Source organism: Hordeum vulgare, chromosome 1H (genome assembly GCF_904849725.1).
Source record: "Hordeum vulgare subsp. vulgare chromosome 1H, MorexV3_pseudomolecules_assembly, whole genome shotgun sequence".
NCBI lineage: Eukaryota > Viridiplantae > Streptophyta > Magnoliopsida > Poales > Poaceae > Hordeum > Hordeum vulgare.
In genome coordinates, this window is record NC_058518.1 from 489,104,381 (window position 1) to 489,165,328 (window position 60,948).

The window sequence follows — 60,948 nt, forward strand, 5'->3', positions numbered from 1 at the left end:
GAGAGTTAATACTTAGGCGATGCTGGATCGCAGCTAAGCCCCCCGAGTGTGACGTTAAGTGCACACTCGGAGAGAGTTGATACTTAGGCGATGCTGGATCGCAGCTAAGCCCCCGAGTGTGACGTTAAGTGCGCACTCGGAGAGAGTTGATACTTAGGCGATGCTGGATCGCAGCTAAGCCCCCGAGTGTGACGTTAAGTGCGCACTCGGAGAGAGTTAATACTTAGGCGATGCTGGATCGCAGCTAAGCCCCCGAGTGTGACATTAAGTGCACACTCGAAGAGAGTTAATACTTAGGCGATGCTGGATCGCAGCTAAGCCCCCCGAGTGTGACGCTAAGTGCGCACTCGGAGAGAGTGAATACTTAGGCGATGCTGGATCGCAGCTAAGCCCCCGAGTGTGACGTTAAGTGCACACTCGGAGAGAGTTAATACTTAGGCGATGCTGGATCGCAGCTAAGCCCCCGAGTGTGACGTTAAGTGCACACTCGGAGAGAGTTAATACTTAGGCGATGCTGGATCGCAGCTAAGCCCCCGAGTGTGACGTTAAGTACACACTCAGAGAAACTTAATACTTAGGCGATTCTGAATCGCAGCTAAGTTTTTTTTTTTGAGACCAGAGTCTGCGACCGTGGAAGAACCTTGAACGTGCAAAAAACTCAATCTGCTTTATATTATTTCGCCAATACTTGTTCTTTACATCGCTTCAGTCGACGGTCACGTGTAGAAACGCTTCAGGAGGTCTCCGTTCCATGCGCGCGGCTCGTCTGTCTCCCTCTGAATGTTGTAGAGTCTGTATGCTCCGTTGTTCAGCACCTTGGACATGATGAAGGGTCCTTCCCAGGCCGGAGCCAACTTGTGGGGTCTTTGTTGATCCACTCGGAGCACCAGGTCGCCTGCTTGGAACGTCTGACTTCTGATGTGGTGTGCATGAAAACGCCGCAGATTTTGTTGATAAATGGTCGAGCGAGTTAACGCCATCTCGTGCTCCTCTTCCAGAAGATCCACTCCGTCTTGCCTTGCTTGTTCTGCTTCGGCTTCGGAGAAGAGTTCGACTCGTGGCGCATTGTGTAGCAATTCACTCGGAAGGACCGCTTCTGCTCCATAAACGAGGAAGAACGGTGATCGCCCTGTAGATCTGTTCAGGGTTGTTCGAAGTCCCCAAAGCACTGAAGGTAGCTCGGTAACCCAAGCACCAGCGGCATGTCCTATCTCTCGCAGGAGTCGGGGCTTCAATCCTTGCAAAATAAGCCCGTTCGCCCGCTCTGCTTGTCCATTGGACTGAGGATGTGCTACGGAAGCAAAATCCACTCGGATGCCCTGGCTTGTGCAGAACCCTTTGAATCTGTCCGAGTCAAAGTTTGTCCCGTTGTCCGTAATTATGCTGTGAGGTACACCGAATCTGAAGATGATGTCCCTAACAAACTTGACGGCTGTCGAAGCGTCGAGCTTCTTGATAGGCTTCGCTTCGGTCCACTTCGTGAACTTGTCGACTGCCACCAACAGATGTGTGTATCCACCTTGGCCTGTCTTGAACGGGCCGACTGTATCTAATCCCCACACTGCAAACGGCCACACCAGAGGGATCGTCTTCAACGCGGACGTTGGCTTGTGGGACTTGTTGGAGTAGAACTGGCAGCCCTCACATTGATCAACCATATCCTTAGCCATCTCGTTAGCCTGCAGCCAAAAGAAGCCAGCCCTGAATGCCTTGGCTACGATTGCTCTCGAAGAGGCGTGATGACCGCAGGTCCCCGAGTGAATATCCTCCAGAATCAGCTACCCCTCCTCTGGGGAGATGCATCGTTGAAGAACGCCTGAGATACTCTCCTTGTACAATTGGCCTTCAATGACAGTGAATGACTTCGATCTGCGGACTATCTGCCTGGCTTGGAATTCGTCTTCTGGAAGTTCTTGCCTCAAGATATATGCCATGATCGGCATAGTCCAATCGGGAATGACAGCCAGAATCTCCATGACCAGATCAACCACAGCAGGTACATCGACTTCAGTCAGATCTGTTGTGCTCTTGGGTTGTATCGGTTCCTCTGTGAAAGGATCTTCTTTGACTGAGGGGAGGTGGAGGTGCTCGAGGCAGATGTCACTCGGGACTGGTCTCCGAGTGGATCCGAGTTTTGCTAACTCGTCAGCTGCTTGGTTCTTCAGTCTTGGAACATGGTGGAGCTCTGGACCTTCAAACTTCTTCTCCAGCTTCCTCACTGCATTGTAGTACGTGGTCATGGTGGGGTTCCTGACGTCCCACTCTTTCATCACTTGATTGACCACCAAATCCGAATCGCCGTAGACCATCAAGCGACGAACGCCGAGTGAGATGGCCATGCGCAATCCGTAGAGGAGAGCTTCATATTCTGCCTCGTTGTTGGAGGAATCAAAGTGTATCTGCAGCACGTACTTGAGCTTGTCGCCCTTTGGTGATATGATCACAACACCAGCGCCGGAGCCATTCAGCATCTTAGACCCATCGAAGAACATTGTCCAATGAGCCGTGTAGATGTGGGTCGGTTGCTGTTGTTCTACCCATTTTGCTATAAAGTCAGCCAGGGCTTGAGACTTAATAGCTTTCTTGGCCTCGAACTTGATGTCACAGTACAACATCTCCATTGCCCACTTCGCCACTCGGCCTGATGCATCTCGATTGTGGAGAATTTCCGACAACGGAGCATCAGAAATGACAGATACCGAGTGGTCTTGGAAATAATGAGCCACCTTCTTCGCAGTCATGTAGATCCCATAGATAAGTTTTTGATAATGGGGATACCTCTGCTTGGAAGGGGTCAGGACTTCGGAGACGTAGTACACTGGCCGCTGAACTTTGTATGCTTTGCCTTCTTCTTCTCGCTCGACTGTAAGAACAGTACTGACAACTTGATTTGTAGCCGCGATATATAGAAGAAGGGGCTCTTTACTGAGCGGAGTAGTAAGAACCGGCTGGGTGGAAAGTAGGACTTTGAGGTCGTCGAATGCAACTTGGGCTTCGTCTGTCCACTCGAAGGTATCTGATTTCTTCATGAGTCGGTACAGAGGAAGTGCTTTTTCGCCGAGTCGACTGATGAACCTGCTTAAAGCCGCTAGGCAACCTGTGAGCTGTTGAACATCGTGTATTCTGACCGGCCTCTCCATTCGGACGATGGTCCCGATCTTTTCGGGGTTGACGTCGATCCCTCGTTCGGAAACGAAGAAACCGAGTAACTTTCCGCTGGGAACACCGAATGAACATTTGGCTGGGTTGAGTTTGATATCGTACCTACGAAGGTTGGCGAATGTTTCTGCCAAGTCAGTCAGCAGGTCGGAACCTTTGCGTGACTTGACTACGATATCATCCATATATGCCTCCACATTGCGACCGATCTGGTCGAGGAGACATTTTTGGATCATGCGCATAAAGGTAGCTCCTGCATTCTTCAGACCGAAAGGCATAGTGATGTAGCAGAAGCACCCGAATGGGGTGATGAAGGTTGTCTTTAACTCATCGGGACCATACAGACGGATCTGATGATAGCCCGAGTAGGCATCGAGAAATGACAGACGCTCGCAACCCGCAGTCGAATCGACAATTTGATCTATGCGGGGGAGCGGAAAATGGTCTTTCGGGCAGACCTTATTGAGATGCTTGAAGTCGATGCACATTCGGAGCGACTTGTCCTTCTTGGGCACCATGACGACATTGGCGAGCCACTCGGAGTGGTGAACCTCGCGAATGAAGTTGGCTGCCAACAGCTTGGCCACCTCTTCCCCGATTGCCTTCCTCTCGTGCGCGGCGGACCGGCGCAGACGTTCTCGGACAGGCCGAGCCGTGGAATCCACGTGCAGTTGGTGCTCAGCCAACTCCCTGGGTACACCTGACATGTCGGAGGGTTTCCATGCGAAGATGTCCCAGTTCTCATGGAGGAATTGGGTGAGCTCGGCTTCCTATTTAGGATCGAGGGTGGTGGAGATGTTCGTCGGGGCAGCAGTGGCGTCCGTCGGGGGGATGCTGACCTTCTTTGTCTCTCCCGCCGACTGAAATGCAGACTCTGAAGCCGGCTTTTTCGAGCGCATCAGGTCGGCGGGGTCGACTGTTTTCTTGTACTCGTCCAGCTCGAGGACGGTCATCTGCTGGTCGGCGATTCTTGATCCCTGCTGCAGACACTCTTTAGCCCGCTGCCGATTGCCTGTGATGGTGATCACGCCTTTCGGGCCTGGCATCTTCAGCTTCAGGTACACGTAACATGGACGGGCCATGAAGTGCGCATACGCGGGGCGACCCAGAATTGCGTGATAAGCGCTCTAGAAGTCAACCACTTCGAACGTCAGCCTCTCCTTGCGGAAGTTCTTGTCGGATCTGAAAACGACGTCCAACGCAATCTGGCCGAGTGATTTGGCCTTCTGTCCAGGGACGACTCCGTGGAACTGCATGCTGCTCTCACTGAGTCTGGACATCGGGATGCCCATCCCCTTGAGGGTGTCGGCGTACATGATGTTCAAGCCGCTGCCACCATCCATGAGGACTTTGCGTAGTCGGACTCCTTCTACCACCTGGTGGACGACCAGGGCCTGTCTCCCCGGGGTGGGTACATGTGCCGGATGATCCGATTGGTCAAAGGTGATCGCAGTCTGGGACCATTTGAGGAACTTGGGGTTGGAAGGGGTGGCCATGTTCACCTCTCTGTTCACCAGCTTCAGTCGGCTCTTGCTCTCGACGTCAGCAAAGATCATCAAGGTTGCATGGACTTGGGGGAACAGATCCTCCTTGTCCTCCTCATCTTGTTCAGGATCCTTCTCACTCGGTTGTCCCTCGCTGAACCCCTGGATCAGGAGACGACACAGTCGAGTGGTATGCTTTGCGTATATGGGGTTGCCTTCTTCGTCCATCTTCGTGTGAACCGGACAAGGCTGGTCCAGGATGGGATTGTTGAACGGCTTCTTCTTGGGGGTAAACTGCGCCTTCCCTTTGCCCTTGAACTTGGCATTGGTCATGGCTGCAGCTTCTGCTTGCGGTGTGGGCGGAGTTTTCTGTTTCTGTTTCCGAGTGTTACCTCTGTCAACATCACCGACTGTCTTGTGCTTGCCGCTCCGAATGCGGTCTTCTTCTTTGCCGTTTGCATAGCGAGCTGCTATCTCCATCATCTTGTTGGAAATATGCCCTAGAGGCAATAATAAATTAGTTATTATTATATTTCTTAGTTCATGATAATCGTTTATTATCCATGCTATAATTGTATTGATTGGAAACACAATACTTGTGTGGATACATAGACAAAACACTGTCCCTAGTAAGCCTCTAGTTGACTAGCTCGTTGATCAAAGATGGTCAAGGTTTCCTGGCCATGGGCAAGTGTTGTCACTTGATAACGGGATCACATCATTAGGAGAATCATGCGATGGACTAGACCCAAACTAATAGACGTAGCATGTTGATCGTGTCATTTTGTTGCTACTGTTTTCTGCGTGTCAAGTATTTGTTCCTATGACCATGAGATCATATAACTCACGGACACCGGAGGAATGCTTTGTGTGTATCAAACGTTGCAACGTAACTGGGTGACTATAAAGATGCTCTACAGGTATCTCCGAAGGTGTTCGTTGAGTTAGTATGGATCGAGACTGGGATTTGTCACTCCGTGTGAACGGAGAGGTATCTCGGGGCCCACTCGGTAATACAACATCACACACAAGCCTTGCAAGCAATGTGACTTAGTGTAAGTTGCGGGATCTTGTATTACGGAACGAGTAAAGAGACTTGCCGGTAAACGAGATTGAAATAGGTATGCGGATACCAACGATCAAATCTCGGGCAAGTAATATACCGAAGGACAAAGGGAATGACATACGGGATTATATGAATCCTTGGCACTGAGGTTCAAACGGTAAGATCTTCGTAGAATATGTAGGATCCAATATGGGCATCCAGGTCCCGCTATTGGATATTGACCGAGGAGTCTCTCGGGTCATGTCTACATAGTTCTCGAACCCGCAGGGTCTGCACACTTAAGGTTCGACGTTGTTTTATGCGTATTTGAGTTATATGGTTGGTTACCGAATGTTGTTCGGAGTCCCGGATGAGATCGCGGACGTCACGAGGGTTTCCGGAATAGTCCGGAAATGAAGATTGATATATAGGATGACCTCATTTGATTACCGGAAGGTTTTCGGAGTTACCGAGAATGTACCGGGAATGACGAATGGGTTCCGGGAGTTCACCGGGGGGGGGGAGGGGGGCAACCCACCCCGGGGAAGCCCATAGGCCTTGAGGGTGGCACACCAGCCCTTAGTGGGCTGGTGGGACAGCCCAAAAGGGCTCTATGCGCCAAGAAGAAAAAATCAAGAGAAAAGAAAAAAAAGGAGGAGGTGGGGAGGAAGGGGGACTCCCTCCCACCAAACCTAGTCCAACTCGGTTTGGGGGGGGAGTCCTCCCCCCTTGGACTCGGCCGACCCCCTTGGGGCTCCTTGAGCCCCAAGGCAAGGTCCCCTCCCTCCCACCTATATATACGGAGGTTTTAGGGCTGATTTGAGACGACTTTTCCACGGCAGCCCGACCACATACCTCCACGGTTTTTCCTCTAGATCGCGTTTCTGCGGAGCTCGGGCGGAGCCCTGCTGAGACAAGGTCATCACCAACCTCCGGAGCGCCATCACGCTGCCGGAGAACTCTTCTACCTCTCCGTCTCTCTTGCTGGATCAAGAAGGCCGAGATCATCGTCGAGCTGTACGTGTGCTGAACGCGGAGGTGCCGTCCGTTCGGTACTAGATCGTGGGACTGATCGCGGGATTGTTCGCAGGGAGGATCGAGGGACGTGAGGACGTTCCACTACATCAACCGCGTTCACTAACGCTTCTGCTGTACGATCTACAAGGGTACGTAGATCACTCATCCCCTCTCGTAGATGGACATCACCATGATAGGTCTTCGTGCGCGTAGGAAAATTTTTGTTTCCTATGCGACGTTCCCCAACAGTGGCATAATGAGCTAGGTTCATGCGTAGATGTCTTCTCGAGTAGAACACAAAACTTTTTGTGGGCGGTGATGTGAGTTTTGCTGCCCTCCTTAGTCTTTTCTTGATTCCGCGGTATTGTTGGATTGAAGCGGCTTGGACCGACATTACTCATACGCTTACGAGAGACTGGTTTCATCGTTACGAGTAACCCCGTTGCTCAAAGATGACTGGCAAGTGTCGGTTTCTCCAACTTTAGTTGAATCGTATTTGACCGAGGAGGTCCTTGGATGAGGTTAAATAGCAACTCATATATCTCCGTTGTGGTGTTTGCGTAAGTAAGATGCGATCCTACTAGATACCCTTGGTCACCACGTAAAACATGCAACAACAAAATTAGAGGACGTCTAACTTGTTTTTGCAGGGTATGCTTGTGATGTGATATGGCCAACGATGTGATATGATATATTGGATGTATGAGATGATCATGTTGTAATAGATAATATCGACTTGCACGTCGATGGTACGGCAACCGGCAGGAGCCATAGGGTTGTCTTTATAACTAACGTTTGTGCTTGCAGATGCGTTTACTATTTTGCTAGGACGTAGCTTTAGTAGTAATAGCATGAGTAGCACGACAACCCCGATGGCGACACGTTGATGGAGATCATGGTGTGACGCCGGTGACAAGAAGATCGTGCCGGTGCTTTGGTGATGGAGATCAAGAAGCACGTGATGATGGCCATATCATGTCACTTATGAATTGCATGTGATGTTAATCCTTTTATGCACCTTATTTTGCTTAGAACGACGGTAGCATTATGAGGTGATCTCTCACTAAAATTTCAAGACGAAATTGTGTTCTCCCCGACTGTGCACCGTTGCTACAGTTCGTCGTTTCGAGACACCACGTGATGATGGGGTGTGATGGACTCAACGTTCACATACAACGGGTGCAAAACAGTTGCGCACGCGGAACACTCGGGTTAATCTTGATGAGCCTAGCATGTGCAGACATGGCCTCGGAACACATGAGACCGAAAGGTTGATCATGAATCATATAGATGATATGATTAGCATAGGGATGCTTACCACTGAAACTATACTCAACTCACGTGATGATCAGACTTGAGCTAGTGTAAGTGGATCATGAACCACTCAAATGACTAGAGAGATGTACTTTTTGAGTGGGAGTTCTTAAGTAATATGATTAATTGAACTAATTGTCATGAACATAGTCTAATGGTCTTTGCGAATTACGATGTAGCTTGCGCTATAGCTCTATTGTTTTTATATGTTCCTAGAGAAAATTTAGTTGAAAGTTGATAGTAGCAAACTTTGCAGACTGAGTCTGTAAAACCGAGGATTGTCCTCGTTGCTGCACAGAAGGCTCATGTCCTTAAATGAACCACTCGGTGTGCTGCACCTCGAGCGTCGTCTGTGGATGCTATGAACATCAGACATACACTTTTCTGATGACTACACGATAGTTCAGTGCAAAATACTTAATGGCTTAGAAGCAAGGCGCCGAAAACGTTTTGAAACGTCACGGAACATAAGTGATGTTCCAAAGAGATGAAATTGTGATTTCATGCTTGTGCCCTTGTTAAGAGGCACGAGACCTCCAACAAGATTCTTTGTCCACAAAGTAAAGGAGAAAAGCTCAATCGTTGAGCGTGTGCTTAGATTGTCTGAGTACGACAATCACTTGAATCAAGTGGGAGTTAATCTTCCAGATGAGATGGCGATGGTTCTCCAAAGTCACTACCACCAAGCTGTGAGAGCTTCGTGATGAACTATAACATATCAAGGATAGATACAATGATCCTTGAGCGATTCGCGATGTTTGACACTGCGAAAGTAGAAATCAAGAAGGAGCATCAATAGTTGATGGTTTGTAAAACCACTAAGTTTCAAGGAAGGCAAGGGCTAGAAGGGATACTTCGTGAAACGGCAAAACAGTTGCTGCACTAATGAAGAGACCCAAGATTAAACCCAAACCCGAGACTAAGTGCTTCTGTAATGAGGGGAACAGTCACTGAGGCGGAGCAACTCTAGATACTTGGTAGATAAGAAAGCTCGCAAAAGTCGAAAGAAGTATATTTTATATACATGATGTTGATGTGTACTTTACTAGTACTCCTAGTAGCATGAGGGTATTGGATACCGGTTCGGTTGCTAAGTGATTAGTAACACGAAATGAAAGCTATGGCATAAACGGAGACTAGCTAAAGGCGAGGTGACGATACGTGTTGGAAGTGTTTCCAAGGTTGATATGATCAAACGTCGCACGCTCCCTCTACCATCGGGATTGGTGTTAAACCTAACTAATTGTTATTTGGTGCTTGCGTTAAGCATGAACATGATTGGATCGTGTTTATTGCAATACGATTATTCATTTAAAGAGAATAATGGTTACTCTATTTTCTTGAATATTCACCTTCAATGGTTTATTGAATCTCGATCGTAGTGTTACACATGTTCATAATATTGGTGCCAAAAGATACGAGTTAATGATGATAGTACCACTTACTTGTGGCACTGCCGCTTGAGTCATGTTAGTATATATTGCATGAAGAGGCTCCATGCTGATGGATCTTTGTACTCACCTGATTTCGAATCACTAGTGACACGCAAATCATACCACATGAGCAAGGCCTTGTTTTCATTGAGATGAAACAAGATAGTAACTTGTTGGAAGTGATACATTTTGATGTATGCAGTCCAATGGGTGCTGAGGCACGCAGTGGATATCATTGTGTTCTTACTTCAATGATGATTTGAGTAGATACTAGAGTATTTACTTAATGAATCACAAGTCTGAAATATTGAAAAGTTCAATTCTGTTTCGGAGTGAAGTTCGTCGTAACAAGAGGATAAACTGTCTACGATATGATCATAGAAATGAATATCTGAGTTACGAGTTTTGGTACGCAGTTAAGACAATGTGGAAATTGTTTCGCAATTCATGCCACCTGGAACATCATAGTGTGATGATGTGTCTGAACATCATAGCCATGCACTATTTGGTATGGTGCATGCTATGATGTCTCTTATCGAATTACCACTATCGTTTATGGGTTATGCATTAGAGACAACCGCACTCACTTTAAATAGGGCACCGCGTATTTCCGTTGAGATGACACAGTATAGACTGAGGTTTAGAGAAATCTAAACTGTCGTTTCTTGAAAGTTTGGGGCTTCGATACTTATGTGAAAAAGTTTCAGTCTGATAAGCTCGAACCCAAAGCAGATAAATGCATCTTCATAGGATATCCAAAACAGTTGGGTACATCTCCTATCTCAGATCCGAAAGCAAAGTGTTTGTTTCTAGAAACGGATCCTTTCTCGAGGAAAGTTTTCTCTCGAAAGAATTGAGTGGGAGGGTGGTAAAACTTGATGAGGTTATTGAACCATCACTTTGACCAGTGTGTAGCAGGGCGCAGGAAGTTGTTCCTGTGGCGCCTACACCAATTGAAGTGGAAGCTGATGATGGTGATCATCAAGCATCGGATCAAGTTACTACAAGCCTCGTAGGTCGACAAGGTCGCGTACTACTGCAGAGTGGTACGGTAACCCTGTCTTGGAGGTCATGTTGTTGAGCAACAGTGAACCTACGAGTTATGGAGAAAGCAATGGTGGGCCCGGATTCCGACAAATGGCTGGAAGCCATGAAACCCGAGAGAGGATCCATATGTGAAAACAAAGTGTAGACTTTGGTAGAACTACTTGATGGTCATAGGACTATTGAGTAAAATGGATCATTAAAAGAAGACAGACGATGATGGTGATAAGTCACTATTAAGAAAAGCTCGACTTGTCGCAAAGATGTTTTCGACAAGATCAAACAGTTGACTATGATGAGACTTTCTCACTCGTAGCGATGCTAAAGGTCTGTTAGAATTATGTTAGTTGTTGATGCATTATTTATGAAATATTGCATGTAGGATGTCAAAACATTGTTTCCTCGACGGTTTCCTTGAGCAAACATTGTATGTGATACAACCAGAAGGTTTTGTCGATCCTAAAGATACTAGCAAGTATGCAAGCTCCAGTGATCCTTCAATGGACTGGTGCAAGCATCTCGGAGTTGGAATATACACTTTGATGAGATGATCAAAGATTTTGGGTTTGTACAAGGTTTATGAGAAACTTGTATTTCCAAAGAAGTGAGTGGGAGCACTATAAAATTTCTGATAGGTATATGTGGTTGACATATTGTGGATCAGAAGTAATGTAGAATTTCTGTAAAGCATACAAGGTTGTTTGAAAGAAGTTTTCAAAGGAGTACCTGGATTACGCTACTTGAACGTTGAGCATCAAAGATCTATGGAGATAGATCAAAAGCGCTTAATAGAAGTTTCAACAAGATGCATGCCTTGACAAGTTTTTGAAAGAGTTCAAAATAGATCAGCAAAGAAGGAGTTCTTGGTTGCGTTGTGAGGTGTGAATTTGAGTAAGACTCAAAACCCGACCACGGCAGAATAAAGAGAATAGACGAAGGTCGTCTTCTATGCCTTAGCCGTAGAATCTAAAGTATGCCATGCTGTGTACCGCACCTGATGTGTGCCTTGACTCAAAATCTGTTGAGAGGTATAGAGAGTGATCCATGATTGAATCACTAGCAGCGGTCAAAATTTATCCTTAGTAACTAATGGACTAAGGAATCTTTCTCGATTATGGAGGTGGTTAAAGAGTTCGTCGTAAAGGGTTACGTCGATGCGAGCTTTGACACTAATCCGAATAACTATGAGTAGTGAAACGGATTCGTATAGTAGAGTAGATATTTGGAGCATTTCCGAATAGCACGTAGTAGCAGCATCTATAAGATGACATAAAGATTTGTAAAGAACGCACGGATCTGAAAGTTTCAGAACCGTTGACTAAAACCTCTCTCACGAGCAAGACATGATCAGACCCCATAACTATATGGGTGTTGGATTCGTTGGAATCACATGGTGATGTGAACTAGATTATTGACTCTAGTGCAAGTGGGAGACTGTTGGAAATATGCCCTAGAGGCAATAATAAATTAGTTATTATTATATTTCTTAGTTCATGATAATCGTTTATTACCCATGCTATAATTGTATTGATTGGAAACACAATACTTGTGTGGATGCATAGACAAAACACTGTCCCTAGTAAGCCTCTAGTTGACTAGCTCGTTGATCAAAGATGGTCAAGGTTTCCTGGCCATGGGCAAGTGTTGTCACTTGATAACGGGATCACATCATTAGGAGAATCATGTGATGGACTAGACCCAAACTAATAGACGTAGCATGTTGATCGTGTCATTTTGTTGCTACTGTTTTCTGCGTGTCAAGTATTTGTTCCTATGACCATGAGATCATATAACTCACGGACACCGGAGGAATGCTTTGTGTGTATCAAACGCTCCGAAGGTGTTCGTTGAGTTAGTATGGATCGAGACTGGGATTTGTCACTCCGTGTGAACGGAGAGGTATCTCGGGGCCCACTCGGTAATACAACATCACACATAAGCCTTGCAAGCAATGTGACTTAGTGTAAGTTGCGGGATCTTGTATTACGGAACGAGTAAAGAGACTTGCCGGTAAACGAGATTGAAATAGGTATGCAGATACCAACGATCAAATCTCGGGCAAGTAACATACCGAAGGACAAAGGGAATGACATACGGGATTATATGAATCCTTGGCACTGAGGTTCAAACGATAAGATCTTCGTAGAATATGTAGGATCCAATATGGGCATCCAGGTCCCGCTATTGGATATTGACCGAGGAGTCTCTCGGGTCATGTCTACATAGTTCTCGAACCCGCAGGGTCTGCACACTTAAGGTTCGACGTTGTTTTATGCGTATTTGAGTTATATGGTTGGTTACCGAATGTTGTTCGGAGTCCCGGATGAGATCGCGGACGTCACGAGGGTTTCCGGAATAGTCCGGAAATGAAGATTGATATATAGGATGACCTCATTTGATTACCGGAAGGTTTTTGGAGTTACCGGGAATGTACCGGGAATGACGAATGGGTTCCGGGAGTTCACCGGGGGGGGGGGGGGGGGCAACCCACCCCGGGGAAGCCCATAGGCCTTGAGGGTGGCACACCAGCCCTTAGTGGGCTGGTGGGACAGCCCAAAAGGGCTCTATGCGCCAAGAAGAAAAAATCAAGAGAAAAGAAAAAAAAAGGAGGAGGTGGGGAGGAAGGGGGACTCCCTCCCACCAAACCAAGTACAACTCGGTTTGGGGGGGAGTCCTCCCCCCTTGGACTCGGCTGACCCCCTTGGGGCTCCTTGAGCCCCAAGGCAAGGTCCCCTCCCTCCCACCTATATATACGGAGGTTTTAGGGCTGATTTGAGACGACTTTTCCACGGCAGCCCGACCACATACCTCCACGATTTTTCCTCTAGATCGCGTTTCTGCGGAGCTCGGGCGGAGCCCTGCTGAGACAAGGTCATCACCAACCTCCGGAGCGCCGTCACGCTGCCGGAGAACTCTTCTACCTCTCTGTCTCTCTTGCTGGATCAAGAAGGCCGAGATCATCGTCGAGCTGTACGTGTGCTGAACGCGGAGGTGCCGTCCGTTCGGTACTAGATCGTGGGACTGATCATGGGATTGTTCGCGGGGCGGATCGAGGGACGTGAGGACGTTCCACTACATCAACCGCGTTCACTAACGCTTCTGCTGTACGATCTACAAGGGTACGTAGATCACTCATCCCCTCTCGTAGATGGACATCACCATGATAGGTCTTCGTGCGTGTAGGAAATTTTTTGTTTCCCATGCGACGTTCCCCAACACATCTTGCTCATAGAGATGTCGCCCGTTCGACCGAACTTTAGGTACAGCTCTTTGTACCGTACGCCTGCCTTGAAGGCGCAGACTGCTTGATGCTTGGTGACGTTCTCCACTATGTGGTAGAGAGTTGTCCAGCGCTGGATGAAGTCACGCAAGGGCTCATTCTGCTTCTGGACGCAGTGCTGGAGCTCCACAAGGCCAGCAGGGCGCTTGCACGTTCCTTCGCAGGTCTTGATGAACACTCGGGCCAGATCTGCCCAACTGTAGATGCTTGAGGGGGCCAACTGGTTCAGCCACGCTCGCGCCGAGCCGTCGAGCATCAGAGGGAGGTGCTTCATGGCGACATGGTCGTCCCCTCCTCCGATCTGGACTGCCACTCTGTAGTCATCCAGCCATGTTTCCGGCTTGGACTCTCCTGTAAACTTACTGATTCCCGCTGCCAATCGGAAGTTGGGCGGGATGTCAGCCGAGCGGATGGCTCGACTAATACACTCGGGACCAGACACGATGGCCCTGCTGTTGGGGAACGTCGCAAGGGAAACAAAAATTTTCCTACGCGCACGAAGACCTATCATGGTGATGTCCATCTACAAGAGGGGATGAGTGATCTACATACCCTTGTAGATCGTACAGCAGAAGCGATTTGAGATCGCGGTTGATGTAGTGGAACGTCCTCACGTCCCTCGATCCGCCCCGCGAACAATCCCGCGATCAGTCCCACGATCTAGTACCGAACGGACGGCACCTCCGCGTTCAGCACACGTACAGCTCGACGATGATCTCGGCCTTCTTGATCCAGCAAGAGAGACGGAGAGGTAGAAGAGTTCTCCGGCAACGTGACGGCGCCCCGGAGGTTGGTGATGATCTCGTCTCAGCAGGGCTCCGCCCGAGCTCCGCAGAAACGCGATCTAGAGGAAAAACTATGGAGGTATGTGGTCGGGCATCCGTGAGAAAGTCGTCTCAAATCTGCCCTAAAAGCCCCATATATATAGGAGGAGGGAGGGGGACCTTGCCTTGGGGTCCAAGGGAACCCCAAGGGGTCGGCCGAGCCAGGGGGGAGGACTCTCCCCCCCCAAACCGAGTCCTACTTGGTTTGGTGGGAGGGAGTCCTTCCCCCTTCCCACTTCCCCTCCTTTTTTTTTCTTTCTTTGATTTTTCTTCCTTGGCGCATAGGATTTGGTGGGCTGTCCCACCAGCCCACTAAGGGCTGGTGTGACCCCCCCAAATACCTATGGGCTTCCCCGGAGTGGGTTGCCCCCCTCCGGTGAACCCCCGGAACCCATTCGTCATTCCCGGTACATTCCCGGTAACTCCGAAAACCTTCCGGTAATCAAATGAGGTCATCCTATATATCAATCTTCGTTTCCGGACCATTCCGGAAACCCTCGTGACGTCCGTGATCTCATCCGGGACTCTGAACAACATTCGGTAACCAACCATATAACTCAAATACGCATAAAACAACGTCGAACCTTAAGTGTGCAGACCCTGCGGGTTCGAGAACTATGTAGACATGACCCGAGAGACTCCTCGGTCAATATCCAATAGCGGGACCTGGATGCCCATATTGGATCCTACATATTCTACGAAGATCTTATCGTTTGAACCTCAGTGCCAAGGATTCGTATAATCCCGTATGTCATTCCCTTTGTCCTTCGGTATGTTACTTGCCCGAGATTCGATCATCAGTATCCGCATACCTATTTCAATCTCGTTTACCGGCAAGTCTCTTTACTCGTTCCGTAATACAAGATCCCGCAACTTACACTAAGTTACATTGCTTGCAAGGCTTGTGTGTGATGTTGTATTACCGAGTGGGCCCCGAGATACCTCTCCGTCACACGGAGTGACAAATCCCAGTCTTGATCCATACTAACTCAACTAACACCTTCGGAGATACTTGTAGAGCATCTTTATAGTCACCCAGTTACGTTGCGACGTTTGATACACACAAAGCATTCCTCCGGTGTCAGTGAGTTATATGATCTCATGGTCATAGGAATAAATACTTGACACACAGAAAACAGTAGCAACAAAATGACACGATCAACATGCTACGTCTATTAGTTTGGGTCTAGTCCATCACGTGATTCTCCCAATGACGTGATCCAGTTATCAAGCAACAACACCTTGTTCATGATCAGAAGACACTGACTATCATCGATCAACTGGCTAGCCAACTAGAGGCATGCTAGGGACGGTGTTTTGTCTATGTATCCACACATGTATAAGAGTCTTCATTCAATACAATTATAGCATGGATAATAAACTATTATCTTGATACAGGAATTATAATAATAACTATACATTTATTATTGCCTCTAGGGCATAATTCCAACAGTCTCCCACTTGCACTAGAGTCAATAATCTAGCCCTCACATCACCATGTGAATTACATTGTAATAAATCTAACACCCATACAGTTCTGGTTTCGATCATGTTTTGGCCGTGGAAGAGGTTTAGTCAGCGGGTCTGCTACATTCAGATCCGTGTGCACTTTGCATATATTTACGTCCTCCTCCTCGACGTAGTCGCGGATGAGATTGAAGCGTCGTTTGATGTGTCTGGTCTTCTTGTGAAACCTTGGTTCCTTTGCCAGGGCAATGGCACCAGTGTTGTCACAGAACAAGGTTATTGGATCCAGTGCACTTGGCACCACTCCAAGATCCGTCATGAACTGCTTCATCCAGACACCCTCCTTAGCCGCCTCCGAGGCAGCCATGTACTCCGCTTCACATGTAGAATCTGCTACGACGCTTTGCTTGGAACTGCACCAGCTTACTGCACCCCCATTAAGAATAAATACGTATCCGGTTTGCGACTTAGAGTCGTCCAGATCTGTGTCAAAGCTTGCATCGACGTAACCTTTTACGGCGAGCTCTTCGTCACCTCCATACACGAGAAACATCTCCTTAGTCCTTTTCAGGTACTTCAGGATATTCTTGACCGCTGTCCAGTGATCCACTCCTGGATTACTCTGGAACCTACCTGTCATACTTATGGCCAGGCTAACATCCGGTCTAGTGCACAGCATCGCATACATGATAGAACCTATGGCTGAAGCATAGGGGACGGAGCGCATATGCTCTCTATCTTCATCAGTTGCTGGGCACTGAGTCTTACTCAATCTCGTACCTTGTAACACTGGCAAGAACCCTTTCTTGGACTGTTCCATTTTGAACCTCTTCAAAACTTTATCAAGGTATGTGCTTTGTGAAAGTCCTATCAGGCGTTTTGATCTATCCCTATAGATCTTAATGCCTAGAATGTAAGCAGCTTCTCCTAGGTCCTTCATAGAGAAACTTTTATTCAAGTAACCTTTTATGCTCTCCAAAAGCTCTATGTTGTTTCCAATCAGTAATATGTCATCCACATATAATATTAGAAACGCCACAGAGCTCCCACTCACTTTCTTGTAAATACAAGATTCTCCAACCACTTGTATAAACCCAAATGCTTTGATCACCTCATCAAAGCGTTTGTTCCAACTCCGAGATGCTTGCACCAGTCCATAAATGGATCGCTGGAGCTTACACACTTTGTCAGCATTTTCAGGATCGACAAAACCTTCGGGTTGCATCATATACAACTCTTCCTTAAGGAAACCGTTAAGGAACGCCGTTTTGACATCCATCTGCCAGATTTCATAATCGAAAAATGCAGCTATTGCTAACATGATTCTGACGGACTTAAGCATCGCTACGGGAGAGAAAGTCTCATCGTAGTCAATTCCTGGAACTTGTGAAAAACCCTTTGCCACAAGTCGAGCTTTATAAACGGTCACATTACCGTCAGCGTCCGTCTTCTTCTTAAAGATCCATTTGTTCTGAATAGCCTTGCGGCCCTCAGGCAGTATCTCCAAAGTCCACACTTTGTTCTCATACATGGATCCTATCTCGGATTTCATGGCTTCTAGCCATTTGTTGGAATCTGGCCCCACCATTGCTTCTTCATAATTTGCAGGTTCATTGTTGTCTAACAACATGATTGACAAGACGGGATTACCGTACCACTCTGGAGCAGCGCGTGATCTCGTCGACCTACGTGGTTCAACAGAAACTTGAACTGGAGTTTCATGATCATAATCATTAACTTCCTCCTCAACCGGCGTCGCAATGACAGAGGTTTCCCCTTGCCCTGCGCCACCATCCAGAGGGATGAGAGGTTCGACAACCTCGTCAAGTTCTATCTTCCTCCCACTCAATTCTCTCGAGAGAAACTCCTTCTCGAGAAAAGTTCCGTTCTTAGCAACAAACACTTTGCCTTCGGATTTGAGATAGAAGGTGTACCCAACTGTCTCTTTTGGGTAACCTATGAAGACGCATTTTTCCGCTTTGGGTTCCAGCTTTTCAGGCTGAAGCTTTTTGACATAAGCATCACATCCCCAAACTTTAAGAAACGACAACTTTGGTCTTTTGCCATACCACAGTTCGCATGGTGTCGTCTCAACGGATTTTGATGGTGCCCTATTTAAAGTGAATGCAGCTGTTTCTAATGCATAACCCCAAAAAGATAATGGCAAATCAGTAAGAGACATCATAGATCGCACCATCTCTAACAAAGTACGATTACGACGTTCGGACACACCATTACGCTGTGGTGTTCCAGGCGGTGTTAACTGCGAAACAATTCCACATTGTCTTAAGTGAGTACCAAACTCGAAACTCAGATACTCACCCCCACGATCAGACCGTAGGAACTTGATCTTCTTGTTACGATGATTTTCCACTTCACTCTGAAATTGCTTGAACTTTTGAAATGTTTCAGATTTGTGCTTCATCAAGTAGACATAACCATATCTACTTAGATCGTCAGTGAAGGTGAGAAAATAACGATATCCGCCGCGTGCCTCCACGCTCATTGGACCACACACATCGGTATGTATGATTTCCAACAAGTCACTTGCACGCTCCATTGTTCCGGAGAACGGAGTCTTAGTCATCTTGCCCATGAGGCATGGTTCGCACGTGTCAAGTGAATCAAAGTCAAGTGACTCCAAAAGTCCATCAGCATGGAGCTTCTTCATGCGCTTTACACCAATATGACCCAAGCGGCAGTGCCACAAAAATATGGCGCTATCATTGTTTACTCTAACTCTTTTGGTCTCAATGTTATGTATATGCGTATCGATATCGAGATTCAATATGAACAATCCTCTCACATTCGGTGCATGACCATAAAAGATGTTACTCATAGAAATAGAACAACCATTATTCTCAGACTTAAAAGAGTAACCGTCTCGCAATAAACAAGATCCAGATATAATGTTCATGCTCAACGCAGGCACTAAATAACAATGATTTAAGTTCATCACTAATCCCGATGGTAGTTGAAGTGACACGGTGCCGACGGCGATTGCATCAACCTTGGAACCGTTTCCTACGCGCATCGTCACTTCGTCTTTCGCCAGCCTCCGTCTATTCCGCAGTTCCTGTTTCGAGTTGCAAATGTGAGCAACAGAACCGGTATCGAATACCCAGGCACTACTACGAGAGCCGGTTAAGTACACATCAATAACATGTATATCAAATATACCTGATTTTTCTTTGCCCGCCTTCTTATCTGCCAGATACTTGGGGCAATTGCGCTTCCAGTGACCCATACCCTTGCAATAGAAGCACTCTGTTTCAGGCTTAGGTCCAGCCTTGGGTTTCTTCGGCGGATTGGCAACAGGCTTGCCGCTCTTCTTCGAATTGCCCTTCTTGCCTTTGCCGTTTCTCTTGAAACTAGTGGTCTTGCTCACCATCAACACTTGATGCTCTTTACGGAGTTCAGACTCTGCGACTTTCAGCATCGCAAACAACTCGCCGGGAGACTTGTTCATCCCTTGCATGTTGTAGTTCAACACAAAGCCTTTATAGCTTGGCGGCAGTGATTGGAGGATTCTGTCAGTGATAGCTTCTTGTGGGAGTTCAATCCCTAGTTCAGCTAGACGGTTTGAGTACCCAGACATCTTGAGCACATGTTCACTGACAGACGAGCTTTCCTCCATCTTGCAAGCATAGAATTTATCGGAGGTCTCATACCTCTCGATCCGGGCGTTCTTCTGAAAGATAAACTTCAACTCCTGGAACATCTCAAATGCTCCATGACGCTCAAAGCGACGTTGAAGTCCCGGCTCTAAGCCATACAAGACTGCACATTGAACTATCGAGTAGTCCTCCTTACGCGCTAACCAAGCGTTCTTAACATCCTGATCAGCCGTAGTGGGTGGTTCATCTCCTAGCGCAGCATTAAGGACATAATCCTTCTTTCCAGCTTGTAAGATTAGCTTAAGATTACCAGCCCAGTCTACAAAGTTGCTTCCATCATCTTTCAACTTAGCTTTCTCTATGAACGTATTAAAATTGAGGATGACACTTGCGTGAGCCATGATCTACAACACAAATATATTCAAAGTGGACTTAGACTATGTTCAAGATAATTAGAGTTCAACTTAATCAGATTACATGCTAAACTCCCACTCAAAAAGTACATCTCTCTAGTCATTTGAGTGGTTCATGATCCACCTACACTATCCCAAGTCCGATCATCACGTGAGTCGGGAGTAGTTTTAGTGGTAAGCATCCCTATGCTAATCATATCATCTATATGATTCATGATCGACCTTTCGGTCTCATGTGTTCCGAGGCCATGTCTGCACATGCTAGGCTCGTCAAGCTTAACCCGAGTGTTCCGTGTGCGCAACTGTTTTGCACCCGTTGTATGTGAACGTTGAGTCTATCACACCCGATCATCACGTGGTGTCTCGAAACGACGAACTGTAGCAACGGTGCACAGTCGGGGAGAACACAATTTCGTCTTGAAATTTTAGTGAGAGATCACCTCATAATGCTACCGTCGTTCTAAGCAAAATAAGGTGCATAAAAGGATTAACATCACATGCAATTCATAAGTGACATGATATGGCCATCATCACGTGCTTCTTGATCTCCATCACCAAAGCACCGGCACGATCTTCTTGTCACCGGCGCCACACCATGATCATCCATCAACGTGTTGCCTTCGGGGTTGTCGTGCTACTTATGCTATTACTACTAAAGCTACATCCTCGCAAAATAGTAAACGCATCTGCAAGCACATATGTTAGTATAAAGACAACCCTATGGCTCCTGCCGGTTGCCGTACCATCGACGTGCAAGTCGATATTTCTATTACAACATGATCATCTCATACATCCAATATATCACATCACATCATTGGCCATATCACATCACAATCATACCCTGCAAAAACAAGTTAGACGTCCTCTAATTTTGTTGTTGCATGTTTTACGTGGTGACCAAGGGTATCTAGTAGGATCGCATCTTACTTACGCAAACACCACAACGGAGATATATGAGTTGCTATTTCACCTCATCCAAGGACCTCCTCGGTCAAATCCGATTCAACTAAAGTTGGAGAAACCGTCACTTGCCAGTCATCTTTGAGCAAAGGGGGTTACTCGTAACGATGAAACCAGTCTCTCGTAAGCGTACGAGTAATGTCGGTCCAAGCCGCTTCAATCCAACAATACCGCGGAATCAAGAAAAGACTAAGGAGGGCAGCAAAACGCACATCACCGCCCACAAAACCTTTTGTGTTCTACTCGAGAAGACATCTACGCATGAACCTAGCTCATGATGCCACTGTTGGGGAACGTCGCAAGGGAAACAAAAATTTTCCTACGCGCACGAAGACCTATCATGGTGATGTCCATCTACAAGAGGGGATGAGTGATCTACGTACCCTTGTAGATCGTACAGCAGAAGCGATTTGAGATCGCGGTTGATGTAGTGGAACGTCCTCACGTCCCTCGATCCGCCCCGCGAACAATCCCGCGATCAGTCCCACGATCTAGTACCGAACGGACGGCACCTCCGCGTTCAGCACACGTACAGCTCGACGATGATCTCGGCCTTCTTGATCCAGCAAGAGAGACGGAGAGGTAGAAGAGTTCTCCGGCAACGTGACGGCGCTCCGGAGGTTGGTGATGATCTCGTCTCAGCAGGGCTCCGCCCGAGCTCCGCAGAAACGCGATCTAGAGGAAAAACTATGGAGGTATGTGGTCGGGCAGCCGTGAGAAAGTCGTCTCAAATCTGCCCTAAAAGCCCCATATATATAGGAGGAGGGAGGGGGACCTTGCCTTGGGGTCCAAGGGAACCCCAAGGGGTCGGCCGAGCCAGGGGGGAGGACTCTCCCCCCCCAAACCGAGTCCTACTTGGTTTGGTGGGAGGGAGTCCTTCCCCCTTCCCACTTCCCCTCCTTTTTTTTTTCTTTCTTTGATTTTTCTTCCTTGGCGCATAGGATTTGGTGGGCTGTCCCACCAGCCCACTAAGGGCTGGTGTGACCCCCCCAAATACCTATGGGCTTCCCCGGAGTGGGTTGCCCCCCTCCGGTGAACCCCCGGAACCCATTCGTCATTCCCGGTACATTCCCGGTAACTCCGAAAACCTTCCGGTAATCAAATGAGGTCATCCTATATATCAATCTTCGTTTCCGGACCATTCTGGAAACCCTCGTGACGTCCGTGATCTCATCCGGGACTCCGAACAACATTCGGTAACCAACCATATAACTCAAATACGCATAAAACAACGTCGAACCTTAAGTGTGCAGACCCTGCGGGTTCGAGAACTATGTAGACATGACCCGAGAGACTCCTCGGTCAATATCCAATAGCGGGACCTGGATGCCCATATTGGATCCTACATATTCTACGAAGATCTTATCGTTTGAACCTCAGTGCCAAGGATTCGTATAATCCCGTATGTCATTCCCTTTGTCCTTCGGTATGTTACTTGCCCGAGATTCGATCGTCAGTATCCGCATACCTATTTCAATCTCGTTTACCGGCAAGTCTCTTTACTCGTTCCGTAATACAAGATCCCGCAACTTACACTAAGTTACATTGCTTGCAAGGCTTGTGTGTGATGTTGTATTACCGAGTGGGCCCCGAGATACCTCTCCGTCACACGGAGTGACAAATCCCAGTCTTGATCCATACTAACTCAACTAACACCTTCGGAGATACTTGTAGAGCATCTTTATAGTCACCCAGTTACGTTGCGACGTTTGTTACACACAAAGCATTCCTCCGGTGTCAGTGAGTTATATGATCTCATGGTCATAGGAATAAATACTTGACACGCAGAAAACAGTAGCAACAAAATGACACGATCAACATGCTACGTCTATTAGTTTGGGTCTAGTCCATCACGTGATTCTCCCAATGACGTGATCCAGTTATCAAGCAACAACACCTTGTTCATGATCAGAAGACACTGACTATCATCGATCAACTGGCTAGCCAACTAGAGGCATGCTAGGGACGGTGTTTTGTCTATGTATCCACACATGTAAAAGAGTCTTCATTCAATACAATTATAGCATGGATAATAAACTATTATCTTGATACAGGAATTATAATAATAACTATACATTTATTATTGCCTCTAGGGCATAATTCCAACACCTGCTTCCACTCGGACGGTCCATATCGCGACCATCGCGGTGGGCTCGACCTCTGTCGACTCTTCGCTGGGCGATACGTCCTCTTGCGTCGGGTCTTGGGTCGTAAGTGTCGCCGACTGAACGCCGATCATCATGATGTCGGGACCCATAGGGCCCACCCCGCGGAGGGGTCCGTGAGCGGCGGCGATCCTCATGGATCACGGAACGGCTGCCTCCCCTCTGGCGCTGATGGGACCCAGGGCTGTGAACCGACCGATGCGTGTTCGCGTGGACGGAGCTGTTATAGATCCGGTTGTGCGACTGGGAGACTGCCGAATTCTGCTGCTGCGCTGTGTGCAACAGGGCTCGGATCTGCTCGATCCCTCTGCCAGCTTCTGAATCAGTCGACTGGAGGGAATCGGCTATTTTGGCAGCTGCAGCCAAGTTGAGGAGAGGTGTGCGGAACAGCTCCACGTTGCTCCGCCGAGTGTGCCGACTAGCAGAACGGCGAGGTGGACGACGTGCGCCGGACGTTTCGCCGATCTCGCGCTCGTTCCAGCCAGCCTGACGGGGATCTTCGTGGGAGTTGGCCATGTGTACTTCTGTTGCGGGCCCGTGACCCGCATACTTGGAAGGAAACTCAGTCGGAACCGAGTCCGAGTGCTGGGCCGACGGGGCAACCACAACAGACTCCAGAACTGCCACTTGAGAAGACGCGATCTGACGCGCTCGGGCATGCTGCACCCAACGTTGGAGACGCGGACAGCGGGACCGCTTGTTGCGGCGCATGAAGGAGGTGCAGGTCGACAACGGAGCCGATTGTTGGAGAAGAAGAACGCCGCGGGCGCCGGCACGAAAGTGTATGGCTCCGCGACGGGGAAGCGCCTCGACATCGAGAGGTGCCTCCCGAAGCCACGCCGAATCGTCGACGGTGAAGGAGAGAGCGTCGAAGAAGATCTGGTGACCCATGCTCGAATCTCCACCGGACGACATGACGAAAGGAAGAAATCGCAAACTCGCCGGAAGTCGCTTAGACGCCTGCCCCATGGTGGGCGCCAACTGTCGTGGGTATAAGCCTGACAGTAGATGTGTAGGGTACGAATGAGATGGGCAGAGTCCTAGCTACGGCGAGGTTGTATGAGTTCGGGCCCCTCTGCGGTGGAGGTAACAGCCCTACGTCTCAGTGCTCTCGGAGCTTGTTACCGAGTGTAATACGGAATACAATGATTTTCTAACCCTTCTACCAGTGGGGGAGGGCGGCTTATATAGAGTGCGCTGCCCTCCACAACGGTTCCGGTATAAGGGTGGAGTAGTGGGGATTGAATGCATACGTTACAGGTAACGTATGCTCTAAATGCTAATAAATGCACCCGGAAACGTACGACCGTTTCCCTCCAGGGAGGTTACGATGTACCGAGTGTATCCAGTCGGTTAGCTTGGTATTCTCCGAATGCTAGTATCCGACTGGATGATATAGGACCTGTTGCCGACTCGATAATGGGGATTCCTTAATTCAGTCGGGATAGACTTAGGGTCTTGTCCTTTGTGTGGGGTAGTCCTTGGGTAGGACCTGTATGGCAGGCCTATGACCCTACCCTAGGACTATGACCCCATCATCTCCTAAGCAACACATGTCTATTACTATTGTTGAGAGCTATATGTATGTTGTCATCAACTACCAAAAAGGGGGAGATTGAAAGTGTAGTCATGCCCTTAATCATGTTTTGGTGTTGCTGACAACACACATATAGATAATTAATCACTAACCCTTTTTAAGCTACTGTGAATGATCATGTGTTGATAAGGACAAACTCATGTGCTAACAAGGACAAGATCAAGATAAGCATTCCTGAGCACTACATGCTTGATCCTTGTGGATGTTCACATGGTGGACAAATGAAGATAAATATATAAGCTAGGCTTTCCACATTGTGTATGAGAGAGCTACTTGAAGACTTCATCATGTCTTGCTTTCAACATTGAGCCAAGAAGAAACAACAACATCAAGCTCAAGTGAAAGGGCTAACTCAAGGTATCAGTTACTTTGATGTTAGCGGTGCAGAGTGATGATCAGCGAATAAAAGTACACACTCAAGTATGGATCATCGGTATCCCTTTTACAATTCTTGAGTCTTTAGGGATCCCGCACTATTAAGAGGGGATCACAGGTTTTTGTGATGAACTTGCTCAAACTAGATATTCACTATCCTACTCAATACCACATATTCTCTACTCTGCTCCTATCTCATAACAGGTCTATTGCCTCGGACTTCCGGCTCCCTCTGGACGTCCGTGGGTCGGACGACCGGTAGGCTTCGAAAATCCGGAGCCCTCCACCAGAAGAAATTGAGTTCTATAACTCGGATTTCCGGCTCCCTCCGGACATCCGAGCGTCGGACGTCTGACCAGCTTCGGAAATCCGGAGCCCTGCACGAGAAGAACATAAGCTCTATAACTCGGATTTCCGGCTCCCTCCGGACGTCCGAGGCCCGAACGTCCGTCCCCTTTCGGAAATCCGGAACCTCCCACCAGAAGAAGTTGAGTCGAATAACTCGGATTTTCGGTCTTCTCCGGACGTCTGGTCGCTGTTCATTTCACACGGGTTCCAGTCATATCTACAGCCCTCGGACGACCGACCCCTGTCGAACGTCCGACCCCTTGTTCACGCCCGGACTTCCGGAAACTGCCGGACGTCCGGACCCTGTGTGACTTAAAGTGTCCCCAACGGCTGTTTTACACTCCCCACTATATATACCCCTCTCCCACTTCGTGAGAGGGTGCCCAACACAACCATATCCTCATAAGAACACATTTCCACCTCACACACATTTGCTCACATCAAATCTTAGATCCCAAGAGCATTTGTGAGCCCCTTTGAGAGTTGTTCCAATCAAAAGATAGATTGTCTCCCTCTCCTTCTCTCAACCCAAGCTATTTGAGATTTGAGCAAGTTTTGAGCATTTCCCGTGATCTTGTTACTCTTGGAGGTTGGAGACTCCTAGGCGGTAGGAGTTCTTCGGAGAGGAATCAATCCGTGTGATTACTGTGACAGCCCGATGCCGACGTTCTAGAAGATTCCCCTTTTCCTTTCCGTTTCTGTCGTGTGGGTATTTTTACTTGTTGCATCATCATGTAGTTGCATCATCGCATCATGCATGGCATCTTGCATCGTCTATCGCGTGTGGTGTTTGGAGTGTTGTGCTTCGAGTGTTCACCGAGTCGTAGAGCGATAGAAGTTCCCCCTCTCTCTCCTCTTATTTCATTTTGTGATTTTGCTAAGTTTCCGTTTTAACCCCTTTAAAAAAAGTGTCTTCTTTTAAAAAAATTCCTTGTATTAAATGTGGGGTTAACCCTTTGGTTTTTATTTTATTTCTCCTTGTGTGTTATTTTTAAACCCTCTCATTTTCTTTTCTCTTTTAAAGGGCTTTTAGTTTACTCTTTAAAAAAAAGAGGTTTTATTTTATTCTCTTGTCAAAAGGGGTTTAAATTTTGTTCTTTTGTGAAAGGGTTTTATTTTAATTCTTAAGAAAAAGGTTTCACTTTTATTTCTTAAAAAAAAGCCCAAAAACTATTTCTTATAGTGGGGTATGTTTTAAAGTAGTTAAAAGGGTATTTTCTTTATTTTAATTTTTCTGTTAAAACCTTTTCTTTGTGAGTTTCTGTTTTTCTTTAAAAAAAAGGAAAAAAAACCAAGTTTAAAAAAATCCAAGAGAAGGAAGAGGATCCAGCCGGCCCAAGGCCAACCGCCCTGGCCCAACCCTAGCCTTCCCCAGCCTCGATCCCTCCTCCCTCTACTCCCGCAGCGCCGCCTCCTCCCCTATGGCCCGCGCGTGCAACCAGCGCCCTCGGCCGCCCTCGCCCCCGAGTTCCCCGCGAGCTCGCCCTCGCCCTCGCCGACTGCGCCGCCTCCCCTCGCCCTCGGCTGGTGCTCGCCGGTGCACGACCTTCGCCCCGTGCTCGCGTCAACCGCCGCCATGGCCGCGCCATGGCCTCGCCCTCACCCCGACCTCCTCCGCCTCCCTGCTCGACGGCCGCGCTGCGCCCCGTGCTGCTCCAGGAGCTGTGCCGCCATCCTCCCGCACCATGGCCCGACCTCGCCTCCCTCGTCCCGAGCGCGCAGCCCCGCCGGACGTCTCCTCTCGCCGTGGACGCCTCCCCGAGCCGCCCCGCGTTCCCTGCCGAGCCGCCCCTCCAGGGCCTGGCCTGCTCCTCCGGTTGCCGTCGCCGAGCCGCCTTGGTCCCGCGCCCCCCCGTCCTTGCCGCTGCTTGCCGATGCTACTGCCTGGTGTGCTACTCGCTGCCGTTTTGCTTGCTGCTAGTGTTGTTGTCGCTGCTTAGTTGTTGCTGTTGCTGTGCCGATTTGCTGCCGTTGTCGCTGATGCCTGCCTGAGCTGTTGCTGTTGTTGCCGGCGTGCTGGCTAGCCGATGCGTGCCGTTGTCCTGCTGCTTGTGCTGCCGCAGCTAGCTAGCTTAGCTGCTGCTAGGTGTGCCTGCCGCCGCTAGGTAGTTGTTGTGTGTGCGTTTGCTGTTGCTGTCCCGTGCTGCTGCTTGCTGTGCCGATAGCCGCCTGTTGCTGTTGCCTTTGCTCTTGCTGTAGCCGCTGCTGGTTCTGCTTGCTAGTTGATGTGATAGGCTGCCTTGCTGCTAGCTAGTAGTGTTAGCTGCTGCTGATAGTTGCTAGGTGTAGTTGCTTTGCTGCTGCGGTGGTTTGCTTGCCTGCTAGTGCTAGCCATGTAGTTGATGATGGCCTGCATGTTGTTGTCGTTGCTATGTTGCTTGCTTGCTGCCGTCGCCGGCGCTAGTTGCTGTTGTGTCGCCTGCCGTCGCCGCGTGCACCATCCCCAACGCCGTGGAACCGACAAGTTCACGAGTACCACGACATCCTCGACGAACCCCGAACATCGACGGAGACGTGATCGACTACCGTCGACGAGACCGGAACCACGACTTCCACGACGTCCACGACGACCGTTGTTCCCCTTCATCGAACCGATCCGCTTCAAATCGCACGCGTCGAAGGTATAACGATGAGACGTGTCGTGTAACGAATGTATACGATGTATGAGTTGAATATACGTATGCACCGTATGTTGCCCGTTGCCCGTTGTCTTCTTTCGTCGTGCCTCGACACATGGGAACCCGAGATACGGGATCACCCCATCTTTATTTAACGTTCCCGCACACGCTTCCTAAACGTTGGCACCAATTTCTCGACGAGTATCGTGGTAGGAACGTTGCCGTGGCATCGTTTCCGTTTTGCCGCCATGGTTCCCTCTCGCTCGCCGTGGCGACACATGTTTCCTTCTCTTCTGGCCGTGGTGATGTTGTATCTTGCATGCATGACACATTCATGGCATATATCGTGTGTTGCATCTCTCTTGTGCTGTAGCTCCGTTCTATGTGTCGCGTGATAACCGACTAGGATGACAGGTAGAATCACCGCTTCACCTTTTGCCATGTTAACCACATTTAATATTACCGTGTAAATAATCGGGAGTGAATTAAATAATTAATCGTGGAGTTTCGTCGATATGCAACCCGTTGCATATCGAGCTTCACTTAAAGTGTAGTGTTTTCGTGAGGTGAATTGCATGCCATCCCTTGCATTTTGATCTGTTCATGCATCATATTAGGTTGTGCATCATGTTGTGCATCGTGTGGTGAATATTTGTGTTGATGTTTGTTTCCGGTTTGCTCCATTCCGATAGAGTTCCGCAAGCGTGTCGGAATGTGAGGACCCGTTTGACTACGTTGGTTCGTCGACTTCCCGGAGTCATTCTTCATCTCAGCGGGATATCAGGCAAGATGACCATTTCCCCAGATACCATTACTATCATTGCCATGCTAGTTTTATCGCTTCTATCGGTTATGTCTCGTTGCCTACCACATGTTAAATATCAGCCTCTCAACAATGCCATGAAACCTTCAACCTGTTCGACCTAGCAAACCACTGATTGGCTATGTTACCACTTGCTTAACCCTGTTGTTAGCGTTGCTAGTTGCAGGTGCAGTTGCTTCCATGTGAAAGCATGGGTTCCTTGTTATATCACCATATTAATTGCTATTTTAATTTAATGCACCTATATACTTGGTAAAAGGTGGAAGGCTCGACCTTTTCTAGCCCGGTGTTTTGTTCCACCTTTGCCCCCTTAGTTTCGGCTACTGGTGTTATGTTCCATAATTGAGCGCTCCTAACACGATCGGGGTTGTTATGGGGACCCCCTCGATAATTCGTTTTAGATTAAGACTGGTCTGGCAAGGCCCAACTTTGGTACTACATTTGCCTAAACACCTAATAAAATTGCATAGGGACTTTTCGGACCCCGAGGATAATTTAATCAACCCCCGGGCCAGTGCTCCTCATGAGTGTTGGTCCAAATTGGCAGACTACGGGGCCACCGTGGGGCAACCCGAGGTTTGGTATCTTCTAGTGTGACCCATCCGTCGTGTCCTGAGAACGAGATACGCGGCTCCTATCGGGTTCGTCGACACGTCAGGCGGCCTTGCTGGATTAGTTTTACCTTTGACGGAATATCTTGTGCATCGGGATTCCGGTGATGCTTTGGGTAATCTCAGAGTTGAGGTTTTCCACTAGGGAATCCGACGAGATCGCGAGCTTCGTGATTGAGGATTTCTATGCGTCTTGTGGTAATTTGTGATGGACTAGTTGGAGCACCCCTGCAGGGTTAAATCTTTTCGGAAAGCCATGCCCGCGGTTATGTGGCAACGTGGAAACTTTGTTTAACACTGGTTCTAGATAACTTGAAGTTAACTTAATTAAAATATGCCAACTGTGTGCGTAACCGTGACTGTCTCTTTCGTGAGTTCCTTCTCCGATTGAGGACACAGTGGGGTTATGTCTGACGTAGGTAGGTGTTCAGGATCATTCATTTGATCATCAGTAGTTCACGTCCGTTATGCGTAGATCTTCCCCCTCTTATTTCTTGGACTCGTAAGTTAGCCACCAAATATATGCTTAGTCGCTGCTGCAACCTCACCACTTAACCATGCCTCACCTTTTAAGCTTTGCTAGTCTTGATACCTTTGGAAATGAGATTGCTGAGTCCCCCGTGGCTCACAGATTACTACAACACTAGTTGCAGGTACAGGTACAGGTAAAGGGTACTTGACGCGAGCGCGTTGATTGTTCATTTGGAGTTGCTTCTTCTTCTTCTTCTTCTTCATCGATCTAGGATGGGTTCCAGGCCGGCAGCCTGGGATAGCAAGGATGGACGTCGTTCTTATTTTCTCGTTTGTTTCGTCCGTAGTCGGACCCTGCTCTTACTCTTGATGATTATGTGATGTACTGATGTGACTCTGATGTAGCTTGTGGCGAGTGTAAGCCAATTCTTTATATGTATCTCTTCTTTTCAGTACATGTACTTGTAACGATATCCATTCTTGTGACACGACGAGATGCGCTTCTATCCCTGACGAGGCCTTCGTGCCAAATTGAGGATAGGGTCGCATCTTGGGCGTGACAATTACCCCCGGAAAAGTTTGTGAGGGTTTGGAAGCCACCTCAAAGGCTTAACACTAGTGGTTGAGAAACGCCTTCGTGGTGTTATCTCAAAGGGAGAATAGGGTGAGCCTTCGTGGCGTTGGTGTGCCTTCGTGGTAACATCCACCTCTCTAACGGTGACTAGCTTCCCTCAAAGGAAGTGAACATCGGGATACATCTTCGTCTCAGTGACCTTGGTTATCCTTAACCCTAACTCCTTACTTGTGGTTTACTTGTGTTACTTGAGCATACATACATTGCATATTGTTTGTGCTCATTATATTGTGTTGGCTATTTCTTGTACAAGATTAATCATTCAAGCATACCTTCTATATCCACATGTTCATACTTGCAGCTTTTGATATATCGTGTGATATAGTGTGATCTAGTATCTTGTGTTGTTCACCTACTTGTCGTGTGATATAGTTCAAGTAAGTTTGTGTAACTTACTTGGGCTTGTTAGTAACTGTATTGTGTCCATCTTGGTAGATCGTGTTGTTGATACATGTTGCAGTGCCTAGTTCATTTAGGATTTGCGCTTGACAAGTACCCTCTTAGTTTATTTCCGCATTAGTTTCAAGCCAAATCCGAAGAAGTTTTTAAATAGCCTATTCACCCCCCTCTAGGCGTCATCGAGGTCTTTTCACCAACAAAACAAGCATAGCAATAGCAAGTGAGTTACATAGATGCCTTGATCATGCAGGGCAGATCACAAGGACTAACCATTGAAGCACAAGATTGGAGAGAATACATCACATAGCTACTAGTCATGGACTCATGGTCCAAGGAGGACTACTCACGCCACGTCCGGGAAGCGTCCATGATGGTGGAGAAGCTCCCGAAGGTCAATCTCCCCTCCGGCAGGGTGCCGGGAAGAGGTCTCCTGACGCTCCCGATCTCGGAAGCGCTGCGGCGGCGAAGCAATGAAGAAATTCGCGATTCCAAAAGTTATGTAAGGGTTTCCTCTCGGGACTCTAAATATAGGCCAAAGGAGGGCACCGGAGGAGGTGGGACCCACCCAGGCGACCTCCTGTCACGGCCTAGGGCCTGGCCGCGCCAGCAGGCTGATGTCTACTACCCAACCTTCTCCTTGTAGAAGTCGTTGGGCCTCCAAGTGCAGAGGGTTGTAGGACAGTAGCAATTTTTCCTCAAGTGGGTGACCTAAGGTTTATCAATCCGTGGGAGGTGTAGGATGAAGATGATCTCTCTCAAGCAACCCTGCAACCAAATAACAAAGAGTCTCTTGTGTCCCCAACACACCCAATACAATGGTAAGTTGTATAGGTGCACTAGTTCGAGGAAGCGATGGTGATACAAGTGCAATATGGATAGTGGATATAGGTTTTTGTAATCTGAAATTATAAAAACAGCAAGGTAATTAATAATAAAAGTGAGCATGAACGGTATTGCAATGCGTGAAAACAAGGCCTAGGGTTCATACTTTCACTAGTGAAGTTCCCTCAACGATGATAACATAATTGGATCATATAACTAGCCCTCAACATGCAACAAAGAGTCACTCCAAAGTCAATAATAACGGAGAACAAACGAAGAGATTATTGTCGGGTACGAAACCACCACAAAGCTATTCTTTCTGATCGATCTATTCAAGAGTTCGTAGTAAAATAACACGAAACTATTCTTTTCGTTCAATCTATCCTAAAGTTTGTACTAGAATAACACCTTAAGACACACATCAACCAAGACCCTAATGTCACCTAGATACTCCATTGTCACCTCAAGTATCCGTGGGCATGATTATACGATATGCATCACACAATCTCAAAATCATCTATTCAACCAACACATAGAACTTCAAAGAGTTCCCCAAAGTTTCTACCGGAGAGTCAAAACGTGTGCCAACCCATATGCATAGGTTCCCGATGTCACGAAACCCGCAAGTTGATCACCAAAACATGCATCAAGCACTCACATGAATATCCCATTGTCATCACAGATAGACACGTGCAAGATATACATCAAGTGTTTTTAAAGACTCAATCCGATAAGATAACTTCAAAGGGGAAACTCAATTCATTACAAGAAGGGAGAGGGGGAAGAACATCATAGGATCCAACTATAGTAGCAAAGCCCGCGGTACATCGAGATCATGACATCTCAAGAACACGAGAGAGAGAGAGAGAGAGAGAGATCAAACACATAGCTACTGGTACATATCCTCAGCCCCGAGGGTGGACTACTCCCTCCTCGTCATGGAGATCACCGGGATGATGAAGATGGCCACCGGAGATGGATTCTGTCACGCCCAAGATGCAACCCTATCCTCAGTTTGGCACGAAGGCCTCGTCAGGGATAGAAGTGCATCTCGTCATGTCGCAAGAATGGATATCGTTACAAGTACATGTACTGAAAAGAAGAGATATATATACAGAGTTGGCTTACACTCGCCACAAGCTACATCAGAGTCACATCAGTACATTACATAATCATCAAGAGTAAGAGCAGGGTCCGACTACGGACGAAAACAAACGAGAAAAATAAGAACGACGTCCATCCTTGCTATCCCAGGCTGCCGGCCTGGAACCCATCCTAGATCGATGAAGAAGAAGAAGAAGAAGAAGCAACTCCAAATGAACAATCAACGCGCTCGCGTCAAGTAACCTTTACCTGTACCTGCAACTGGTGTTGTAGTAATCTGTGAGCCACAGGGGACTCAGCAATCTCATTTCCAAAGGTATCAGGACTATCAAAGCCTTATGGGTGAGGTATGGTTAAGTGGTGAGGTTGCAGCAGCGGCTAAGCATATATTTGGTGGCTAACTTACGAGTCCAAGAATAAAGAGGGGGATGATATACGCATAACAGACGTGACTACTGTTGATCAAATGAATGATTCTGAACACCTACCTACGTCAGACATAACCCCACCGTGTCCTCGATCGGAGAAGGAACTCACGAAAGAGACAGTCACGGTTACGCACACAGTTGGCATGTTTTAATTAAGTTAACTTCAAGTTATCTAGAACCAGTGTTAAACAAAGCTTCCACGTTGCCACATAACCGCGGGCACGGCTTTCCGAAAGATTTAACCCTGCAGGGGTGCTCCAACTAGTCCATCACAAATTACCACAAGCCGCATAGAAATCCTCAATCACGAAGCTCGCGATCTCGTCGGATTCCCTAGTGGAAAACCTCAACTCTGAGATTACCCAAAGCATCACCGGAATCCCGATGCACAAGATATCTCGTCAAAGGTAAAACTAATCCAGCAAGGCCGCCCGACGTGTCGACGATCCCGATAGGAGTCGCGTACCTCGTTCTTAGGACACGGCGGATGATCTAGACGTCGGGATCGCTAAACCTCCGGGTGACCAGAGGGGCGCCGGACATCGCTCAGGTGGGACCAACACTCATGAGGAGCACTAACCCGGGGGTTGATTAAATTATCCTCGGGGTCCGGAAAGTCCCTATGCAATTTTATTAGGTGTTTAGGCAAATGTAGTACCAAAGTTGGGCCTTGCCAGACCAGCTTTAATCTAAAACGAATTATCAAGGGGGTCCCCATAACAACCCCGATCGTGTTAGGAGCGCTCAATTATGGAACATAACACCGGTAGCCGAAACTAAGGGGGCAAAGGTGGAACAAAACACCAGGCTAGAAAGGCCGAGCCCTCCACCTTTTACCAAGTATATAGGTGCATTAAATTAAATAGCATTTAAATATGGTGATATAACAAGGAACCCATGCTTTCACATGGAAGCATCTGCACCTGCAACTAGCAACGCTATCAACAGGGTTAAGCAAGCAGTAACATAGCCAATCAGTGGTTTGCTAGGTTGAACAGGTTGAAGGTTTCATGGCATTGCTGAGAGGCTAATATTTAACATGTGGTAGGCAACGAGACATAACAACAGGAACGATAAAACTAGCATGGCAATGATAGTAATGGTATCTGGGGAAATGGTCATCTTGCCTGAGATCCCGCTTGGAAGAAGAATATCTCCGTGAAGCAGAAGAACCAATGTAGTCGAACGGGTCCTCACATCCGACACGCTTGCGGAACTCTATCGAGACGGAGGGAAACGGAAACAAGCATCAACACACGATATACACCACACGATGCAAGACACACATGATGCATGAACGGTCTAATGCAAGGCATGACAATCACAACAATCAAACACTACACATTAAGTGAAGCTCAATATGCAACGAGTTGCATATTGACGAAACTCCACGTTAATTATTTAGTTCTATCCCGATTAAATACACGACAATATTAAATGTGGTTACACATGGCAAGATGTGAAGCATAATTAATCTACCTATCTAGGCATTTTAAATGAGGTCGGAAATGACATATAGCATCTCCGAAATGACCCCACATGTTAATTTACAATTCTGACCAGATCTGTACTAACACATTTAATTAGTTGTTAAACAGCAAAACAAATAGGTTCACGTGATTCTACGCGTCATTTCAAGCAATTTACACATAAAGAACATCTCTAACGGAGCTACGGGTCAAAAGTTACAAGCACCGCAAGATATGATGGCATGAATGCAATATGTGTGCAACGACGGTCACGAGCACTTCGAAATATACAACCAGCAAGAGAAAATGAAACTACACGAGATTCTAAGCAAGTTTCATGTAGGACACGATCAAAACGGAGCTACGGTTCAACAACTACGAGCAAAACAAGAAATGACTACAAGCTGCCAAAATCAGCCACATAGCATTTTCTACACCCCACAACTACGGGCTACACAACTCCGATATGCTCAAGCAAGGCATGGCACGGAAGAGGGCAAGAAGCACTACTACAAACAACTAACAACAACTAGCATTGCATCACTAGGGAAAGAAGTCACAAAAAGGCATCCCACTCACTATTTCAGATTAGTGAAAATTACACCTCATGAAAGTGCAGTTTTCGATCTGAAGCAATATTGACAGCAGCAAAACCTATAGCTACAGGACTCCAAATGGCATGAAAATTTACAGCATGCTAGAGAAACACAAGGGGTACAACTAACTCCATTGGACCAACCTCAAAAGAGTTACAGATCAAAAGATAGAAGCAAGACAAGACAGCAACAAAATATAACAGATTCCAGACTTCGAAATATTTCAGCTCCTCCAAATCAGCACTATTTCTAGCAACTTGAGAGCAATCAAACCACACCTAAACATGCATTTCTATTGCAACTAAAAATACCAGGGGCTAGTCTAAACACCCAAGAACAACTCCCTAGTTGACAACTCCGTCAAACGAAGAACGGATTAAATCCTACGAATCAAACAAAAGGGCAACATGGCAAAATATCTCGCGAACTAACTTACTCAGAAGCTAAAACTAATTGCACAGAAAAATCACATGAATTTTTCTACCCCGAAAACATATAAAATATGTGGGGTTGCAACAACAAAATAAAGCCACACATAAATGCGGGAAAATAACCTATACACGGGAAAATAGACTACCGACAAACCCTAGACGCAAAAATACCAATGACCGCTCTAACATTCATGGAAAAATGGTCCATAAAACATGGACATTTAATCTACGGTATACGGGCAGTCCGGACACGCACGAGAAATAACTACGGAATGGATCCTAGTGAAATAGCACGCAAAATGATGCATTAGGCACTCTACGAGCGTTTTAATATTTAACAATTTTCTGGAATTAAAACAATTCCGAAAATAATCCTAAAATATCTACTGGGCCGAATCTACCTTACACGGGCCAAAATGCATGGGCGAAGGATATCAAAACTGCACTGAGGCGGGGCTTAGCGGGGGCATCTCACCTTGGGGCCTTTCGGCCTGCTCGTGGAGAAGCCCGGCTGGGCCTCGAGGCCAGGCGAAGGCGACGGGGTGGGCCGAGCTGGCCTGGGCTGGCGCGGAAGGAGGCCGCCTGGGCCGAGGCGAAGGGAGGCGAGGCAGAGCCACCCTTGGGTCAACGCCCGCTCGGGCACTGGGGCTCGACCTCGCCACGCGGCTCGGGCAGAGGCCACCGGAGGCGGCGGCGGAAGGCGCCGACGGCGAGGGGCCTCCGATGGAGGTGACGATGCAGGGAAACGCGAACCTCGGCCAGGATCTGGCCGGATCCGGCCGGTGGAGGAGGCGAGCAGTGGCTCGCATTCGGCGGCGGGGGAGGAGGTACGGTGCCGTAGAGTTGGCAGCGAGGCGGCACTCCGAGCTGGACGGGAGCAGGCGACGCGGGGTGACGGGCGGCGGTATGCCGGCTGGCCGGAGGCGGCGCGCATGGCTGGGGACGGCGCGGGGGCCGAGGGCGGCGCTGAGGCGTCGTGCTAGGGCAAGGAGGCGCTCGGGAGCTCGGGGAGGAGGCTGAACGGGCGGCGGCGACGCGATGGGCTCGGCCGGGCTCGATCTAGGCCTGGCGGGCCCGCGGGAGGAGGGGAGGAGAGAGGCTGCGAGGTGGGAGGAGAGAGCGTGGAGAGGTGGGGCTGGCGGCTGGGCACGGAAAACGAGGGAGAGAGAGCATTGCTGCTAATTAGTAAGGGCTACCTTCCTTTTATAGCGAGGGTAGCTAGGGTTTGGGTTTTTCCGCCCCGATTTCGACCACACGATCGCAATCGAATGGTCACGGACGTGGGAGGGTCAAGGTGGCTATCCAGAGTGGCTAGACGGAGGTGAGAGGGAAACGTTGCGGCGCGACAACGCGATTTACAATACCGAAAAACGTCCGACGATAGACCGGATACGGTGCCGCTACGGTCGACTGTTCGGGTACCAGACGGACTCCGATTGCGACGAAACTTGACAAGCGGCCTGCCTATATATAAATAATACCGCACGACAAATGCCAGCTCAATCGGAGAAAGTTTTATACACGGTTTAAAAACAGGGTTAAGACGGTGCCGAGGGCGCGTGCGCGTGTGGTCGGACTCAGAACGGACAACGACGAGAACCGGCAACTACTAACGGATGCAAGTTTAAAACTGGCGGCAACGGGATACCGATGCAATGCAGATGATGCGCATGATGCGATGATGATGCGACAAATGAAAATAGACACACGACGAAAACGGAATAAAGGGGGAATCTTCGGGAACGCCGGCATCGGGCTGTCACAGATTCCCCCTCCGACAGGGTGCCGGAACGGGCTCCTGATTGGTTTTTGGTGGCTGCAGAGGCTTGCGGCAGCAGAACTCCCGATCTAGGTTTATTTCTGGAGGTTTCTGTATTTATAAGACCAGATGGCATCGAGAACAAGTCAGGGGGACCCATGAGGGAGTCACGAGCCCCCCAGGCGCGCCCAGGGGGTGTGCGCGCCTCCCTGGCTCGTGGCTTCCTCGGGACTCCTCTCCGGTATCTTTTTCTTGTGGTATTTTTGACATTTTCTATAAAAAAACATGGCGAAAGTTTTATTCCGTTTGGACTCCGTTGGATACTACTATGTGGAAAAGGGCAAAAACAAGGAAAAAAACAGGAACTGACAGTGGGCTCTAGGTCAATAGGTTACTCCCAAAAATAATATAAAATAGCATATTCATGCATATAAAAACATCCAAAGTTGATAATATAAGAGCATGGAATGATAAAAAATTATAGATACGTTGGAGACGTATCACAGGCCGCTTGAGAGGCCCCTGGACCCCCTCTGACCCATCTTCGGTCATTCGGAAGCTTCTGTTTCGCTGATATTTTATATATTTTGTCTGAAACTTTCCGGGCTTCGGAAAATTGGGTAAAACCCCTGCAAAATAGACATCAGCACACAGAAACTGGCACTGGGCGCGCTGAGTTAGTATGTTAGTAGAAATATGTGCTAAATGATATAAAAGTGTAGCAAACCATATAACAATGTCACCCAAAAGATCATGGAACAAGCAGAAATTATAGATACGTTTGGGACGTATCAACATCCCCAAGCTTAATTTGTGCTCGTCCTCGAGTAGATAAATGACAACACAATAATTTATGTGGTGACATGCTAATAGACATATAAGAACTTTAAAGTAAAGCAAGTAAAAAATTACTACCGCTTCGGGGACGGTACTACAACTCCGGGGGCGGTACTACCGCTACACGAGCGGTACTACCGCTGGCACGAGGAGCTGTACTACCGCTAGATACTAAATCTGCTCTAACTTTCGCATACGGTCTCCGATTTCAACGAAACCAAGTTTGTTGGAAAGCTAACGACATGGTCTAACACAATCTTGATAGAAATATCAATAATAAGCAAGTGAGAAAAGGCCCATAAGAAAATGGTGAGAACCCTTCTTCGAATAAGACCGGTAAAAACTCCCAACATCGAAAACATCATAGAAGATGCATATGGACTCCGTCTTCGATGAACTCAAGTTTGTCATGAAGATGACCATAAGCTCTAAAACTCACAAAGAGAAGCACCAAAAAAGAACCAAGAAGTATGATGCAAGGATGCAAATGGTTTGAGCTCTCAACAAACGATACGATCAAGCTACTCACTTGAGAGCCCCCTTGACAGTACAACAATCTATCCTAAAACAGAAAACCTATCAAGGGAAAACCTATACCTTGCACCTCGTCCTCTTGAGCTAGATGATGATGATATTGGCTTCCTCAAGGTGGACCATCTTTCTTGATTGCGTTGGCTTGATGAAGACTAGTTGATTGCTCGCCATACTTACTATGGGTGAGCCACTCTTCAGCATATCTTCACAAGTCTATTGCCACCACAATGGACGGCAAGCTTCAAGCATGATATATTCGTGATGATCCACTTGAACTTGCACACCGTAATCTTGATGATGATCACCACTTGACGTCATCCTTCATGGGTTGTATGAGATCTTCCTTTTGACGCAAGCCCATGGAAACACACCTAACCCCCACATAGAACTCTTACGAAGACCATGGGTTAGTACAAAAACACGTAATGGATAATGCTTACCATACAATGGGATCACTTGATCCCCCTCGGTACATCTTGTATGCTTTGTGTATTGATCATCTTGATTTACTCTTTGTCTGACGATCTTGATCAACCTGGTGTCTCTATGACCATTTTTGGATAATACCTTGAATACCATCTTGGTCATCATATAAACTCCTTGAACCCAACAGATGGACTTCAAGAAGTGCCTATGGACAAATCCTATGAATATAACTTAAGGCAACCATTAGTCCACAGGAATTATCATCAATTACCAAAACCACTTATGGAGAGATATGCTCTAACACACGGGCAGCCGAGGGTGCCCCGGCCCCTATCGGCCTTGTCACGACCGACTGAAAACAGCCCAGGCCGAGTGACATGGTCCAGCGAGTAGTCGGCTGTCACGCGTCCGAGTGCCCACTTGTCGGCCTACTCATGGCCGATTGCGCTTTGTCGGCTTTGGTGCAGCCGACTCGATCGAGTCGACCACTGTTCGACCGACGTTGTAACATAACTGTAAATTTTTGAACCTGTGTCATATTTCTCAAATTTAATAAAGACGTATTATTTATTAAAAAAATAGCTACATCTGAGGCTGCAAGTGGACGTGGGCCACCCACGGTTCCCACTTAAAAGCCCGTTTAACCTTCATTCGTGGACCCCCGCGGTTGAGTAGCCGAAAATGTGGATTACGTGGGCTTATCCCGCGGTGTCCACATCAAACCCGCATATCTACCTGCCCAAAAAGCACCGCATATAGCTACCTAACACCACACCGCTGCCACGTAACTCTGCCATGGCTGGCCTAGCGCCACCGTCTATCTCCACTATGGTCTCTTGCCACAACGACTTCACCCTCCTCTCTTACAAAGACCAACATTCCCACTGCGGGCAAAGCCTGCTAGAAGAGGCGCGCAGGTGAACCCCCAATATCAAGCTGCAAGAGTAGCAAGAAAACTAGTACTCCTAGAAACCTGGGGACTGAACCATCTTATGTGGAATTTTTGTGTAGTTCTTGACGTCTCCCCTGAAAGAAGATTGGAGAAGCAACATCTCTTGTGAAATTTCTGCATATATTACATCTCTAGTTGCATCTATGTTTAGTACTATTTTTCCTAATGATTGTTTTGAGAAATTTAGATTTGAGGTCTGAAGTTGCTTTCTAAAATGAAGGCTGAAATCTCCACATCCTCCCCAAGATAAGATCATGACCCTTTCGTTTCTCAAATTTATGTTGATATCAGTCCTCGTCTCCTTCATTACATGTATGTACGCATGTGATGCTACTGCAAGCGGTTGATTTCTATAGTTTTGAGAAATCCAACACCTTCGTGTGTGGAGGCGTTGTGGGCATGAATCGATGTCTTTCCTTAGAGGATGCCCGCATGTAGCATGCTAGAGTGGGCAAGAGATAGTTTAAGTGGGTATGCGGCAGCCGCGAACGAGATTTGTTATTAAATGGAAACCCACATGGTCCCACATTATTATGTGGACATATGCGGCGTTATGCGGGAGGCCCGCATGTTGTCTCACTTGCAGCCTGAGCCACATCTCTTCCCTCTCATCATCATGCCAAAATATTAAGATCCCACTTTTTAAAAATACAACGGAAGCCTCTAGCTAAAAAGACGCTGAATCGGAAGAACAAAAATCTCCGTGCTCCCATCTCTAGAGAGCCAACAATTTTTAGGTGCGGCGTGAGATGAGGTTCGCCGGGACGGCCATTTTGACACACGTCGCGAGAAATAATAAATGGTTATAACTTATTACGCACAACAACTTCAATTCCGGACCACTTGACTTGACTTGACAGAAATGTAAAACTTTGGACACCTGGCCATTGTGGCAAAAGACCCCGCTGTTTCTATGATAAAAGCGGTAAGTTTCGTATATCGAACAGAAGCTGCTGTGGTGTAGTGGTTATCACGTCAGTCTTACACACTGAAGGTCTCCGGTTCGATCCCGGGCAGCAGCAATTTTTCGTTTAATATTTTCCTAACTCTTTTTTCTGACAGCATCTAACTCTTTTTCATCTAGTCTAGTACTGCATAATCTAACATGGCACGACTTACTTTTTTGGCGAGTAATCTCGCGATTTTTTGACTTACTTTTTTACGGGATAACAAATCTCTGCATGTTTGCTTTGGAATTTGTATCTGCTTGCAACGCAATTTTGTTTTCCTCCAAGAGTTTTCGGCATGCCAACGCCAACCCAACCCAACCCTTGAGCTGGTGGAGAGTGGAGACACGCAAGGGAAGAGAGGCTGCTCCTTCGGCCGCAGAGAAAGAAAATCTTCTTGAGCCGAGCCAAACACCAGCGAAGCGCGTCAACCCACCCAATAGCCAAGACCCAAGAGAGACAGACAGGGGGATGAGGGGCGGCGGGCGGGCGCGGCAGAACGCGATCCGGTCGGGCATCGTGGTGCTGGGCGCCGCCGCCTTCGCCTACCTCTCCTACCGCGTCGGGTTCAAGCCCTACCTCGACCGCGCCCAGGAGGCCATGGACTCCCACCACGCCGCCGCTGCCGATGCTTCCGCCTCCGCCTCCGCCTCCTGGGAGGACCAGCCCGGCCTCCCCGGGGACGACGGCGACGGCCTCGCGCCGTCCAGGGACCCGGCCGCCGTGCTCCGCGACTGACTGACTGACGCCGCCTACCTTCTCGGGCCTCGTCAGATCCTCGGGCTTGTTGTGGCATTTCGCCGAACGCTCTGTGAGCGGATAATAAAATGCACCGGAACTGCTTTCGGCAACGCAACCCTCCCCCACCCCCTGCTGTCATCGCTGCTATGGTATGGTATGGTTTCAAAGTATTTTTATCATCGTGCACTCGGCTCACTCGAAACTCACCTGCGCTGCCTGCAAACGCCTGCTCTGCTCGTGCACATAGCCTGATTTGAATGAACATTCTGAAAACATGATTGATGGTTGGTTCTAGTTGACCAGGCAGTTTTTTCAGATCAAATAAACGGATGTGCAAATTATAGGACCAGGAAGCAGACTATCTTCTACAGTAAGTAGGTTCCAGCAACATTGTTGCAGATTTGTGTGATCCTAACGGGAAAAATCTCATTTTCTTGTTGCCTCGTGTTCTTTGTTCCGATTCCAACTTACTGACGGCAGCGATTGATTGATCCCCTGCCGTTGCGGTTTGTGTGGTGTAGAGATTTCTTCCTTCGGGAACTTGAAGATAATAGGTCTAAATGAATACTAGTTATAAGCATCACTCTCCCTGCCGTCAGTGCCTAGATTTTGTTTTGTTATACTCCTAGTACTTATGCAGGGTCTACTATTGGGAATGGGAACACATGCGAAACATTAGTTCGAGAGTTGCTGCACACAGAGTAAACATTATGCCAAATGCAAACTGCTCTACTGATTTCATTTCACCGAATTATCAACAAACCGCACACTTGCTGCATCCCAACGAAACCGCGAAAAGGCGAGGCACTGGCTTAGGGAATCATCGAAAGATGTCTGCGTCCTATGACTGTTATGTGGTTCCAACGATTAAAAAGAAAGAACAAGAATACAAGGGCCGAATTGCACAAGGGGAGGCGTTTGAGCATCCAAGCGACCATGGAAACGGTCATTTGTGGCATTTAAAGTGTGAGACGACATTTCAAATGTTGAAACTTGTCTGGGGGGGGGGGAAGCAAGATGACGGCGGCGGATAGGAGGGCTACGCCTTCCGTAACTTCGGCTCATTGCAGACACCGCTTTGCTTAGGGGAGGGGATAAAACTGATCCGGTATGCGAAGTTAAGGGTGCGACTTTTGAATTTAATGTTGAGAGGGGCGGAACATGAACCTATCTTTTCGTGTTTGTGAAAGGGACTTGTATTATTCAATCATCAAAATTACAACCAATGAGATATCGGTCTGCCTCAGGACCGGATCATAACTAAACTGCAGTATGACTGATGGGGTCGTAGTCTTAGGGTAGGGTCATAGGCCTGCCATACAGGTCCTACCCAAGGACTACCCCACGCAAAGGACAAGACCCTAAGTCTACCCCGACTGAATTAAGGAATCCCCATCATTCAGTCGGGAACAGGCCCTATATCACCCAGTCGGATACTAGCATTCGGAGTATACCAAGCTAACCGACTGGATACACTCGGTACATCGTAACCTTCCTGGAGGGAAACGGTCATACGTTTCCGGGTGCATTCATTAGCAGTTAGAGCATACGTTACCTGTAACGTATGCATTCAATCCCCACTATTCCGCCCTTATACCAGAACCGTTGTGGAGGGCAGCGCACTCTATATAAGCCGCCCTCCCCCGCTGGTAGAAGGGTTAGAAAAACATTGTATTCCATATTACACTCGGTAACAAGCTCCGAGAGCACTGAGACGTAGGGCTGTTACCTCCACCGCAGAGGGGCCTGAACTCATACAACCTCGCCGTAGCTAGGACTCTGCCCATCTCATTCGTACCCTACACATCTACTGTCAGGCTTATACCCACGACAGTTGGCGCCCACCGTGGGGCAGGCGTCTAAGCGACTTCCGGCGAGTTTGCGACTACTTCCTTTCGTCATGTCGTCCGGTGGAGATTCGACCATGGGTCACCAGATCTTCTACGGCGCTCTCTCCTTCACCGTCGACGATTCGGCGTGGCTTCGGGAGGCACCTCTCGACGTCGGGACGCTTCCCCGTCGCGGGGCCACGCACTTTCGTGCCGGCGCCCGCGGCATTCTTCTTCTCCAACAATCGGCTCCGTTGTCGACCTGCACCTCCATCATGCGCCGCAACAAGCGGTCCCGCCGTCCGCGTCTCCTACGTTGGGTGCAGCATGCCCGAGCGCGTCAGATCGCGTCTTCTCAAGTGGCAGTTCTAGAGTCTGATGTGGTTGCCCCGCGTTCCCTGCAGTTGGGTTCAGTTCCGACTGAGTTTCCTTCCGAGTACGCGGGCCGCGGGCCTGCAGCAGAAGTTCACATGGCGAACACCCATGAAGATCCCCGCCAAGCTGGTCGAGGCGAGCGCGAGGTCGGCGAAGCATCCGGTGCGCGCCGTCCACCTCGCCGTTCTGCCAGTCGACACGCTCGGCGGAGCAACGTAGAGTTGTTCCGCACGCCCCTCCTCAACTTGGCTGCTGCTGCCAAGATAGCCGATTCCCTCCAGCCGACTGATTCAGAGGCTGATAGAGGGATCGAGCAAATCCGAGCCCTGTTGCACACGGCGCAACAGCAGAATTCGGTAGTCTCCCAGTCGCACAACCGGATCTACAATAGTTCCGTCCACGCCAACACGCATCGGTCGGTTCACAGCCCTGGATCCCATCAGCGCCACCGGGGAGGCGGCCGCTCCTTGATTCATGAAGATCGCCGCCGCTCACGCACCCCTCCGCGGGGTGGGTCCTATGGGTCCCGACATCATGATGATCGACGTTCAGTCGGCGACACTCACGACCCAAGACCCGACGCAAGAGGACGTATCGCCCAGCGAAGAGTCGACAGGGGTCGAGCCCACCGTGATGGTTACGATATGGACCGTCCGAGTGGAAGCAGGGCCATCGTGTCCGGTCCCGAGTGTTTTAGTCGAGCTATCCGCTCGGTTGACATCCCGCCCAACTTCCGATTGGCAGCGGGAATCAGTAAGTTTACATGAGAGTCCAAGCCGGAAACATGGCTGGATGACTATCGAGTGGCAGTCCAGATCGGAGGAGGGGACGACCATGTCGCTATGAAGCACCTCCCTCTGATGCTCGACGGCTCGGCGCGAGCGTGGCTAAACCAGTTGGCCCCCTCGAGCATTTACAGTTGGGCAGATCTGGCCCGAGTATTCATCAGGACCTTCGAAGGGACGTGCAAACGCCCTGCAGGCCTTGTGGAGCTCCAGCACTGTGTCCACAAGCCGAATGAGCCCCTGCGCGACTTCGTCCAGCGTTGGACAACTCTCTACCACACGGTGGAGAACGTCACCGAGCATCAAGCAGTCTGCGCCTTCAAGGCAGGCGTACGGTACAGAGAGTTGTACCTAAAGTTCGGTCGAACGGGCGACATCTCCATGAGCAAGATGATGGAGATAGCGGCTCGCTATGCAAACGGCGAAGAAGAGGACCGCATCCGGAGCGGCAAGCACAAGACAGTCGGCGATGCTGACGGAGGTAACACTCGGAAGCAGAAACAGAAAGCTCCGCCCAAACCGCAAGCAGAAGCTGCAGCCATGACCAATGCCAAGTTCAAGGGCAAAGGGAAGGCGCAGTTTACCCCCAAGAAGCCGTTCAACAATCCCATCCTGGACCAGCCTTATCCGGTGCACACGAAGATGGACGAAGAAGGCAACCCCATATATGCGAAGCATACCACTCGACAGTGTCGCCTCCTGATCCAGGGATTCAGTGAAGGGCAACCGAGTGAGAAGGACCATGAACAGGATGAGGAGGATAAGGAGGATCCGTTCCCCAGGTCCACGCCACCCTGATGATCTTTGCTGACGTCGAGAGCAAGAGTCGACTGAAGCTGGTGAACCGAGAGGTGAACATGGCCACCCCCTCCAACCCCAAGTTCCTCAAATGGTCCCAGACTGCGATCACCTTTGACCAGTCGGATCATCCGGCACATGTACCCACCCCGGGAAGACAGGCCCTGGTCGTCGACCTGGTGGTAGAAGGAGTTCGACTGCGCAAAGTCCTCATGGATGGCGGCGGCGGCTTGAACATCATGTACGCCGACACCCTCAAGGGGATGGGCATCCCGATGTCCAGACTCAACGAGAGCAGCATGCAGTTCCACGGAGTCGTCCCTGGACGGAAGGCCAAATCACTCGGCCAGATCGCGTTGGACGTCGTTTTCGGCTCCGACAAGAACTTCCGCAAGGAAAGGCTGACGTTCGAAGTGGTTGACTTCCAGAACGCTTATCACGCAATTCTGGGTCGCCCAGCGTATGCGCACTTCATGGCCCGTCCATGTTACGTGTACCTGAAGTTGAAGATGCCGGGCCCGAAAGGCGTGATCACCATCACAGGCAATCGGCAGCGAGCTGAAGAGTGTCTGCAGCAGGGATCAAGGATTGCCGACCAGCAGATGGCCGTCCTCGAGCTGGACGAGTACAAGAAAACAGTCGACCCCGCCGACCTGATGCGCTCGAAGAAGCCAGCTTCAGAGTCTGCATTTCAGTCGGCGGGAGAGACGAAGAAGGTCAGCATCCACCCGACGGACGCCACTGCCGCCCCGACGAACATCTCCACCACCCTCGATCCTAAATAGGAAGCCGAGCTCACCCAATTCCTCCGTGAGAACTGGGACATCTTCGCATGGAAACCCTCCGACATGCCAGGTGTACCCAGGGAGTTGGCTGAGCACCGACTGCACGTGGATTCCACTGCTCGACCTGTCCGAGAACGTCTGCGCCGGTCCGTCGCGCACAAGAGGAAGGCAATCGGGGAAGAGGTGGCCAAGCTGTTGGCAGCCAACTTCATTCGCGAGGTTCACCACTCTGAGTGGCTCGCCAATGTTGTCATGGTGCCCAAGAAGGACAAGTCGCTCCGAATGTGCATCGACTTCAAGCACCTCAATAAGGTCTGCCCGAAAGATCATTTTCCGCTCCCCCGCATAGATCGAATTGTCAATTCGACTGCGGGTTGCGAGCGTCTGTCGTTTCTCGATGCCTACTCGGGTTATCATCAGATCCGTCTGTATGGTCCCGATGAGTTAAAGACAGCCTTCATCACCCCATTCGGGTGCTTCTGCTACATCACTATGCCTTTCAGTCTGAAGAATGCAGGAGCTACCTTTATGCGCATGATCCAAAAATGTCTCCTCGACCAGATCGGTCGCAATGTGGAGGCATATATGGATGATATCGTGGTCAAGTCACGCAAAGGTTCCGACCTGCTGACTGACTTGGCAGAAACATTCGCCAACCTTCGTAGGTACGATATCAAGCTCAACCCAGCCAAATGTTCATTCGGTGTTCCCAGCGGAAAGTTACTCGGTTTCTTCGTTTCCGAACGAGGGATCGACGTCAACCCCGAAAAGATCGGGACCATCGTCCGAATGGAAAGGCCGGTCAGAATACACGATGTTCAACGGCTCACAGGTTGCCTAGCGGCTTTGAGCAGGTTCATCAGTCGACTCGGCGAAAAAGCACTTCCTCTGTACCGACTCATGAAGAAGTCAGATACCTTCGAGTGGACAGACGAAGCCCAAGTCGCATTCGACGACCTCAAAGTCCTGCTTTCCACCCAGCCGGTTCTTACTGCTCCGCTCAGTAAAGAGCCCCTTCTTCTATATATCGCGGCTACAAATCAAGTCATCAGTACTGTTCTTACAGTCGAGCGAGAAGAAGAAGGCAAATCATACAAAGTTCAGCGGCCAGTGTACTACGTCTACGAAGTCCTGACTCCTTTCAAGCAGAGGTATCCCCATTATCAAAAACTTATCTATGGGATTTATATGACTGCGAAGAAGGTGGCTCATTATTTCCAAGACCACTCGGTATCTGTTGTTTCTGATGCTCCGTTGTCGGAAATTCTCCATAATCGAGACGCATCGGGCCGAGTGGCGAAGTGGGCAATGGAGATGTTGTACTGTGACATCAAGTTCGAGGCCAAGAAAGCTATTAAGTCTCAAGCCCTGGCTGACTTTATAGCAGAATGGGTAGAACAACAGCAACCGACCCACATCTACTTGGCTCATTGGACAATGTTCTTCGATGGGTCTAAGATGTTGAATGGCTCCGGCGCTGGTGTTGTGATCATATCACCAAAGGGCGACAAGCTCAAATACGTGTTGCAGATACATTTTGATTCCTCCAACAACGAGGCAGAGTATGAGGCTCTCCTCTACGGATTGCGTATGGCTATCTCACTCAGCGTCCGTCGTTTGATGGTCTACGGCGATTCGGATTTGGTGGTCAATCAAGTGATGAAAGAGTGGGACGTCAGGAACCCCACCATGACCGCATACTGCAATGCAATGAGGAAGCTGGAGAAGAAGTTTGAAGGTCTGGAGCTCCACCATGTTCCAAGACTGAAGAACCAAGCGGCTGACAAGTTAGCAAAACTCGGATCCACTCGGAGACCAGTCCCGAGTGACGTCTGCCTCGAGCACCTCCACCTCCCCTCAGTCAAAGAAGATCCTTTCACAGAGGAGTCGGTACAACCCAAGAGTGCAACAGACCCGACTGAAGTCGATGTACCTGCGGTGGTTGATCTGGTCATGGAGATTCTGGTGTCATTCCCGATTGGACTGTGCCGATCGTGGCATATATCTTGAGGCAAGAACTCTCAGAAGACGAAGTCCAAGCCAGGCAGATAGTCCGCAGATCGAAGTCATTCACTGTCATTGAAGGCCAATTGTACAAGGAGAGTATCTCAGGCGTTCTTCAACGATGCATCTCCCCAGAGGAGGGGCAGCTGATTCTGGAGGATATTCATTCGGGGACCTGCGGTCATCACGCTTCTTCGAGAGCAATCGTAGCCAAGGCATTCAGGGCTGGCTTCTTTTGGCTGCAGGCTAACGAGATGGCTAAGGATATGGTTGATCGATGTGAGGGCTGCCAGTTCTACTCCAACAAGTCCCACAAGCCAACGTCCGCGTTGAAGACGATCCCTCTGGTGTGGCCGTTTGCAGTGTGGGGATTAGATACTGTCGGCCCGTTCAAGACAGGCCAAGGTGGATACACACATCTGTTGGTGGCAGTCGACAAGTTCACGAAGTGGATCGAAGCGAAGCCCATCAAGAAGCTCGACGCTTCGACAGCCGTCAAGTTTGTCAGGGACATCATCTTCAGATTCGGTGTAGCTCACAGCATAATTACGGACAACGGGACAAACTTTGACTCGGACAGATTCAAAGGGTTCTGCACAAGCGAGGGCATCCGAGTGAATTTTGCTTCCGTAGCACATCCTCAGTCCAACGGACAAGCAAAGCGGGCAAACGGGCTTATTTTGCAAGGATTGAAGCCCCGACTACTGCGAGAGATAGGACATGCCGCTGGCGCTTGGGTTACTGAGCTACCTTCAGTGCTTTGGGGACTTCGAACAACCCCGAACAGATCTACAGGGCGATCACCGTTCTTCCTCGTTTATGGAGCAGAAGCGGTCCTTTCGAGTGACTTGCTTCACAATGCGCCACGAGTCGAACTCTTCTCCGAAGCCGAAGCAGAACAAGCAAGGCAAGACGGAGTGGATCTTCTGGAAGAGGAGCACGAGATGGCGTTAACTCGCTCGACCATTTATCAACAAAATCTGCGGCGTTTTCATGCACGCCACGTCAGAAGTCGGACGTTCCAAGCAGGCGACCTGGTGCTCCGAGTGGATCAGCAAAGACCCCACAAGTTAGCTCCGGCCTGGGAAGGACCCTTCATCATCTCCAAGGTGCTGAACAACGCAGCATACAGACTCTACAACATTCAGAGGGAGACAGACGAGCCGCGCGCATGGAACGGAGACCTCCTGAAGCGCTTCTACACGTGACCGTCGACTGAAGCGATGTAACGAACAAGTATTGGCGAAATAATATAGAGCAGATTGAGTTTTTTGCAGGTTCAAAGTTCTTCCGCGGTCACAGACTCCGGTCTCAAAAAAAAAACTTAGTTGCGATCCAGCATCGCCTAAGTATTAACCTTCTCCGAGTGTGCACTACACGTCACACTCGGGGGCTTAGCTGCGATTCAGCATCGCCTAAGTATTAACCTTCTCCGAGTGTGCACTACACGTCACACTCGGAGGCTTAGCTGCGATTCAGCATCGCCTAAGTATTAACCTTCTCCGAGTGTGCACTACACGTCAAACTCGGGGACTTAGCTGCGATTCAGCATCGCCTAAGTATTAACCTTCTCCGAGTGTGCACTACACGTCACACTCGGGGGCTTAGTTGCGATTCAGCATCACCTAAGTATTAACCTTCTCCGAGTGTGCACTACACGTCACACTCGGGGGCTTAGCTGCGATTAAGCATCGCCTAAGTATTAACCTTCTCCGAGTGTGCACTACACGTCAAACTCGGGGGCTTAGCTGCGATTCAGCATCGCCTAAGTATTAACCTTCTCCGAGTGTGCACTACACGTCAAACTCGGGGGGCTTAGCTGCGATTCAGCATCGCCTAAGTATTAACCTTCTCCGAGTGTGCACTACACGTCACACTCGGTGGCTTAGCTGCGATTCAGCATCGCCTAAGTATTCACCTTCTCCGAGTGTGCACTACACGTCACACTCGGGGGGCTTAGCTGCGATTCAGCATCGCCTAAGTATTAACCTTCTCCGAGTGTGCACTACACGTCACACTCGGGGGCTTAGCTGCGATTCAGCATCGCCTAAGTATTAACCTTCTTCGAGTGTGCACTACACGTCATACTCGGGGGCTTGGCTGCGATTCAGCATCGCCTAAGTATTCACCTTCTCCGAGTGTGCACTACACGTCACACTCGGGGGCTTAGCTGCGATTCAGCATCGCCTAAGTATTAACCTTCTCCGAGTGTGCACTACACGTCACACTCGGGGGCTTAGCTGCGATTCAGCGTCGCCTAAGTATTAACCTTCTTCGAGTGTGCACTACACGTCACACTCGGAGCCTTAGCTGCGATTCAGCATCGCCTAAGCATTAACCTTCTCCGAGTGTGTACTTAACGTCACACTCGGGGGCTTAGCTGCGATCCAGCATCGCCTAAGTATTAACCTTCTCCGAGTGTGCACTTCATGTCACACTCGGAGGCTTAGCTGCGATCCAGCATCGCCTAAGTATTAACCTTCTCCGAGTGTGCACTTCATGTTACACTCGGGGGCTTAGCAGCGATCCAGCATCGACTGGTTGCCTTTGGCTTCACCAAAAAACGCCAAACAAAAACTCGAATTAACATTGCAACAGAAGGGCAAAAATCGGATTTCAAAATCCTCGCAAAGATAGCTAACTCGGTGCGGATCAAGTTTACCCGCACCGATTTAAAAGTGTGACGGCCAACAGAAGTGGCCAAAGTACCTTACAGATAAACACTCGGCATACCGAGGATAAAGTGTCTTACACGTCAGCTGGGCCGGCACCAGGACTGGAGGGCTCCACAAAAGTGTCCAAGTCGATTCCGTCGGCGATGCGGGTAGCGCTCTCAAGGAACGTCTCCATGAAGTCTTCGAATCGAAGCTTCTTCGTGTTGGCGACCTTCAGAGTCTTCAGTTTTTCCTCACGCACCTCCTTGCAATGGACTCGGACCAGGGACAGAGCAACATCTGCACCGCAACGAGCTGCTGATTTCTTCCACGACTGCACTCTGTTGGGAATCTCCGCCAGTCGGGTCATCATGTTCTCCATCTCCTGCCGCGACTCATCTTCTGGCCAAAGCTCCTTGTCGATTCGGCCGACGACTTCTCTCAGTCGTCCGATGAAAGGACCAACTTTGCCCACGCGGATGTGCGCACGGAGCAGATCCCGATTGGCATCGTCGCCGAGTGGAACGTTCTCAAGAATCGAACGCTCCACGTCAGCCGCTTCAGCTTCGGCGTCAAAGCAAAAATCTGCGACAATAGGACAAACAGACAATAAGAGCCGAGTGCTACGCGCATAACACTACCACTCGGAAAGATAAGGACTTACCAGCCAGACGCGCCATCATCTGCCGAGCCCAGTCGCTGACATATTTCTCTTGTGCTCTACATCGTTTGTTCAACACATCCATCTGACTCATCAGCGCAGTCCTCTGCTTCCCCATCTTTTCCACTTCCTCAGTCAACACCTTGTTCACTTCACGCGCCTGCTCCAATGATTTCTCCCGTTCCGCCAGGGCATCCTTCATGCCAGCCATTGCAACCATGGCCGCATCAAGTTCGCCCGCGAACTGATTTCTCTCCGCCTTGAGATTCTCATAGGCTGATCCCATTGCACAAGTTTTCTGCAAACAACAAACAAGGGACAATCAGAAAGTTCAACAGTTAACAGTCTAAGTTTTTCAGACCCTTGCCGACGCAAGCAGTCGGCAACGGTCTCGGGGACTACACCCAGTGGGTTCACTAAGCATGACCCCACTGGCATGCACCTCAACCAGGCCTGCCCTATTGAGATGCATGTTATCAACTACGCCTCCGAGGCCAATACTACCCGACCTGAGTACAACTTACTCTCGGGGACACTTACCGTAAGTGCAATCCGACTGCAACAACTACTCGCACTCGGTACTCCTATCTACAGACACAACCAAACTCAAAGCAACATGTATAAAGACAACTGTCGGTGCAAGCACTCGACAGAAGTCTCGGGGACTACACCCACTGGGTTCACTCAGAGTGAACCCATTGCAAATAACAGCTACTATTCAAGAACACCCAGTGGGTTACAGGGGAAAAGTAAATACTTATTAGACCACTTACTCGAATATCATCGGGCAGCTCCAAGCTCCGCTGGTACAAGGCCGCAATGGAGTCATAGGCCTTCTTGGCCTCTCGAGTCATCAGCTCCGCCTGCACCATAGCCCCCTTGGTCGCTCTCACCTGCTCCTCAGGAAGACGCTGGATGCTGAATTCAGCATGCGACGAACCTGGAATCGTCGGAGGTTCCTGAGGCATCCCAAGGCCCGCCCCAGTCGGCTCCTCCTCCACCAGCACTGGTTCAGTCGGCGGCGGCGCCTCTGTCGGCAGCACGTCGGCGGTGAGAGCGGCAGCGGGAGGAGCAGCCTCAAGAACAGGCTCCACAGCTGGGTCGGCTCTCCCCTGGTCGCCCTCACCCACGCAGATCGCCCCTGACAAGCCGAATGACACGAGGTCTCAGAAAAAGAAAGAAGTGATGGTATAAAACACTCGACGTTCCTACAACGCACCTGGCTGAGACGAGACGACGTTGTCCGTATCCATGGAGTCATCTTCGTTCCTACAACGCACCTGGCTGAGACGAGACGACGTTGTCCGTATCCATGGAGTCATCTTCCTGACGCGCCGGGGAGGTGGCAGAAGTAGCGACCCTGTCGAGTGAGATCCAGTCGGCCAGTAAACAGAAGTTCACTCGGATATCAGAAAAAACTGAAAGCTGAGTACACTTACGTGGAGGTGACGGGGACAGCGACCCTCATTCGCGGCAGAGCCTTCCGAGGTTTAGGCCCACTCGGCTTGGGCGCCTTAGAAGATTGGCCTGCAGGCTCAGCGGCGGCATCCCTGGCCCTCTTAGCGTTTCGAACACTCGGGACCACTGGAGAAGTAGGCGGAGCACTCGAAGACGCGGGAGGAGCTGAGGGGGCAGCGGGCTCATGTCGGTGCTTGGTCCGATGCTCCAGTTGTGGAGGTGGCGAGTCCTGCTCCTCGTCTTCTTCCTCCTCCTAGCTGGACTCTTCCTCCGACTCCCCACTGTCGGAGACATATTCAGCACTCTCCACGCTGCCCTCCTGGCTGCCCTCCTCCTCTTCGGCCGAATTCCCGTTCGAGACGGGGGAAAACCAGTTGGTCCACTCCTGCATAAAATTCAGTCGGCGACATCAAACATCACACAGAGATTCAAGCAAACGACAAGAGTAAGACAGTTAGGAGCACTCGACAAGAGTCTCTCACCTGATTCGGCGGGGGATTATCCGCGCAGAAGGGCTTCACTCGCCGTGATCCTTTGGGATTCTCACAGGGGGCCGTGATCTGGAGCACCCACGAGGTCACCCTCTCCTCAGTCACGCCCACAACATTGGTCCGAGTGGAATCCTCGGGCCCCGTGTAATGCCACATGGCATGGTCGCGAGCCTGCAGAGGCTGGATCCACCGACCAAGGAAGACTTCCAGCAGGTCTATACCGGTGACCCCCCTCCTGACGACGTCCACGAGCGCCTCAACCAAAGGCTGAACGTCGTTCTTCTCCGCCTTCGAGAGCGCGAGCTGCTTAGGCGGGGCGGGCCGGTCTAGACTAAAAGGAGGCAGACCAGTCGATGCATTCGGACAGGCGATATCCTGGCAGTAGAACCACGTCGACTGCCAGTTCCTAACCGACTCACTTAACTGGAGAGCAGGATAGCTACTCCGACTCTTCTTCTGGAACCCTAAACCCCCACAGAGCTGGAGGAGGTGCGTCTTATCATCCGACTGGCTAAGTCGTTTGATAGTTTGGGATCGGGCGGAGAAGATGTGTTTGAACAAACCCCAATGGGGAGGGCAGCCGATAAAACACTCACATAAGACTATGAAGGCAGAAAGGTGCGCGATGGCATTCGGAGGGAAATGGTGAAGTTGGGCACCAAAGTGATTCAAGATGCCCTTGAAGAAAGGATGCGGGGGCAAAGAAAAACCTCGGTGGACATGGCTGAGGAGCAAGACGCGCTCCCCCTCTCGGGGCGCTGGCTCGACCTCGTCCTCCGCCGACAGTCTCCAGGACTTGTGCACGAGCACTCCGTGCTCCACCAGCTGCAGCAGATCCCCCTCCGTCATTGTGGAGGGGAGGAAGTCTCCTTGGATCCACCCCGCCGGCAGCGGCCGTTGCCGCCGCTGAGCAGGCGCCGCCGCCTTGCCCTTCTTCTTCCTCGCCTCCATCTTGCTGGTTTGACCCTTGGTCATGGAGGCGACGGCGAACTCTCGAGAGGAAGGAGAAGGGGGAAGTGTTGGAGCGCTCGAGGTGGCGAGGAAGACGGAGCAGGCGAGAGCGAAAGATTCGGCGAGCGTAGCGAAGAAACCTCGCCGCCCAGATTTAAATAGAGTTCCGACTGGGTCGCTGGCGGGTGGCCCGAAACCTTATCCGCCCGACCGGCCGCGGCGATATCAGTGGAGGACTTGAAGGCGCGAGAGTCGAGGCGTCAGGCGCTACTCGAGTGCGCTGACGTCGTCCCCGCTGAGCGCGCGGAACCCGAAATTTGAGATCCCGGAAAATCCGCCGCTGTCAGTTGACCGGTCGCGTCAAAAGATGCCGCGGAAGCACTCGGTTCCCGACAGTCGGTTTCACAAGCACTTCCACTCGGATCGTTGGTCAGAAAAGGTAAAATGGATAGAGGCAAGCAACACCCAAGCCGAGTCTAATCCAGTCGGATCCGAACTTCAAGCACCGCTTCGTCGTTTCAACCCCAATCCATTCGGGGACTAATGATGGGGTCGTAGTCCTAGGGTAGGGTCATAGGCCTGCCATACAGGTCCTACCCAAGGACTACCCCATGCAAAGGACAAGACCCTAAGTCTACCCCGACTAAATTAAGGAATCCCCATCATCCAGTCGGGAACAGGCCCTATATCATCCAGTCGGATACTAGCATTCGGAGAATACCAAGCTAACCAACTGGATACACTCGGTACATCGTAACCTCCCTGGAGGAAAACGGTCATACGTTTCCGGGTGCATTTATTAGCAGTTAGAGCATACGTTACCTGTAACGTATGCATTCAATCCCCACTATTCCGCCCTTATACCAGAACCGTTGTGGAGGGCAGCGCACTCTATATAAGCCGCCCTCCCCTGCTGGTAGAAGGGTTAGAAAAACATTGTATTCCATATTACACTCGGTAACAAGCTCCGAGAGCACTGAGACGTAGGGCTGTTATCTCCATCGCAGAGGGGCCTGAACTCATACAACCTGGCCGTAGCTAGGACTCTGCCCATCTCATTCGTACCCTACACATCTACTGTCAGACTTATACCCACGACAATAACCGCTATGTCTAGCGTAGTTAGCTAAGAAATGACTACTAGTGTTCTGGTTACGCGAAATATGAGTAATACAAGTCTGACGAGATTTCATAAGCTCCTTAATTTCCTCAATCGGTGTCATGTAGCCTGACATGTCTTGATCCTTTTGCCGAACCATGTTGACAAGCTCTAAGCAATCCACCTTGATTATAAAAGGAGAGCTACACCATTGAAGTGAAGCACCTTCACGCACTGCAGCAACCTCAGCCTCCAAAGCATCCGGACAACGGGACAAGGGTTGAGATATCCCCATTACCTTCGGGTGAAGAGGAACCATGGGCATTGAGCTTATACCAGCCCAAATCTGGTGGGATCCATGCATGTGTGCGAGCAGAAGAAATGCCAGACGGAGATGAAGGAATGATATGGCTATCAATAGAAAACTTCCCTTTGATGTAGTCTTGGTCTGGGTGGTACTTGATCGTTGTAGCATATCCATATAACTAAGAAGAAACCTTTTGGAGACATCAACATGAGGTTGTTGCTTGCTGTGGACAGCCTCATTACGGATACACCAACGGCGCCAAAACACCACTAGAATTCTATTCAGCAACCAGTAACCAATCCCTCCCGGTATTTCTGAATGTTTCCAACTTAGGCAAGTTCCAAACGTCCGTTAAACTACGCCACAACATAACTGAAAACGAACATCTGACCAAAGGGTGAAAACTATCCTCCTCTTCTACTCAACATACGGGGCGTTGATCTGTTAGTTCTAGGTTCCTCTTGTGCTTGTTCCGCCAAGTAGGTAGAGAATCATTGCACAACCTCCAGACAAATGTTTTAAAAGTGGGTGACACGCAGCCTATTTCCGTTAGGAGCCAAACTACTCCCTCCGTTTATAAATATAAGTCCTTTTAGAGGTTTCATTAATGAATTACATAAGAATGTATCTAGACATACTTTAGAGTGTAGATTCATTCATTTTGCTTCGTATGTAGTCTTTAATAAAATCTTTAAAAAGATTTATATTTAGGAACGGAGAGAGTACAAGTTAGTTGTCAAACTCCAGCATTCCTCCATAGTCATTTCGTAACTACTCTTAACAGAGAAAGAACCCCTTTTTTCAGGCGTCCAGGCGAGCCAATCCTCCAAACGAACAGACGGACGAAGCTTCAGAATTTCAGTCATATCCATGTGCATGAAGTACTGGTGCAGTACGTCCAACTTCCAATCACCAAAGTGGGGTCTATGAGCTCCGAGACGAACCTCAACCTGCACCTGCGCTTTGGCGATACAGGCTTATATGAAAACGGTTTCTGGATCCAGGAATCTCTCCAGATGCAGATACTTTGTCCATTACCCGCCCTCCAAACTAATCCTTTTTTCAACAGATCCAAACCATATGAGATAGCTTGCCATGATGATGAATTACTGCCACTAAAAAACAGTATCCTCAAGACGACCATTGGGGGTAATATTTGGATTTCAAAACTTGTGCACACAGACTGTACGGTCTCACAAGAAGCCTCCAAGCTTGTCGAGCCAGTAAAACTTGATTGAAAGCGCGAAATCCCAGAAGCCTAAACTTTACCTTCGGTTTCTGAAGTTTTTCCCCAAATGACATCATCGTCTGATTCAAAAGACCTAGATTTAGGGTTACCCCCGAAACAAATGCCCCTGAAGGAAGAGGGTCATGAGTTGCACCTGCCAACAAACCCGAATAAAGCCCACCAGCACAAAGCTCTCGAAGCGACGCCTTCAGGAAGGACATGATACCTTTAGCTCCATCGCCGCCCATCGTAGTTAGGGTTTTCACCCGAAAAGCAGTGAGGTTGGAAGAGGTAAGGTGGACCCGAACGACGTCTTCAAGAAGAATATCGGCACCCACGGACGTTGCCATCATCGTGGCCGCCCGGAACCGACCAGGGAATTATCCCGATCTGGATCCCCACCTCCCGCTCCGCCCACAAAACCGATGACCGGCTAGCTAGCCAGCATGACCAAGTCTGGCAATATTGGAGCGCGCCTAGACGAGGCAGTAGGCAGCTCACAAAATGACGTTGTCAGCCGCCGGGGGCATCGCTGCCACGGCCCGAACCCGCTGATGGTCCGTCGGCTGCCCAAGCCGATCTCCGGCAGCCCGGCAGCACCGTCGCGCCACCGGACGGGGAAGCCTCATCAAAAGGACCACCGTCCAGGTGGTCCCTGGTCCATGGGTCGTAGTCGCCGTACTAGCGGCAAGCAGCTGGAGAAGGGCCCCACCGCTGCCTTCTATGTCGACAATGGCATAAGAAACACATGATAATTGGTGTAGAGAGTCCCCTAAAATTCCTACCTTTACTTAAATCTCCTCATTTAATTGATGTATATTGGTCTATACATATAAACTGTACATGGTACTCCCTTCATCCCACAATATTATGGAACGGAGGAGGTATTTACGATGTTTTTCAAAATAGTGTGTGTACACTTTACATCCAAATCAGAGAGTAAATCTGCCCATGGCGCCAACTGGCACATGGTAACATGTTTTTTTTTTCGTGATAATATGCGCCTCATTCATATCATAAAAAATAAAATACAAGTCACGTAAAGACCGACATAACACACCTGAAACAATAGCAAAACACCGCTAAGCTTCACATCAACACCCATCACTTGCCTCCGGCACTACCATAGTAGCCACCAAAGGGGAAAAAATGACGGATCACCTCCTCACACGAACTCGACGCGTCTCCATCGCTGATATGCAGTTTTGCGGATCTTCAAGGTGGCTCACCAAAAGTGAAGCCATTGCCATTGAGCGAATCAGACGGGGGAAACACCCAGACACGCCGTCAATCTCCAGATCTTGCACCCCACCACGACTAAGATGCCGAAGGAGGAAACCATACCTGCCATCCATCAACCATGAACCCATCACACATTTCGTCTTTCAAATGTCGTCGATGCACACCACAATCCACTCCATCCATGGACTACCTCCTAAGCTCCACAACGGCGTTGGAGCAAGCACCATCGCAACGACGGAGTCCGAAGACACGGGTCCACCACGAGAATGACGTCGCCGCCACACCATCATTGCTTGAACATGCTGATTTTTAAATTCATCCACAACCCTAGGACCGATTGCCTCGTTAGAAACAGATCTGAACCTTATTTATTCAGCGCCACCATCGCCGCCTCCGAAGTGAAGACAATGAACAGCCGAAAAAGCAAAGCTACTAGGGCCTAACCCAAAACTATACGATCCACACACGTAGATCCAACGATCCCACTCACCACCGATGACCGAGGTTGCCGGCGGACGGGAGCCGCTGGAGGGACCAGGCGAAGGGGCTCTCCCGGCGGCGGCTAGGGTTTCTAGTCACCTGCCCGAGAGGAAAAGAATGCGCCCCGTGGACGCCTTCCTGTTCGATCTATTGTTCCTCCCCACATGGTACCGTGTTTTTTTTGAAAGCAACCCACATGGTACCGTGTTTGTTTGCCCATATTTTGTCAATGTTGCACATATATAATGTATTTGTTTTGTATACCTTGTGCTGCCAAAAAACGGAATATGCCGTAGTACAAAACACCACAATACCAGAGTATAATAGCACTACCAGCTTAAACTCCGCTTTACACCGGCCGGCGCTTACGTACCACGACAAGGACGCATTCGAAATGCCGATGCTCCTCGGTTGGATCGCCTCCTTGACCATGGATACGGGGACTCTCGTTGTCCGAGCGACAGGTGCGCTCACGCAACGCAAGGCACGCACAAGGACCGATGCACGCCACAACGTACGCCCAACGAGAGCTACACCTCATTTCTCTACTCTCGCGTTCGTACACCATCGCGATCCCAACTACCGCATCATATTCATACATACATTTATCTACGCGCCGATCGATCGACCGGTCGCTGTCGAAGCTGCCGGCCCCGGCCACCTCCGGTTGCGGGCCGGCCATGGACAGCAGCCGCCACGACCACGCGCGCGCTCCCTTCCTTCCTTGTTAGCGAGGTCAAACGGCATGCGCGTATAAAGATCCCGTCCATGGCCGCGGTCGATTGGAGGTTGCACCGTTCGTTCTTCCGTTCGTTAGAGCTTATTACTAGCTAGAGCTAGCTCTCCTTGCACGGCGGCGACCGGCGAGAAGATTAGGACGGCGGCGAATCGAGAGGATGAGGATCGCGAGGCCGTACTCGGGGGTGTCGAGAAGCGGGGCGACGGCGAGGACGGGGCCGCACGCGCTGCCGCTGGCGCGGATCAAGAAGATCATGAAGCGGTCGGCGGGGGACGGCAGCGGCGGCGACGGCGCCGGGGCCAGGATGATCTCGGGCGAGGCGCCCGTGGTGTTCTCCAGGGCCTGCGAGCTATTCGTCGCCGAGCTGACGCAGGCCGCCTGGGCCGCCACGCTCGAGGGCCGCCGCCGGACCGTGCACGCCGAGGACGTCGCCGCCGCCGTCAGGGACACCGACCTCTTCGACTTCCTCGTCGACGTCGTCAAGCCCAGGGGTGACGACGGCGGCGGCGTCGATGCCGGAGGCCGCCTCCCGCCGGCAGCCCCCGTCCACCGCGGCGCGCTCGACTAGAAACTTGTGCGTGCAATGCATGCATGCATGCCTCGTCGTGGTTGTGGAATCAAACTGTGCCGCGATTAATTGCACTAATTTCGTTCATGTTGCTTTTACTTGCTACTGCTGCTGCCAAAGTGCCAATATAAACCGAATGACGCAGGGGTGAAACTAGAACGATTTGGTTAAGGCCCTGTTTGTTTCATAAGTCCTAGGACTTTTTTAAGTCCCAATTTATAAGTCATAAGTCCCTACCTGTTTGTTTACAGGGACTTATAAGTCCCGAGTCCCTACCTGTTTGTTTACGGGGACTTATAAGTCCATGTTGCACCTGCAGATGAACTAGCGATCAAGTCGAGTACTGTGGA

At 49.5% G+C, this 60,948-nt stretch overlaps 2 protein-coding genes and 1 non-coding gene across 3 annotated transcripts; all 3 read left to right on the forward strand.

The window, feature by feature from the left end:
• The first annotated feature begins 41,405 nt into the window (after positions 1-41,405).
• Positions 41,406-41,478, forward strand: TRNAV-UAC. The gene has a single exon. It is a non-coding gene; the product is annotated as a tRNA-Val (tRNA).
• A 219-nt stretch (positions 41,479-41,697) lies between these two features.
• LOC123448645 lies at positions 41,698-42,493 on the forward strand. The gene has a single exon (XM_045125609.1). The coding sequence runs from the start codon at positions 41,875-41,877 to the stop codon at positions 42,139-42,141; it is 267 nt and encodes an 88-aa protein (XP_044981544.1). The 5' UTR covers positions 41,698-41,874; the 3' UTR covers positions 42,142-42,493.
• A 17,606-nt stretch (positions 42,494-60,099) lies between these two features.
• LOC123401649 (nuclear transcription factor Y subunit C-3-like) lies at positions 60,100-60,598 on the forward strand. Its single transcript, XM_045095493.1, has one exon. The coding sequence runs from the start codon at positions 60,188-60,190 to the stop codon at positions 60,596-60,598; it is 411 nt and encodes a 136-aa protein (XP_044951428.1). The 5' UTR covers positions 60,100-60,187.
• The last annotated feature ends 350 nt before the right edge of the window (positions 60,599-60,948 follow it).

Excerpts from the sequence above, each read along its gene's own strand:
- LOC123401649 (XM_045095493.1), top strand. The coding sequence starts at position 60,188 with ATGAGGATCGCGAGGCCGTACTCGGGGGTGTCGAGAAGCGGGGCGACG.
- LOC123448645 (XM_045125609.1), top strand. The coding sequence starts at position 41,875 with ATGAGGGGCGGCGGGCGGGCGCGGCAGAACGCGATCCGGTCGGGCATC.